Source organism: Zea mays, unplaced genomic scaffold, assembly GCF_902167145.1.
Source record: "Zea mays cultivar B73 unplaced genomic scaffold, Zm-B73-REFERENCE-NAM-5.0 scaffold_399, whole genome shotgun sequence".
Taxonomy (NCBI): Eukaryota; Viridiplantae; Streptophyta; class Magnoliopsida; order Poales; family Poaceae; genus Zea; species Zea mays.
In genome coordinates, this window is record NW_023367035.1 from 1 (window position 1) to 52,500 (window position 52,500).

A 52,500-nucleotide genomic window follows, 5' to 3' on the forward strand; every position below is an offset into this window, starting at 1 on the left:
AATATAAAAGGGGTATGGGGCAATTAATGACTTTGAAAACGCGAAATAGCTGATGAGGGAAGTTGTTGTTGAGAAATAGGAAAGTGGAATGAAATCCAGTCTTAGTCAAATATTTCATATCTCTTCTCTTCTTGTCCAAACAGAAGGAAAAGGAGACAATTTGAGCTGAGCGGAAAATCCATATCTCTCTTATCCATTTAGAGCATATGGATCGATTTATAAGAATCGAATGTTTTGTTTTTATGTTATTTTGTGATAGAATGAAAAGAATTCTATATAGAATGGGTTGGGAATTATGCCTAGATCCCGTATAAATGGAAATTTCATTGATAAGACCTCCTCGATTGTAGCCAATATTTTATTGCAAATAATTCCGACAACCTCCGGGGAAAAAAGGGCATTTACTTATTATAGAGATGGTGCGATTTGACTCTTTTTTTTTTTAGCCCTACCTATATCTCATTCTTACGAGAAAGAGAGAGGGTTCGCATAGAGAGAACAAAATTAGTAAAGGAAACCCGCGCTTGGGGAAGGTGAGGTGAACTAACAATTCCTTCTGTCGTGTATCCTCGATTGATGTGGCCTCAGATGCTTCAATTGTAGATTTGAGTATTGAGCGAAAGGTTACACCTACAGGATAGGTTCTGTATTACAGGGCAATCCGACTCTACTAGTACCAATAGGCAGCATAGGGGAGAAAAGCACTACACCACGAAATATGGAATCAACAAGAGAAAAACTTTGGTTAGAAATTAGCCCTTTCCTGATTGGTATCAGGGTTGGAAAATGGTTGGGATAACAAACAACCATCAGGTTTGTACTTTGGATACCCTTATAACCATCAAGGTCGTTGAAGTTGCTAATTCCTCTAAATAGGAGGCGTTGTGAGACAAAGAAATTCTTGAGCTATCGTTTTCCTCTAGCATTAATATAATTCATTGGTGTTAAGAAAAACCTCTTGGGGAAGGTTGGCTAGAGATTTCTTGGAAAAATACCAGCCCCCTTCGGTCCATAATGAGATGGGACTAATTCGATTTTTATTCTATAGATTTTTCGCTTAGTACTATGTATAGAAGGGAGAAGCCGTATGAGATGAAAACCTCATGTACGGTTTTGGAACGGAGATTTTTTGAATAGAATGAACGACCGTAACGGATGTTGGCTCAATCCGAAGGAAATTATGCGGAAGCTTTGCAGAATTATTATGAAGCTACGCGACTAGAAAATTGATCCCTATGATCGAAGTTATATACTATATAACATAGGCCTTATACACACAAGCAATGGAGAGCATACAAAGGCTTTGGAATATTATTTCCGGGCGCTAGAACGAAACCCCTTCTTACCGCAAGCTTTTAATAATATGGCCGTGATCTGTCATTACGTGCGACTATCTCCACTATAGAAAGAAGAAAAAAAAGAAAGGAGGAAATTTTCTAGTGAATACTAGAAAAGAGGGCTTTCTACATAGGGATCGTCAAAACAACGATTTTACCCTATCAGCTGTAGGAAGGAAGGACACTTCACGAGAATCAAAATAGGAAGAAAGTAGAGCCTATACTACTATTCTATGGATAAAGCTGAAATTGATAGAGAAAACACCGTAAAGATCAATTAGTGAGCGACTGGGTCGATACAACTAAAAAAAACTGCTTCATTATACCACGATATGGGACAAAATTTAGGAATCCGCTTATGTAATAAAGCCGATCCACTAAGGGATTAAGCAGCGGTGTAGTATCAGATCCCAAAGATAGTAAGTTCTTTTTTCTTTCTTATGGAAAAAGGTCTTTTTCCAGGATTCTATAGAAATTTCATATATGAAAGAAACGAAACCGAGATAGTTACCTTTCAGAAAATTCGAACGAAGGATATAGGTCTATCTATGCTTCATTCTTCTGAAGGTGGGAGAAAAGATCAAACTGATTATTGATCAAAATTAGGGTTTGAAACTTAGGTAATTAACTTCTTCTGCTTAACCCAAGAAGAAATTGGATTGATTTTTGAGAAATCGAATTCAGTTAAGATAGGGGAAATTAAGATAGCAATTTCTGAGCCGTATGAGGTAGGAAACTCTCAAGTACGGTTCTAGGGAAAGGAACTGCCTATTCCAACCGAGGAGAACAGGCCATTCTACAGGGCGATTCGGAAATTGCGGAAGCTTGGTTTGATCAAGCTGCTGAGTATTGGAAACAAGCTATAGCGCTTACTCCAGGAAATTATATTGAAGCACAGAACTGGTTAAAGATTACGAAGCGCTTTGAATTTGAATAAGACCACTCTCCATTTTCATAAAAAGGGTGGTTTGGTTGAAAATCAAATCAAGAATTTCATTATATCCCTTTCTTCTACCTTCAATTTTATATCATATTTCATAAGGATAAACAATAGGGATAGGCTCTGGAACAGAAGTAATAAAGTACATAAAAATCGGCAATCTAAATATTCCTACCTAATATATCAGGACGGTCTTATTAATAATTCTAATGAGTTATCTTGGAATTTTGAATCGAATCAAAAAATCTATATTATGCTCACTCAAGGAAAGTAGATGTAGATAGGGGCTTATACCCTCAGAAAAAAAATACACCAGCTTCTTAAATTAAAACGTAAAAAAAGATTTTTTTGTTATGTCGGGAAATAATTTTCCAGAATAACCAATGTCCGTTAGGCACCTAATCCTTATGTCATAATAGATCCGAACACTTGCCTCGGATTGACTTCAATATATAATTGCTCCAGTGAATAACTAAAAAAAAAAAATAGAAGGACGGTAGATAGTAAAGAAAAGGACTAATCATAATATCTATCTTTAAAAGATTCAATAAAAAGACAGTTGGCGGGTCTCTTTGTATGTCTTGTCCGGAAAGAGGAGGACTTAATGATTATTCGTTCGTCGGAACCAGAAGTTAAAATTGCTGTGGATAGGGATCCTATAAAAACATCTTTTGAGGAATGGGCCAGACCCGGGCATTTCTCAAGAACAATAGCTAAGGGCCCCGATACTACCACTTGGATCTGGAACCTACATGCTGATGCTCACGATTTCGATAGTCATACCGGTGATTTGGAGGAGATCTCCCGAAAAGTCTTTAGTGCTCATTTCGGCCAACTCTCCATTATCTTTCTTTGGTTGAGTGGCATGTACTTCCACGGTGCCCGTTTTTCCAATTATGAAGCATGGCTAAGCGATCCTACTCACATTGGACCCAGTGCTCAGGTAGTTTGGCCAATAGTAGGACAAGAAATTTTGAATGGTGATGTAGGCGGGGGTTTCCGAGGAATCCAAATAACCTCTGGTTTTTTTCAGATTTGGCGAGCATCCGGAATAACTAGTGAATTACAACTCTATTGTACCGCAATTGGTGCATTGATTTTTGCATCGTTAATGCTTTTTGCCGGTTGGTTCCATTATCACAAAGCCGCTCCCAAATTGGCCTGGTTCCAAGATGTAGAATCCATGTTGAATCACCACTTAGCGGGATTATTAGGACTTGGGTCTCTTTCTTGGGCGGGACACCAAATCCATGTATCTTTACCGATTAACCAATTTCTCGACGCTGGGGTTGATCCTAAAGAGATACCACTTCCTCATGAATTTATCTTGAATCGCGACCTTTTGGCTCAACTTTATCCTAGTTTTGCCGAAGGAGCAACCCCTTTTTTCACCTTGAATTGGTCCAAATATGCGGAATTTCTTAGTTTTCGCGGAGGACTAGATCCAATAACCGGTGGTCTATGGTTGAGCGATATTGCACACCATCATTTAGCTATTGCTATTCTTTTCCTGATCGCTGGTCATATGTATAGGACCAATTGGGGTATTGGTCATGGACTTAAAGATATTTTGGAGGCTCATAAGGGCCCATTTACAGGACAAGGCCATAAAGGTCTCTATGAAATCCTAACAACGTCATGGCATGCTCAATTATCTCTTAACCTAGCTATGCTAGGCTCTACAACTATTGTTGTAGCTCATCATATGTACTCTATGCCCCCCTATCCATACCTAGCTACTGACTACGGTACACAACTTTCCTTGTTCACACACCACATGTGGATTGGCGGATTTCTAATAGTTGGTGCTGCTGCACATGCAGCCATTTTTATGGTAAGAGACTATGATCCAACTACTCGATACAACGATCTATTAGATCGCGTCCTTAGACACCGCGATGCAATCATATCCCACCTTAACTGGGTATGTATATTTCTGGGTTTTCACAGTTTTGGCTTGTACATTCATAATGATACCATGAGTGCTTTAGGCCGTCCCCAAGATATGTTTTCGGATACCGCCATACAATTACAACCCATCTTTGCTCAATGGATACAAAATATCCATGCTGGCGCGCCTGGCGTAACAGCTCCTGGTGCAACAACAAGTACCAGCTTAACGTGGGGAGGCGGCGAGTTAGTAGCTATAGGCGGCAAAGTAGCTTTGTTACCTATTCCATTAGGAACCGCAGATTTTTTAGTCCATCACATTCACGCATTTACCATCCATGTGACTGTATTAATACTTTTGAAAGGTGTTTTATTTGCTCGCAGTTCCCGTCTGATACCTGATAAAGCAAATCTTGGCTTTCGCTTCCCTTGCGACGGACCTGGGCGAGGGGGAACATGTCAAGTATCCGCCTGGGATCATGTTTTCTTAGGTCTATTCTGGATGTACAATTCTATTTCGGTAGTCATTTTCCATTTCAGTTGGAAAATGCAGTCGGATGTTTGGGGTACTATAAGTGATCAAGGGATAGTAACTCATATCACAGGGGGAAACTTTGCGCAGAGTTCCATTACGATTAATGGTTGGCTTCGAGATTTCTTGTGGGCACAGGCATCCCAAGTAATTCAGTCTTATGGTTCTTCATTATCTGCATATGGTCTTTTTTTCTTAGGCGCTCATTTTGTCTGGGCTTTCAGTTTAATGTTTTTATTCAGCGGCCGTGGTTATTGGCAAGAACTCATTGAATCTATCGTTTGGGCTCATAACAAATTAAAAGTTGCTCCTGCTACTCAGCCTAGAGCCTTGAGCATTATACAAGGACGTGCTGTAGGAGTAACCCATTACCTTCTGGGTGGAATTGCCACAACATGGGCATTCTTCTTAGCGAGAATTATTGCAGTAGGATAGTGGCTAGGAGGATTTGAAAGGCATTATGGAATTAAGATTTCCCAGGTTTAGCCAAGGCTTAGCTCAGGACCCCACTACTCGTCGTATTTGGTTTGGTATTGCTACCGCACATGATTTCGAAAGTCATGATGATATTACTGAGGAACGTCTTTATCAGAACATTTTTGCTTCTCACTTTGGGCAGTTAGCAATAATCTTTCTATGGACGTCCGGAAATCTGTTTCATGTAGCTTGGCAAGGAAATTTTGAATCATGGATACAGGATCCTTTACACGTAAGACCTATTGCTCATGCCATTTGGGATCCTCATTTTGGGCAACCCGCTGTGGAAGCCTTTACTCGAGGAGGTGCTGCCGGTCCAGTGAATATCGCTTATTCTGGGGTTTATCAGTGGTGGTATACAATTGGATTGCGCACCAATGAAGATCTTTATACTGGAGCTCTTTTTCTATTATTTCTTTCTACGCTATCCTTAATAGGGGGTTGGTTACATCTACAACCCAAATGGAAGCCAAGCCTTTCGTGGTTCAAAAACGCCGAATCTCGTCTGAATCATCATTTGTCAGGACTTTTCGGAGTAAGTTCTTTGGCTTGGACAGGACATTTAGTTCATGTTGCTATTCCCGGATCCAGGGGGGAGTACGTTCGATGGAATAATTTCTTAGATGTATTACCCTATCCCCAGGGGTTGGGTCCCCTTCTGACGGGTCAGTGGAATCTTTATGCCCAAAATCCTGATTCGAGTAATCATTTATTTGGTACCACTCAAGGAGCGGGAACTGCCATTCTGACCCTTCTTGGGGGATTCCATCCACAAACACAAAGTTTGTGGCTGACCGATATTGCTCATCATCATTTAGCTATTGCATTTATTTTTCTCATTGCCGGTCATATGTATCGAACTAACTTCGGAATTGGGCACAGTATCAAAGATCTTTTAGAAGCACATACTCCTCCGGGGGGTCGATTAGGACGTGGGCATAAAGGCCTTTATGATACAATCAATAATTCGATTCATTTTCAATTAGGCCTTGCTCTAGCTTCCTTAGGGGTTATTACTTCCTTAGTAGCTCAACATATGTACTCTTTACCTGCTTATGCATTCATAGCACAAGACTTTACTACTCAAGCTGCTTTATATACTCATCACCAATACATTGCAGGGTTCATCATGACAGGGGCTTTTGCTCATGGAGCTATTTTTTTCATTAGGGATTACAATCCGGAACAGAATGAAGATAATGTATTGGCAAGAATGTTAGACCATAAGGAAGCTATCATATCTCATTTAAGTTGGGCTAGCCTCTTCCTAGGATTCCATACCTTGGGCCTTTATGTTCATAACGACGTTATGCTTGCTTTTGGTACTCCAGAAAAGCAAATCTTGATTGAACCTATATTTGCCCAATGGATACAATCTGCTCATGGTAAGACGACATATGGGTTCGATATACTCTTATCTTCAACGAATGGCCCCGCTTTCAATGCAGGTCGAAACATATGGTTGCCCGGATGGTTGAATGCTGTTAATGAGAATAGTAATTCGCTTTTCTTAACAATAGGACCTGGGGATTTCTTGGTTCATCATGCTATTGCTCTAGGTTTGCATACAACTACATTGATTTTAGTAAAGGGTGCTTTAGATGCACGCGGTTCCAAATTAATGCCGGATAAAAAGGATTTCGGGTATAGTTTTCCTTGCGACGGCCCAGGGCGCGGCGGTACTTGTGATATTTCTGCTTGGGACGCGTTTTATTTGGCAGTTTTCTGGATGTTAAATACCATTGGATGGGTTACTTTTTATTGGCATTGGAAACACATTACATTATGGCAGGGCAACGTTTCACAATTTAATGAATCCTCCACTTATTTGATGGGATGGTTAAGAGATTACCTATGGTTAAACTCTTCACAACTTATTAATGGATATAATCCTTTTGGGATGAATAGTTTATCAGTATGGGCTTGGATGTTCTTATTTGGACATCTTGTTTGGGCTACAGGATTTATGTTCTTAATTTCCTGGCGTGGATATTGGCAGGAATTAATTGAGACTTTAGCATGGGCTCATGAACGGACACCTTTGGCTAATTTAATTCGCTGGAGAGATAAGCCCGTGGCTCTTTCCATTGTGCAAGCAAGATTGGTCGGATTAGCCCACTTTTCCGTGGGTTATATATTCACTTATGCAGCTTTCTTGATTGCCTCAACATCAGGCAAGTTTGGTTAATTTAGTTATTTTTTTTTGTACTGTATCAGAACCCAGTTCATTACTCTTGATGGAGAGGGAGGATCCGCCTTTTTAGATTTTTGCTATTTATTTTTCTATCTAGGATTAGAACCATATACTTGGTAATAATAGGAACGGCACATTATGGCAAAAAAAAGTTTGATTCAGAGGGAGAAGAAGCGGCAGAAATTAGAACAAAAATATCATTTGATTCGTCGATCCTCAAAAAAAAAGATAAGAAGCAAAGTTTCCCCTTTGAGTTTGAGCGAAAAAACAAAAATGCAAGAAAAATTGCAATCCCTACCACGTAATAGTGCACCTACACGCCTTCATCGACGTTGTTTTTTAACCGGAAGACCTAGAGCTAACTATCGAGACTTTGGGCTATCCGGACACATACTTCGAGAAATGGTTTATGCATGTTTGTTACCGGGTGCAACAAGATCCAGTTGGTAAGGATAAAATACCCTTTCTTTCATATTTGTATGGTTTTCTCGAATTGATGATCGTAGAAGAGCCCTCTTTACCATTCTGTATAAATGGACTATTCTATTTGTATAGATATGGTAGAGGGGCCTATCCAACCCACTAGTTTCCCGCTAAGAAGGTGGAGCAGTTTGGTAGCTCACAAAGCTCATAACCTTGGGGTTACGGGTTCGATACTGACTACCTGCTCCATATTCCTTCTTTATGATATATGTATCATCCATTTGTATATGGTATATGGATTTGTTTTTCTTTCCTAAAAGAGTTTCGGTCTAACAGTTTTTTATTATTTCTCTGAAATATAAAAAAGAAAGAATAAAATAAGAAAGAGAAGCGTCCATTGTCTAATGGATAGGACAGAGGTCTTCTAAACCTTTGGTATAGGTTCAAATCCTATTGGACGCAATCTTTTTTCTATCTATTCTTTAAATAACTATACTAAAAACGAAAAAAAATTTTGCATGATTCAAATGAAAAATCTTTGATTCCTCTTCTACTAACACGAGTTATACTAATAAGAGTAGACATGCTATATTTATGTTTGTTCCTGAAGGGAAAACCGTTCAAGCTGTTCCTGAATAGCTTCCTTCAAAAGGGTTTCTGCTTGCTCGGTGAATGTCTTACTAGAAGATATAATTTCTTGGAATTGAGGTTTAGTATCTTTTAGGTGTTTACGTAACTCATCCAGAAATTTCTTTACCTGTTCAATTTCTAACGAATCAAGATATCCTCTCGTTCCGGTATAAATAGTAGCTACCTGCTCTTCCACTGGGAGAGGGTTTGATTGGGATTGTTTAAGCAATTCCCGTAATCGTCGACCCCTTGCCAATTGATTCTGACTTGTTTTATCCAGAGCGGAGGCGAATTGTGCAAAGGCTTGTAATTCTGCGAATTGAGCTAGTTCCAATTTTGATTTGCCAGCTACTTGTTTCATGGCTTTAATTTGAGCTGCGGATCCTACTCTGGAAACTGAAATACCCACATTAATAGCAGGTCGAATTCCGGCATTGAATAGATCCGCGGATAAGAATATTTGTCCATCTGTAATTGAAATTACATTAGTAGGAATATAGGCGGAAACGTCTCCAGATTGAGTCTCCACTATTGGTAAAGCGGTCATACTCCCTTCGCCTAAAAGAGAATTTAATTTAGCGGCTCTTTCTAAAAGGCGTGAATGCAAATAAAAAACATCCCCTGGATAAGCTTCGCGGCCGGGAGGTCTTCTTAATAGAAGGGACATTTGGCGATAAGCTTGTGCCTGTTTGGAGAGATCATCATAAATTATTAAGGTATGCCGTTCGCGGTACATAAAATACTCAGCCAGGGCTGCTCCCGTATAAGGAGCGAGATATTGTAATGTAGCGGGTGAATCCGCCATTTCAGCTACTACAATAGTGTATTCCATGGCCCCCTCTTCGTGGAAAGTAGTTACTACTTGAGCCACGGAGGATGCTCTTTGACCGATAGCTACATAAACACATATTACATCTTGACCTTTTTGATTGAGAATTGTATCTGTGGCTACTGCTGTTTTGCCAGTCTGTCTGTCCCCAATAATTAACTCTCGCTGACCGCGCCCTATGGGGATCATCGAATCGATAGCAATAAGCCCTGTTTGAAGGGGTTCATATACGGAACGCCTAGAAATTATACCCGGAGCAGGAGATTCAATTAAGCGAGATTCTGAAGCGACAATTTCGCCTCTCCCATCAATAGGTTTAGCGAGAGCATTTATAACACGACCCAAGTAAGCCTCGCTCACGGGTATCTGAGCAATTCTTCCTGTTGCTTTTACAAAACTTCCCTCTTGTATCATCAACCCATCGCCCATTAATACAATCCCAACATTTTTAGATTCCAAATTCAGAGCAATACCTCTCGTCCCTTCTGCAAATTCGACTAATTCACCTGACATTATTTCACCAAGACCTATAATACGAGCAATCCCATCCCCCACTTGCACTACGCGACCGATATTCTCAATCCCTACTTTCCTATTATATTGTTCAATACGTTCGCGGAGAATTTTATTAATTTCGTCGACTCGAAGGGTTGCCATTAGTGTTTCTTTAATTTTTTTTTTTTTGGAAGCAAGGGAAAAATAATGCCTAAATTCTAAACAAAAGTAGAAGTTCAAAACCTAATAAATTGAATTATCTCTTCCATTCTATGGCCCCGAGAATGCCAATATTAGCACGAATCGTACGGAAATGTAACTCGGTATTCAAACAACTATTCAGAGTTCCTAGAGCTCCTTGTACAGCTTGTTGGAAAACCCGTTGTCGGACCTGATTCATCGCCCTTTGTTTTTCAAAATAAAGGGTTTCGTTTTTAGACTTTTCTAATTGTTCCAAACTAATAGAAGTAGCATTAATCAAATTTTCTTTTTCTCGTTCTATTTCAGAGTATCCATTCATTCGATACTCATCTGCTTCCAGTTCGACTTTCTGTAATCGAATACGAGCTTTTTCGAGTTGTTCAAGGGTCCCTTTACGCAATTCTTCCGAATTTCGAATAGTACTTAAAATCCTCTGTTTTCGATTATCTAATAAATCTTTTAATGAAAGTAGATTATCTTGCTATTAAGTTTACAATTTTTATGATCTCTTCCCGAACCAAACATGAATCTTTCGATTCATTTGGCTCTCCCGCTCCTTTTTTTCTTTTTTGTTATGTATTATGGCTATTTCCATATCTTTTTTTTATGTAATGAGCCTATCCTCTATCCTCTCTTTTCTGTTTGTATTTCTATATACCCAAACTTATATAAGACTAGATGAATATTAAGAGGACTCTTCCAACTAGATAAAAATCTATCATGGTCAGCAAAGTTGTTTCTTTATTTGTGTTTGCTCTGTTAGTTAATAATTTCAATTTCATTAAGAAAAACTAACTAAATAAATGGAAAATAAAAATTGATAGAATTCCTTTTATTTTTTCTTCAAATCCAAAAAATTTCTCTTTTTTTTATACATAGGTCGTCGATTTGGCATTGGAAAAAGGGCTGCGTGCCCTTCTAGTAAATAGTTCAAACTATTTTATCGATATGAGTGTTCTATATCAGATAAATTCTACACTAGCTATTTCCCGTTTAAAGCATTTCGAGACTAATACTAATGTAGTTGTAGAAAGAGTACCCCTTTTTGCCCGGACTTCAAGCAGTTTAGCTTTAACCGTGTTAATGGTCTCACATTATTGGTCTATAGAGAATCAAAGTAAATTTACCAATGAATCGCGAAATGCTATGGTTCTTCCATATGATTTCTGAAGTTATTCAGAAGTAATTCGTCGAGATCGTGCACCTTTTCTTATTTATCAAAAAAAATACTAAAAATATTCTAAAGTGCAGCCGGATAGATCCAATCTATTCTTGAAATAGACAACTCGCACACACTCCCTTTCCAAAAAAAATCAATACACCAACCACTACAGTTAGATTTATTAGATTTGTTGCTAAAATATCGGTATTAAGCCCGAAACTCCCAGCGAATGGCCAGTGAGCTAAAAAAACAAAAGAATGGGTTACATTTTTCATATGCTCTCCTCTTATAGATAGGACGAACAAAGAAGAAAGTTTTTCGATTACTTACTTCGCTCGTCCTTTTTTGATCGGTTTTTTTAATGCAAATAGATTCAATCTAATAATTTCTTTTAGATTAAGTCTTAGGTCTCGTTTGACCTGTGAAAGATCTCCTTTGTTGAAATGTTCCCAAAATTCCTAAAATAAAAGGAAAAATACTTTCCACTGTCCTAAACTAAGGACGGGAAGGAAGAGGGCGAGCATATCCTCTAAATTGATCATGCTCAAATCAGCCCTTCTTGGGGTTCCTAGGGTATTGTCTGTCCCGATAAATACAAAATTTCCGGAATAATATAAAAAAGAAATAATATAATAAATAGGAGTAAAGTAAAGTATTGATATACTTAGAATTACATAAGCAAATGCCAATGTACTAAAAAAAGAAAAAAGTATCTAATCTAAAGGGCTCATTTTCTTTTTTAGGATTAAACAAAAGGGTTCGCAAATAAAGCGCTAGGTGCACAACCAGTCCATAAATTGTTAAAGCTTCCATAAAAGCTAGACTAAGCAATAAAGTACCTCTTATTTTACCTTCTGCTTCTGGCTGTCTCGCAATACCTTCTACAGCTTGTCCTGCAGCAGTACCTTGACCACTCCGGGCCCAATAGAAGCAAGCCCTACGGCCAATCCAGCAGCAATAACGGAAGCAGCAGCAATTAGTGGATTCATGATGAGTTCCTCGTGTCAAAAAAAAAATGGTTAAGGATACAATCAACCAAGAAATTATTACTTCCAACTTCTAAGCTCTATCGGGTAGAAGTAACTAATAAGTACAAATAAATGATAATCGAAATCGTTCGAATTACTTCGAGATCTCGTTTTTAGTTTCTAATCATTAGAGGTTTGTGTAAATCCATATGATTCTCATTATTCTATTTCTCTTTCTTTTCAACCAATCACTCTTTTATTCCATCCTTTTTTTTACTCTTCGATATCTTTGAGTTCCCATTTTTTCCCCTTCATCTAACATAATAAAAGACGAAATACAGGAAGAACCCCTATTGAAATCGAACTAATCCAAATCCAATAGGAATCAAATCAAGATATACAATTGATAACAATATGCTGCAATAGAACTAGATATGGAATCCAGTTCCATATAGAAGGGAATTCTATATATCGGATTAGATAATGAATCTAACTTAGGAATAAAAAAAATCCCATATACATTTGTTTCTTCTATTTTGTTTGCCTATTTTCTCATTTTCTATTGAATCCGATTCTAAAATCATTCTTTAGAAAGCCACACAAAAGATGACTGTCTTATAGGCATTAAAGATATAGATCTAACCTGACTTGGCCCCCCTGAATGCATATATACTTTACCTCTTCCATAATATAGTCTATTCTCTCTCCTACAACTCTAGGTTGTATATTCATACGCCTTTCGAACTATTTAGTTTTCCAACTAAGAGGATTATCCGGAATCATGCATGAATTGGGCTAAGCTAAAAAAAGAAAGACTATTTCAAAAACTAGTTAATTCAATGATGACCTTCCATGGATTCACCTATATAGGCTGCGGCTAACGTTGCAAAAATAAGAGCTTGAATACCGCTTGTAAATAATCCAAGAAACATGACCGGTATAGGGACTACTAAGGGGACTAAAGAAACAAGAACAACAACGACTAATTCATCCGCCAATATATTTCCGAAAAGTCGAAAACTAAGTGATAATGGTTTTGTGAAATCTTCTAGGATGTTAATAGGTAAAAGGATTGGGGTTGGTTTAATATATTTTTCGAAATAACTCAATCCTTTTTTGCTAAGACCCGCATAAAAATATGCCGCTGATGTTAGTAAAGCTAAAGCAACAGTAGTATTTATATCATTCGTGGGCGCTGCTAATTCCCCATGGGGTAACTCTATAATTTTCCAAGGTAAAAGAGCACCTGACCAATTCGAAACAAAAATAAAAAGGAACATAGTTCCAATAAAGGGAACCCAGGGACCATATTCTTCTCCAATCTGAGTTTTGCTCAAGTCTCGAATAAACTCAAGGACATATTCGAAGAAATTCTGACCATCGGTCGGGATGGTTTGTGGATTCCGAACAGCTATGATAACTGAACCTAGCAAAATAGTAATTACGACCCAAGAAGTGATGAGTACTTGGGCATGAATTTGGAAACCTCCTATTTGCCAATAGAAGTGTTGCCCTACTTCTACACCCGATATATCATATAACCCCTTGAGTGTTTTAATGGAACATGGTGTAATATTCATATTGTCCTCTGATAAAAATTGAACTTCAAAAAAGGAATTCTTTTGATTCAAGCATCTCTTTCTCAACTCAGCAACTTGAAGTATTAATCTTATATTTAATATACCAAGAAATCACATCAGATCATAATATATATCAATACCCTCTAATATATATCAATATTTCCCTTCTTTTATCTATGCAAAACAAAAAAGAATAGTAATTAATCCTATAAATCTACGCAGTTGCTCAAGAATTCACTATTCTTCTTAATCAACGATTTCTTATATAGAGAGAACGGCCCTCAGAAATTGCAAATACTAATTTGTTAAGAATTAATCGAATTGAAGTCATAGTGTCATCGTTGGCAGGAATCGATATATTCGCAAGATCTGGGTCACAATTTGTATCGACTAAAGAAATAGTAGGAATCCCCAAAATGGCACATTCCTGAAGAGCTATATACTCTTTTTGCTGATCAAGGACGATCACAATGTCAGGCAACCTCGTCATATATTTGATCCCGCCGAGATATCTTTGCAAGGTAGATAATTTTCTCTTTAAGATTGCCGCATCTCTTTTTGGGAGATGGTGGAATTTTCCCATTTTTTCTTCTGCTCTTAAGTCTCTAAATTGAGAAAGTCTAGTTTTGGTAATCGACCAATTCGTTAACATACCGCTGAACCACTTTTTATTAACATAATGACAACGAGACCTTATTGCAGCTGATGCTACTAAATCCGCTGCTCTTTTTTTGGTACCAACAATTAAGAAGCTTTTTCCCTGACTTGCTGCATCAAAAACTAAATCACAAGCTTCTGATAAAAAACGAGCTGTTCTAGCAAGATTTGTAATATGAGTACCTTTACGCTTTGCCGAGATGTAAGGGGCCATTTTGGGATTCCATTTCTTAATACCATGACCAAAATGAACTCCCGCTTCTATCATCTCTTTCAAATTGATGTTCCAATATCTTCTTGTCATTTTTTCCACACTTCCTTTTTTTTTCTTTTTTCGTGTTACCATTACGGAATTCATTTCTTTTTGAAGATTAAGAAAGAGCCGAAATAGCTTGAAATAAATAATAATTGTTCCAATGGAACCTTCTTGACCATTGATACACGGTATAAACATAGCCTTAATGAATTAACTGACTTCTTTTACTTATTAAAATACAATTTAAATTTAAGTACAAAATCGAAAATCAGACCTGTTAGCATTCTAAGGTCAAAAGTATAGTTTAAATTAAAGTAAAAAAAATTGCTTTATGTATACTTAAATCGTATAAATAGGGGTAAACGGGGTCTCTGATGTTTCATAGAAATTGTTTGTTACGTCAGAATCAGAAGAAACTAATTCTGTATGGAGAAACAAAATATCTCTCATTTCCGACGCGAATAGATTTTTTTTTTGAATTTCTAAATAAAGGTTCTTGTCTTGTGGGGAACGATGCACAAATTTTTGGAATCCGGTACCAACAGGTATAATCCCCCCCAGAACTACGTTTTCTTTCAGACCTTTCAACCAATCAATACGACCTCGTAGGGCAGCTTTTGCTAAAACTCGAGCAGTTTCTTGAAAACTTGCTTCAGATATGAAACTTTGGGTATTCAGGGAAGCCCTTGTTATTCCCAATAAGATTGCCCGATAATAGATCGATTCATCTAAAGCCCGCCCTGCTCGTTCCGCTCGCAATAGTCCTATTAATTCCCCAGGTAAAAAAACATTAGACATTCCATCTTCGGAAACCCTTACTTTTGATGTTACTTGGCGTATAATAATCTCTATATGTCTATTATGGATCTGTACCCCTTGGGATCGATAAACCTTTTGGATCTTATTAACCAAAGAGATACGACTTTGGGCTATGGTTAGCTCAGCTCCAATCAAGAATCCCCAGGGAACCCCAAGAATTCTTGGTATACGTTCATTCCAATCCTCAATTCTCCTTTCGAGATTCGGCGATAGTGAATCAATTGAACGCGCTTCGAAGATTTGTTCTACTTTTGGAAGACCTTGCGTTATATCACTGGATCTCGATTTTTCATATATAAACGTAACTAACCTATCTCCTTTGTAAAGGATTTTTCCATAATGACCATGAACAGTTGCTCCTATAGTGGCCAAATAAGGCTTAGCTGCTCTTAGAACAAAGGAGTCCATATTAACAATGAAAATTTGACCAGATTTTTTTATGTGTAATTTAAATAGACATAAATTTTCACAAATAAATTGTCCAAGGTGAATTATTGCCAATGTCTCTTCCCATGAGTCATGATGGAGAAAGTGCCAATTCAAATGGAATGGCTCCAACATGATGTTACTGTCAAAATTCGAAATCCTTTTATTTTCGTCTATTAAAGAGTATTTAAGTCCTTGAAGTACTTGTAAGGTTTGTTTCAAATTGTCAAGGAACAAGTATTTTTTTAACAAGATCTGATTATGCGTTAATAAATAGTAAGATGAAGAAAAATTCGATATACTAGGTACAATAACGCCTAAGAGCCCAAAAATATCTCGAATAGGAATTCTAGGATTCGATTCTTTTACCGCATTGGGATATTTAGAATTCTTGAATAAACCAATTCGAGAACAGTTGGATGCCAACAAAATCATCAAAGATGGATATTCTTTATTTCGATTCAACAAGGTGCCAATAACTTCTTGATGTTGGCTAAGTGATTGAATCTTCGCCTTGGAATAAAAGGAATTGGTATTGTTGCGATCTAACCTATTATTGGGAATCAATCCTACACTTGTCCTATCATACCTTCTTCGTGTATACAAAATAGTAGACTTGACTAACTCAATTCTTAGGAAATCGCGAATTAGATCATTTGTTTTTACCTCAACAAGAGAAGCACGAGCTCCCTCTTTTTCTTCTTGTTCCCAATTCACTACTAAGCAAGTTCGAACGAATTGACTATTCGTGTGATAAATTCTTTGAGTTAACTTGCTATTTTCATGAGAAATAAAATTGACAAGTCGAAGTTGGAGATTATCCTCTTCTTGCAGGAGATCCTGCGGGAAAAGTGTTGCTAAATTTATCCCTTCGTCCATTTCATATGCGACTGCAGGTCGAACCGAAACAAAATACTTTTCCTTGCTTTTGAGAAATTTTTTCCGTTGAACATAAACCCAATTTTTCCTTTTTTTTGATTCCTTAGAATCTTTTTTTTCTCTTTCTGGTGGTATCAAACTGCCACCTAATATCTTATCCGCCTCTTCAGGAAAATGAATATCTCCGGAAAAGATTTTGAGTTCTGTATGGCTTTTTTTTCTCTTCACTCGGACCAATCCACCTAGTCGACTTCTTGTATTTTTTGTGAGTTGTGTATCGACTCCAATAATACTATTGTCAAGTACCTTTAGGGATGAGGATCTCGGCAAGATATGCAGTTCTTGAAGAATGAAAAAAAACCGATCTACTTCTTTTTGGTATTTTAGACTAAATTCTTTTGTTCCTCGATGCTCAATAAAACCCTCTTTTTTTAAGATAGAATCTTCCTCCGGGCTCCCATATTCGTCTTCTGAGTCTTCCTCTGAGTCTTCTTCTGAGTCTTCTTCTAAAGTCCCATATTCCTTCTCTGAGCCATCTTCAGAGCTCCCATATTCTTCTTCTGATTCTTCCTCTAGGATTTCATATTCGCCCTCTCCCTCTCGAGTCCTATATTTGTTCTCTAGGCTCCCATATTCTTCCTCTGAGTCTTTCTCTAGAGTCCTATATTCGTCCTCTAGGATCCCATATTCATCTTCTAGGGTTTCATATTCGTCCTCTAGAGTCCTATATTCGTCTTCTAGGATTTTATATTCGCCCTCTCCCTCTCGGGTCCTATATTTGTTCTCTGGGCTCTCATATTCGTCTTCTGAGTCTTCCTCTCGAGTCCGATATTCTTCCTCTCGAGTCCTATACTCTTCCTCTTGGGTCCGATATTCTTCCTCCAGGGTCCTATATCTAAATTTAACAATTCCTGAACCCCTTTTATCTTTTCTGTATCGTGGATCGTCAAAATAAGCAAAAATAGTATTTCTACGTAAAACACCCATAAAGGGTATTTCCATTGAAATACCCAAACAGGATATTCGCTCTTTTTCTTGTTCTTGATGATATTGTAATGGAACGACGAGCCTATTTCTTCGCTTTTTCGCCAACAAATCTGAATTATCTTGAAGAATGGAAGGATAGAAACAATTCCAATGACCGTTGAACACGATTCGATCTGGCGTTAAATAATCAAGAATTTCTCTATCTTTTTTACCAAAAGTATCCAACAGTCTATGGCTTACTTGATCATTAGCCATTGAGAAGTCAAAGATATATCTTCCATCAACAGAAAAAGAATAAGTATTCATTTGATCTTGATCCTTGTGCAGCGAAAAAGATGCTATACTGGATCTGCACATACTTACTGACAATATCCATAAATGGCTTGTTTTTGGTAATCGACGAAGATTACCATATTGATATTCGGGCGCATGGTAAACATCAGTACTCCAGTGCATTTCCCCGTCTGATTCGGAATAAATATGCTTTTGTACCTTTTCTTTAAAATGCAAAGTGGACGTTCCGGCACGAATCTCCGCAATTACTTGTTCAGATTCTACATATTGATCATTTTGCACTAGAATCAAGCTTTTTAACGGAATATTCACACTATGTAGAATATCCTGACTCTGAATAGTTACATGCAAGTCTATATAGCATAGAAAAGCAGGCTGCCCATGACGGGTACGTGTGGGGTGAACCAAATCCTCATTGAATTGGATTTTTCCATTCGAGGGGGATCGTATAAGGTCGGCAGTACCCCCTGTGAATACTCCACCAGTATGAAAAGTTCTTAATGTTAATTGAGTCCCCGGCTCCCCAATTGATTGACCCGCAATAATACCTACAGCTTCCCCCAATTCGACCAGATCCCCATGAGTGGGACTCCGCCCATAACATAATTGACAGATCCAAGATGTGCTCCGGCAAGTAAAGGGGGTTCTAATATATATTGGTTGTGCTCGAAACGGTTGTGCTCGAAAGGCAGTTATGAATCGATTGACTAATCCAATTCCAATATCTTGATTTCGAGAAGCAATGCATCGTGAACCAATATATATATCGTCTGCTAATACACGACCAATTAGTGTTTGGACAAAAAGTTTTTCCGTCATCCCATTTTGAGGACTCACAGAAATACCTTGGATAGTACCACAATCTCTTCTACGCACAATAATATGTTGAACTACTTCAACAAGTCTACGTGTAAGATAGCCAGCATCCGCTGTTCGTACAGCAGTATCTACAACCCCTTTTCGGGCTCCGTAGCAGGAAATTATATATTCTGTCAAAGAAAGTCCCTCGCGTAAATTGCTTTGAATAGGTAAATCAATCATTTGTCCTTGAGGATCCGCCATTAACCCTCTCATACCTACTAATTGGTGTACCTGAGATGCATTTCCTCTGGCTCCTGAAAAAGACATTAGATAGACTGGATTAGAAGGATCCGTTATTCGAAAATTCGAATTCATTTCTTGTTTCAAATATTCACTTGTAGCATACCATATCTCAACGGATTGGCGTAATTTTTCTACCGCGTGTATAGCTCCATAATAATAGTGTTTCTCCAAAAGAAAACTCTGTTGTTCCGCGTCTTGGACTAACCATCCTTTAGAGGGTATTGTTAAAAGATCCTCGATTCCTAAAGAAATCGATGTAGTAGTGGCTTGATGGAAGCCCAGAGTCTTTATTTGATCCAGTATATGGGATGTATATCCCATTCCGAAATGATCTATTAATCTGCTAATAAGCCGTTTCATAGCAGTTCCGTCTATCTCTTTATTATGAAAGACCAGGTTGGCCCGTTCTGCCATACATAAGTACCCCCTTTTTTTGGCTGAGTAGGATTCGACAATTGCTGAGTAGGATTCGACAATGGGCCTGAGTCAGTGATTCGAAAACTTAATTTACTCCCTTTCCTCAATCTCAATCTGGATTTGCGCGGCAAAAAAGATGGTACTAGCGAAATCGGAATGCCCCCCGAAAGGGGCATCGCCGAATCTAACTTCCTTGTTTAGATAGTGTATGAATAGGCCCGACTAAATCCTTGTATGGCTTCCTCTATTTCTCTATAAAAAGAAATATGACCAAGAGTGGTTCGAATGTATATAGAACGGATTTCTTTTTTTCTATTTCCCACTACTAGATAGTGGGCATAAATCTCATGATAAGTCCCAAAAGATTCATATTGAACTTCAATCGGAACTTCTCTTGACCCAACGATGCGTTGATCTAGTTTCCATCGGAGCCACAAGGGACTGTTTAAACCGATTCGTTTTTGTCTATAAGCTCCCAGTGCATCATAGGAACTAGAAAAATGGGGTTCTTTATCTTTCGTATACTTATAATAATTGTTATTATTGTAGTTTACTTTTTTATTTGGAGAGTTTCCGCAACTATTATATCTATTTGCACAAATACCTAGACGGTTTCCAATCGTTAATACATAAAGTCCGATAAGCATGTCTTGGGTTGGCACGCAAATAGGATCTCCAATAGCGGGAGACAGGAGATTCATATGAGAAAACATAAGTAAACGGGCTTCCGCCTGAGCTTCCAAGGATAAAGGTAGGTGAACAGCATTTGATCCCCATCAAAGTCCGCATTGAAACCCTTACACACTAATGGATGTAAACACATAGTACGTCCCTCTACTAAAGTGGGTTGGAAGGCCTGTATGCCTAATCTATGCAGGGTAGGTGCTCTGTTCAACAGTACAGGATGTCCCCGCATAACTTCTTGAAGTATTTCCCATACAATGGGTTCCTTTTCCCAAATTTTCCTTTTAGCAATCCTGACATTAGAAGTAGCACGTTTCGTGATTAAATCGCGAATTACAAATAGCTGAAAAAGCTTTATTGCTATCTCTAGAGGTAATCCACATTGATGTAATGAAAGCGAAGGACCCACAACAATGACAGAACGCCCCGAGTAATCGACCCGTTTCCCAAGCAGAGTCTCGCGAAACCTCCCCTCTTTACCCTCAATTACATCTGAAAGTGATTTGTATACTTTATTGTGACCATCCCTCGTCGGTTGCCCGCGGGACCCACTATCAAGAAGTGTATCCACGGCTTCTTGTACCAATTTTTCCTGGCACATTACTAAATCTGCTGGTGCTAATTCACTTCTTTTTAATAGATAGGCAAGGTTGTTGTTCCGACGGATAACTCTCTTATAAAGTTCATTAATATCTGAAGTCACTACTTTATCCCCAGATCTATAAACAATGGGTCTCAATTCGGGAGGAAGAACCGGTAATAAGCACAAAACCATCCATTCTGGTTCTACATTTGTTTGAATAAAATGTTTCGCCAATTGCATGCGTCTAATCAAAAAAACTTTTCTTATTCGTCTTTTTCTATCTTCCCATTCATCTCCACTATACCCCTCGTCTTCTAATTCCTTCCATTCAACCAAAGAATTCTCTATAATAATTCGCAAATCTAAATCTGCTAATTGTTCTCTAATAGCGCCTGCTCCTGTTGCAATTTCCCCGATTTCGAAATGTTGCAAAGCCTGGGGTAGAAAAAAAGGGAGAAATACTGTGGTTACAGGATGAAATTTCATCTTCGAATAAACCCCGTAATCGTAAGAAAGTAGGTTTTTTAGCGCTGGGCCTAGCAAAAGAGAAATCACCATATACTAGGCCCTCCAATTTCTTAAGGGGTTTATCTAAAAGATTCGCAATATAACTAGGAAGACCTTTCAAATACCACACATGAGTCACTGGACATGCTAGTTTGATGTATCCCATTTGATATCTTCGTATCCGAGAATCAACAAATTCTACCCCGCATTTTTGGCAAAATCTATTCGTCTTCGTTTTCAGCTACGCTCGCTCGAGAGTTTCCACAAGCACAAAATTCCGCTTTTTATGGGTCCAAAGATTCTTTCGCAAAACAATCCATCTTTTTCTGGTTTATCGGTTTTATAATGAAAAGTGGAGGGCCTTGTGACTTCGCCAACGACTTCCCCATTAGGTAGGATTTTTTTAGCCCAAGCCTTTATTTGTTGAGGGGAAACGAGTCCAATTTGAAGTTGTTTATGTTTATATTGGTCAATCATAAAATAGAAATAAGAAAAAAATTTATATTTATTCCGATCAAACATCCTCCCTATTAACCTGGAAGTTCTTCTCAGATACAAGGAAATGGTTCAGTTCTAGAGCCAAAGATCGTAGTTCTCGAACGAGCACTCGAAAAGATTCTGGCGGATCCTCGTGATTAGGCACTCTTTTTCCCCAGATCGTAGCATTAAGTATTTCTTGGCGAGCTATAAGATGATCAGATTTATAAGTAAGTATCTCTTGTAAAATATGAGCAACACCAAATCCTTCTAAAGCCCAAACTTCCATTTCTCCTATTCGTTGTCCCCCTTGCTTGGCTCTTCCTCTAACGGGTTGTTGGGTAACAAGTGAGTAGGGCCCAGTAGAACGTCCATGAATTTTCTCATCAACTTGATGAATTAATTTTAAGATATAGGACCTTCCCTATTAGAACAGGCTGTTCGAAGGGATCTCCTGTTCTTCCATCAAATATTCTGCTTTTTCCCGGGTACTCGGGTTCAAATACCCATGGATTTTTTGTTTGTTTACTGGCTTCATATAATTCCGAAAACACAAGTTTTCTTGAAGCCTCTTGCTCATATCTCTCATCAAAGGGTGCTATTCTATAATGTTTCTTTAGCAGATCCCCTGCTAATCCGAGCGAGCTTTCAAATATTTGTCCCACATTCATTCGTGAGGGTACTCCTAAGGGATTGAAGACCATATCAACAAGGTGTTCCATCTGCAAATAGGGCATATCTTGCCTAGGGCAAAATTTTGGAAATGATCCCCTTATTCCCGTGTCTTCCAGCTACTTTATCCCCAACTTTGATTTCACGTTTCTGTAAAATATATACACGAACCATTATGTCAAAGGGTCCCTCTGGATCCATTTCACATCGATAACGCGCCCTCTTCCACCTATAGGTAGTTTGAGAGAAGTTTCTTTTGAAGTGGATACCTCAAGACCAAAAATAGCCCGTAATAATCCAGCTTCCGCGATATAGGACGATTCGCTCGCTATCTGAGGCGTTAATTTACCTACTAAAATATCGCCAGTTTCTACCCAGGATCCCAACCTTACAACTCCATTTCTGTCCAAATTGCGAAGTAAATGTTCTTCTAGATGTGGTATTTGTTTAGTGATTTTTTCAGCGGAGCCTTGGCTTGTCGTATCCGTCTGAATTTCATATTTTCGGATGTGAAAAGAAGTATAAATATCCTCATATACCAAACGTTCACTAATTAGTACTGCGTCTTCAAAATTGTAACCCTCCCAGGGCATATAAGCTACTAAAACGTTTTTTTCCTAAAGCAAGTTCCCCGCCAACTGTAGCTGCTCCCTCCGCTAAAAATTTGCCCTTTTTTAATGGATTTACCCCGCGGAACCCGAGGTTTTTGGTGCATACAAGTATTTTTGTTAGAGCGCCGATGGGCAACTAAAGGAATACTTATGGTCTTCCCACTACTTGATAAAAGGATCTTGTGACTATCACTAGAAATGATCTTTCCCTCGCGTTGGGCTATAACGGAAACCCTCGAATCTAGAGCTGTTTGGCGTTCCAATCCAGTTCCAACAATGCACTTCTCGGACCGAGAAGTGGAACTGCTTGGCGCTGCATATTAGAACTCATTAAAGCCCGATTCGCATCATTATGCTCAATAAAAGGAATGAGAGAACCTCCAATAGAAAAATATTGGAAAGGAAAAATACTTCTAACATGAATCTGTTCCCATGCAATAGTCAGGAATTCTTGACGGTATCTAGCTGGAACAACCTGTTCTTCCTGAATACCCTGATTCAAGGACAAAGAATTTCCTGCTGCTATCATATAATATTCATCTCTATTTGGTGATAAATAAACTACCTGTCTCTCTTTTTTTTCTTTTGCTTTCTCAGATATTTCATAAAACGGACTCTCTATAGATCCCCACCAGTGATCAATTCTCGCATGAATAGCTAACGATCCGGTAAGTCCAACATTGATTCCTTCGGACGTGTCAATTGGACAAATACGCCCATAGTGACTCGGATGAATATCTCGGCTCCGAAAACTTGCAGTTCTCCCCGTCAATCCTCCTGGACCCAAACAACTCACTTTTCGCCCATGAACCGTTTGTGTCAATGGATTGGTTTGATCAAAAACTTGAGCTAAGGGGTATGTGCCAAAAAAGGTCTCATAAGTAGTTATTAATAAAATCGAAGTTGAAGTTGGAGTTACCAAAGTTTGTGGAGTCGGTTTCGATTGACGTATGAATACTCTACGGATAGTTTTTTTGAACCGCATGTTGTAAACGGCCAAGAGCCAGTCCGAATTGATCTTGTAACAGATCTGCAACCGAACGAATACGTTTATTTTTCAAGTGATTCATATCGTCATCGTCAAGTATACCCGTTCCAAATTTCATTCCAATCAAATGATCCGTAGCGGCCAATACATCTCGTGGTAACAAGAATGTATTGTTCTGAGGGATATCAAGATTCAGTCTCCGATTCATATTTCGTCGACCAACTCTTCCTAATTCACATTTTGTTGAAAAAATTTCTTTTGTAATTCCTCGCATAAGGACTCCGAAAATACCAGGTCCCCACCTACACAAGCAAATTGTTGATAAAACTCCAAAATAGCTTTTTCTTTTGACTCAATCCTCTTCTTCTCCTTAGCATTCGGGAAAGACAAGAAAATTTCGGGGTAGGAAACATTATCTAAAATTTCTCTTAGATTCGAACCCATAGCTGATGATAGAACTAAAATAGATATCTTTTGTTTTCTACTCACGCGAGCCCATATCCTTTCTTTTTTATCAATTGCTAATTCCGACCTTCCTCCCCAATCTGATATTATAGTCCCGGTATATATAGAAATTCCCTTATGGTCTAATTCCGAGCGGTAGTAAATACCAGGACTTAGCAATATTTGATTGATCACAATTCGGTATATTCCATTTATTATAAAGGTTCCTAAGGAATTCATTATAGGAATGTTTCCAATAGAAATGGTTTCCTTTTGCACATCGAAACCAAAAATTAATCTCGCGGATACATATAATTCGGAAGAATAGGTGAGTGATTCATACACAGCATTCCTTTCTTTTATCGAGGGTTCTAGCAATTGATATCCTTTCGCAAATAATTGAAATGCAATTTCGTGATCTGGATCTTTAATTGTGGGAAACTTCTCAAGTTCTTCCGCCAAGCCTTGATTAATGAATCTACAAAATCCCTCGAATTGGATCTGACTAAATCCGGGTATTGTGGACATTCCCTCATTTCCATTCCGGAGCATTTGAATCTTAAGTTTCCTATTTATAGAAGAAAAATTCCATTATCAGCTCACTCTTCATCAATCCCTACGGATCAATCTAGCAATCATGGAATCCATATTCTGTTTACTGAATCACATGAAATTCTAGGGAACTCCACATACGTATTTCATATATGTATTTCATACATATGAATAGAGACGATTTCGACGAAAGTTCGAATTTAGCAGGGGTTGAAATGGAATAAAAATGAATTGATAAAACAGTCCTAGAAAAAAATTCTGCCACTGAAACTTTATGATATTCTAAAAAGATTGGATAGCAAAGATTTCTCGTTTTTATCTCCTTTCTATGAAAGGGATAAAGCCATAAGAATTATAAGCACTAGAAAGTTTGACTTTAGTTCGATTTAGAATAGCACGCTTAGTTTCTTTTTCAAAAAGAATTTGAAGGGTCTTTTTTGTTTCGTAGTAGTAGAATTTGCTAGAAAATAAAGGATTTCGTTGTAGAATCCTAAAATAAAGATAAAGTACTTTATTTTTTAAGTACTTGCCAATCTAGTTATCCACCTATCTACATATCCTTTCTTTTATCGTAATTGCACTTAGGTGGGCCAAGAAGGCCTGGCTATAATCTATATCAGAGCAAATTCCCTCTTTTTTTTTTATTCAAGATATTTAATACAATGAAAAATTAAAGCACGATTCCCCATAGGAATATGTACATAAGGGGGATCTGTAGATAATAATGCTGTTCGGACCTGGAGTTTCCCTATATACAGATTAGGGAAACATTTATTCTTATTCTATTTTATTATGCCATTCAAAATAATGGGGGGGAATACCGATTTAAGAGTCGTTCACTACTGCAATTCAAAAAATAATAATAATAATATTATATTTATTATATTATTATATTATAGTTTTATTTTATTATATTATAGTTAATTATATTATTATATTCTAATTTTATTATATTATAGTTAATGGTTCTAATTTGTTCTGAATTTTGCAGCCTGCGACTGGAAATCCACTTTTTCTTCTTTTCTTCTTTGTCATCTCAATAGAATAGAAAGAAGCGGGAAGTTTTCTAGTGTTAGCAATGTGTGTTTTAAGATAGAATCCATCGAGGAGAATAAGCGAAACTGGATCCAAAAAAGCAGAAATCTATTTTTTGAAAAAGATTCTAAAAAGTAAGTAGAATTAGATTCAAGATAAAAGAAAAAAAGGTTTTAGTAATTAGTAAAAAATGTGAATGAATACTTGCTCTTTTCTCGATTTTAGATCGGATTTTTTGGCGGCATGGCCAAGTGGTAAGGCAGGGGACTGCAAATCCTTTACCCCCAGTTCAAATCTGGGTGCCGCCTGATCAATAAAATACTTAGGATTATAGTACTGATCAAACTCGACAAATTCGTACCCCCCTAAGTTGGGGCACGAGAGTAACTAGGTTTGGCGATACTGGATTTTGAGAATCCATACCATAGTTCTACCCTCAAACTAGGGTTTGTTTTGTGGGCAGTGGCCCAAACGGCTACCAATAGGGATGAGGTAGCGTTTCCTTATTCTTTTATTAATTTAAATCGATTCGATTCGGGAATTTAAAACTACGAGACTAAGATGTCAGAAATCTTCGTAGCCAAAGGTCCCTAAGGGGCATTCTTTTTTCAATCTAAGATTGAAGAAGGGACTTTGCGAAGAAATAGAAAGACTTCCTAATTATCATACATTTTATTTATCGTACATCTTACTACATACACTTTATCGTACATCTTACTACATACACTTCGTACATCTTATGCTACCTACATACACTAAAGTAAAGGCTACTGATTCTGTCGAGAATTAGATTGAATAGGCTGATCAAAAATCAATTTTTGGATTGTGGATAAGACCTCCTTACTCTTTCATAGAAAGATAGAAAGCGGGGCAGCAGTAGGGTTTAGGTCAAAAATAAAAATAAACATGGGTAAGTTAGGTATCCAATAAATATTTATCTATCCTAATTTTATGGTGTATTCTTACGTCCTTTGCTTATAAAAAAGGTAACAAACGAAAGAAAAAATCTCTCTATTCCCGCGTCTTCTATTCAGAGCATCCCCTACTCTTTTTTAGGGAAAGAGCGATGTATCATATTTCTACTTAATGCTCTCCAATTCTACCAGAAATCATATAAGAATTTGTTAGGAGTAAATTCCTTTAACGGATTCATCCATAGTCTTAGGGCAGAATGGCCTTTTGACTCTGTACCCTTGATTCCACTATGATTATTGATCAATAGTAGAAGAATTCTTTCATAGAAATAGGAGACATAATTTACATGGATATAGTAAGTCTCACTTGGGCTGCTTTAATGGTAGTCTTTACATTTTCTCTTTCGCTAGTAGTATGGGGGAGGAGTGGACTCTAGGGATACTACCAATTGATTGAGTAGTCGAATTGTAGTATCAACTCTTTTCTTTAATTGATCGTTTTGCATTAATAATTTTGCCAAACTTTATTTTTTCTCTCTTTCTTTAGTTTTGTTTCACTCTTGTAAGAAACTCTTTTAAGAAAGTAAGAAAGAGTCGTTCTATTCCAGTATAATAGAATAGAAAGGGCGATTATAGTAATTCATAACTTCTATTCTACTAGAAATTATGAGTAAAAAGAAAGTTCTATACATAAGAAAATTAGAACATAAGAAAATTAGACTTTCTTACACGAAGCTATTCACAATATATCGCACATTTTCCATTTATACTATTTTCTTATTCTTAGAAAATTTTTGATGTTCTTTTTTTTTTTTTTTTGAAGGATCTCGATTGAAGCATCTCGCACCTTTTTTAAGCATGAAAGATTCGTAGGTTTTTCCTTTTACTTTTTTTCTTTTACTATAATCTATTCTAGTCTATTCTCGTATTATTTTTCTCCCCCTCCTTGGATTCTTTCAATGAAGAATTATCTTCGATTTTTTGATTTTGACTGATTGAAATTAAGTGGATGCAGTGAAAAAAGAAGTTGAATTAGACTACTATTTCAATCTACTAATCGATTCTATGTAGATTCAAGATAATATAATAGAAAGAATCTAAAGTGTGGTAGAAAAAACTATATGTAGTTCTTTCTACCACACTTTATGATTCCAACCAGACCCTTTCATTTAAGACTTGGATTTTTTTATTTTCTTTAATCCCTTTTTCATTTCTTCAATGATTAATTGGAATTCCAATTAATCATTTTGACTGGCTGTTTTTACATAAATAATAAGTAAAAAGGCAGTAGGAACTAGAATGAACAATGCTGTAGCAATAAATGCGAGAATATTTACTTCCATAACCTCTTTATTTATTTATTTTTTTCACAATAACTCGGGATGTAATCCCATGGAGAGGAAAAAGGGGTATCCTGTAAATTCAAGGGGAGGACTTGCATTCTGATAATACTGAATCAATTCAATATTATGAATATTGCATCTATCAAATCAATTCATGGTGGATAGTGGAATAATATAACATAGGAAGATCTCTTATCCATACTAAGACCAAAATAGGTTTTTTGATTGGATTCGAAACCCCCTCTATTCTTTTTTCATTCTTTTCTACTTTTGCTTTTCTATATGTATAACCCAAAATCTTTCTTATCTTATCCAATTTCACTTCCTTTTTCTTATAGTTATACATACAATTATGTATGTATTATATGACCAACTTTCTATGGGTCACATAGACATCCCAATAAGCAGTAGAAGTAGAAATGAGATGGAGAAAAGAGGATCTTAAATAAAAAGGATCCCATATTTAAATTTAGGAAAAAGAGCGTTTGCTTGGTTTTTATTTTATTAGGTTACTATCCATATACGCTTTTTGGGGTCTAAAGATGAGAGCAAATCCATAAAAAAAGGAGTCGGCAAATGGAGTGAGAATGAGGTGGATTCTTTCCAATTATATACACAAACAAAGTTGGAACTAGAAAATGGAAGGGGTGCGGTTTAACCCCCAAAAAGTAACTAATTAGATGAAATTCATTCTCTAACAATAAACGAATACGGTTTATGTATGGATTCCGGTAAAATACCGGTACTCGATTTCATAAGAGTCGAATAGGAAGTTAAGATGAGGGTGGTATCATCATAAAAATGGAGTAGTATCCTAAATTATACTAATCCACGTATGATATGTATGCCTTTCCTTATCAACCGGAAGTAGTGCAAAAAAATTCTATACTGCACTGCTCTCTTTTTACTGAGAAATGCAAAAAAATAAAAGTGAAGTAAGGGTGCCCCATAGATATTTGATCTTGCCTCCTGTCCCCCCCCCCCCCTTTTTTCATCAAAAATTTCCATGAAAAAAGAAAAGATGAATTTGTCCATTCATTGAACCCTAGTTCGGGACTGACGGGGCTCGAACCCGCAGCTTCCGCCTTGACAGGGCGGTGCTCTGACCAATTGAACTACAATCCCTGCGGGGTGTATGGCATGCCTATTCTTAAATAGAAGATTCGATCCGTCTGTCGTGCTCTAAGAAATAGACGAATCATATACTACATACCCGCATATCCTATGCGGGTATAGTGAGAGTGGCATAACTAGTATGTTGCGATTTTTTATCCCTAAAAATAAACGATAATCCGCTTTTCCATAAGAAAAGCTCTTTTCTTTGTCTTTTCTTTGTAAGACAAAGAATCAGAGAGATACGGATTAGAAATCAATTTCCCCGTTTCTCTTTATCCTTTATTTCTATAGATAATACATCTTTTTTCTTCCATAAAAAAAATAGATTTAGTTCATATTCACGAAGCCCTAAATTTTTGGGCCGAGCTGGATTTGAACCAGCGTAGACATATCGTCAACGAATTTACAGTCCGTCCCCCATTAACCGCTCGGGCATCGACCCCAGGAAGAATTTTTTCTAGGCTTTTTGATAATCTATGATTAACCTCTTTTTATAATACTCCCTACCCCCAGGGGAAGTCGAATCCCCGCTGCCTCCTTGAAAGAGAGATGTCCTGAACCACTAGACGATGGGGGCATCACTAGACGATAGCACCATATACAACCACTCGTCATTATACTATAATGATAGTATGAGCAGTTTTTTGGAATTGTCAATATACTCTTCGAACTAGATCAAAGAAAAGAGTCTTTACTACTTTTCTGTTATGCTTTCATAGGATTTTTTTTAGTTGATGGTTAGGTTAATTCACGGATCATCCCCTACTTTTTAAGCTTTTTAAGGTTAAGGAAATTCGTTTAAAGGGTATAGAATACGAATAGACTAATAAAAAGGAATCTAAATTAGTTCAGTACAGGTATTGATTGCTATAACAGGAAAAAGAGTCCAATTTCATTTTTTTTTGTAATTTTAACTCTGTGCTTCGTTTAGTGTTCAGACCAAAAATGTGGGCATCTCGCACTAAACTAAGTCATAAAATTGCAAAAAAAAAAAAAATGGGGACATTTTCAAAAAAGAAATGAATGAATTTAGTAGAAAAGTACTTTATCGGATTCGAACCGATGACTTCTGTCTTACCAAGGCATTATTCTACCACTAAGCGAAAAGCCCTTTATCGGATTTGAACCGATGACTTATGCCTTACCATGGCATTACTCTACCACTGAGTTAAAAGGGCTTTTTATTCAATAATTAGCCACTTTCATTTACCATTATGGGTCTACTGCATAATGTACATATTACATGTATATATTAATGTACATAATATATGTATATATAGAGATATGTAGAGATTTTCTTTTCTATATATCGAGATCGAGATATCGAAGTTTATTTATGGCGAGGTTTAAAATCTTGAGAAAATTAAGAAAAATAAGAAAATCTTTCATATTATCTCTTATCACTTGCACAAAGTATAGGTATTTATTATTATATAAATAAATACATATACATATCATGTATAATAAAATACATGAACAGAGAATTGACACACCCAAAAATTATTATATATATCGGATACACTTGAAGAGGCTAAGTTCATAGGTATGTAAACACGATCTCGTACGACTCACCAAACCAAAGTCCGGAAGTTCCATTTTTTTTGTTAAGAAGAGAACAAAATATGTATCAATTGTTGAATCGGATACAACAATGGGCCAAAAAGGCCAAAGGGGCAATAAGAACTGCTGTTAAAAAATGATAAACTTTTTTTTTTATCTTTAGGCTATTCACTTTTCACGTGCTCAGAATGTTCTGCAGAATTAGGGACTTTTTTCTTCTATTGGCTGATCTTATGATGAGAACTTTCTCCATTTATGTTTTATTTCCCCTAATTCTAATTGGGTGGGGTATAAAGGAATTTGCGCTCTTCATATACCCCTATGGCTGGATAGTAATTTTCAGTGATATACTTCTTATCTGTTTTGGTGAGAGATTGAAACAATTTTTAGCAGGCATCTTTTGGAAAAACTTTCGAGTTCAAAACTTTTTCATTTTTCTTAAAAGTTTTGGACGGATTTGTTGAAACGATTTTCAACAGGTACCCCTTGGAAATGGGGGTACTTGACTATTCTACAAGGATATAGTGGATTTGGAACAAACTATGTTGGAGTTTTATCAACAATTTTATTCTAAAAAAAAGGGTTGGGAGTCGAATTTATACTGCAGAGTATCAAAATTATACTACTGCCTGTCCAACAAAAAATAAAAAGCATATCCTACCATACCTAACTCCTCCAGGTTCAGGGTTTTCCGTTTCCGAACACTAGGAAAAGGGAGGATTCTAGATTTTCGATCCTAGGGTTAAAAGGAAGGGGATAGATACCCAATATGATTCTTAGGAGGAACGTTTGGTAATGGTTCTCTATGCTCTTTTTTTATGTGTTCTTAGTTCTATTCATCTTCTTTGATTCTTTTTAAACAAGAATCTAATAAACTAGAATTGAGCGGAAAAGAAGAGAGGAAATTAGGAAATGGAGAGGATCGACTAACCAGCGATTCGTATCTGCTTTTCTTTTTAAGTATTACTCTTTGTTGCTTCTCTCAAGCGATAGACGAAGTCTATGAAAAATTTTGGAAAGTCATCTCACTCCTTCCCTATGGCTCGCACTTCATGATACGTGGAGGAAGAAAACATCTTTCGCAATTTCTTTGTTCAATTCTGAACAAAAAAGAAAAGGAAGAAAGGGATTTATGGGGACTGTACTGCCTTTATATCTCTTAGTATATATTGTAGGAATAATTAACGATTCCTTACAACAGTCTGGCACATTTACGTCCTCACAAATAATGATCCTGTAGTCATAACCGTAGAATAGATTCCTAATCGAAATGCATACATTTGGTTCATACGCTATTGGTATGGTAAGAAGAGATGTATTTTACAGACTAGAGAGGGGCTATCTAAATCCTAAAGTAAAGGTCCGCGATTGAAGTACCAACCGCCCACCGCCATGAACTTTCTCCTTTGATTCGATAAGGTGGAATTAGCCTCCTTCTCGAATGGCTACCCTTGACAAAGGGTAGCATTGGTATCATAATCTACATGTAGCGGGTATAGTTTAGTGGTAAAAGTGTGATTCGTTCTATTAATAACTGAATTTGAAATGATATACTTAAGGCATCCTTAAGTTTTTTTATATTCATATTTCCGATGAAAACTTTAGTTCTTATAAAGGATTTAATCCTTTTCCTCTCAATAGCATATTGAGGAAGAATATACATTCTCCCGATTAGTATCCAAAGACTAATTGAATTTGCATCTAAAATACAAATTCGATTATGAGTACGTAGTCGCGAAGCATAATTTTGCATTGGATTAAGTATTCCGATAAGTATTCCGATTGAATAAATATGAGTAAAGGATCTATGGATGAAGATACAAAAAAGGTTATTTCCAATCGTAACTAAATCTTCTTTTGTTTTGTAGGAAATGGAAGCCCAATAGCTAAAAAACGATGGTTTTGGTTTACTAGAACCATCAGTATATTATATTGTTTCAGCTCGGTGGAAACCCAACTCTTTTCCTCAGGATCTCTTGAATGAAATTAGGGAACGAAGTAAGTAGATTAGATAGATATTTAGGAGAATTTCTATCTCCTATTCTATAGGGATCATCTAGAAGCGGAGAGCTTTGGTTCCATTCAGACAGAAAAGCTGACATAGATGTTAAGTGGTGAGAATATCCATAAAGGAGCCGAATGAAATCAAAATTTCATGTTCGGTTTTGAATTAGAGACGTCAAAAATAATCAACCAACGTCGACTATAACCCCTAGCCTTCCAAGCTAACGATGCGGGTTCGATTCCCGCTACCCGCTCCATTCTGTATAAAAAGACTATTCCATTTGTTTGTCTAGACATGGTAGAGACTTGTATTCCACCTTTTTCTTTCGTCCACCAGTTTTCGGCCCTACAGAGCGGAGTAGAGCAGTTTTGTAGCTCACGAGGCTCATAACCTTGAGGTCACGGGTTCGATTCCCGTCTCCGCACTTAGCAGTCCGTATAAATGGACTATTCTATTTGTATATATATGATAGAGGGCTATATCCAACCCTTTTTTTTTATTTAGCAGGCAGAAAAAAAAAAAAAAAAAATGAAAGAAAAGCATAGCCTATCCCCCTTTCAAAACCGTTTGTCTCTTGTTTGTCTCGGCGAATCCCCGGTTTAGGGAACTTTCTTAGAAAGTTGGATTTGCACCCTCGAAGCACTCTTTTTTTTTTGAGTCGGGTGCAAAGGAAGGATAAGATAGGAAGGGGTACAGTACTAGACTAACAACTACTTAATTTAATATTCATTTAATATTAAATAGTAATTTAATAGAAGTAGTTAAGTAGTCATTTACTATAATAATTTACTATATTAAAAATAAATATATATAATTTACTATAATATAAACTATAATATTAAATATAAACTATAATATTAAGTAGTTAAGTAGTCAACTAGACTGAATTTTTATCATAGCACCTTACTAAATTAAGCTGGCGAGCGACGGGAATCGAACCCGTATCTTCTCCTTGGCAAGGAGATGTTTTACCACTGAACTACGCTCGCTACATTGAACTACGCTTGCTACGTCCTATATTTTATAGGGTATATCCACCTGGGTCGACCGTCTATGTCTGGGTCGACCGTCTATGTCTGGGTCGACCGTTTCATTTTCTATTAGAGTTTTCTTTTTATTAACTGTCTATCAATCAATATTCTAATGGCAATAGAATTTCATAATAATGAAAGAGAAGAGGTAATAATTCGGAACGAAAATAGCATTTTAATGTGTATAAAATCCTAATTTTTTCGAAAAAGGGCCTTTTCTTTTTATTTATTTTGTATCGGGTTACTAAATACTAAACAAATTCAAGAAATAAGAGAATTCAGAATAGCTACCAGGAAAGACTAATCCAATCCATAATGATGTACCGGAAAATACAACGTTTTTATTATTTGACCAACCATCAGGAGAAGCAAATACAAGGGGTACACTAATTACTAAAACTGAGGAAGTCGCAATTAATGCAAAAAACAGCTAATTGGAAAGCAATACTTCATATTTATAATCCTCCAAACTACCTTCAAATAAAGTTGACTACATATTTCTATTTGATCCCTCACTTAATCAAAATTGTATGAAAATACAAGAAGTAGGAGGGGTTTAATCATGAATCCATTGATTCTTCTTTTTTATTAAAACTTTTTTCCTTACCGCTTATACAGAGATATATTGAAAGTGGACTTGCATCTGAGATGAGTTAGTAGATCATTTCATATAGCTATGTTCTATTTGTAGGAATAAAATAGGGATTGGGCTGTGGAGAGATGGCTGAGTGGTTGATAGCTCCGGTCTTGAAAACCGGTATAGTTCTAGGAACTATCGAGGGTTCGAATCCCTCTCTCTCCTTTTGTATATTGAATACATTTGCTTCTTTCTATCTATGTTTTTCTTTGTGCAGCCCCCCTTATATCATTCTTTCATAAAAAAGCATGAATGGCTCGGCTAGATGGAATAACCGAGCCAGAACAGAAAAAAACTAGAACAGGTATAAATAAAAAATCTTAGTTAAGAGGGGTCATGTAAAGAACAGGTTCCAAATCGCGATCAATTCCCTTTTCAAAGCCTGCTGCAGCAGCTCGGGCTCTTCCTGCATGCCACAAATGGCCCACAAAAAAGAAGAATCCTAGAACAAAATGGGAGGTCGCTAACCAACTTCTAGGGGAGACATAATTAACAGCATTGATCTCGGTAGCTACGCCACCCACGGAATTTAAAGAGCCTAAAGGAGCATGGGTCATATATTCTGCTGAACGTCGTTCTTGCCAAGGTTGGATGTCTTTTTTTCAACCTACTCAAGTCCAAACCGTTGGGGCCCCTTAGAGGTTCTAACCACGGAGCACGAAGGTCCCAAAAACGCATAGTTTCCCCTCCAAAAATAACCTCTCCGTTGGGGAACGCATTAGATATTTACCTAAACCCGTCGGTCCTTGGGCAGACCCTACATTAGCTCCAAGACGCTGGTCTCTAACTAGAAAAGTAAATGCTTGAGCTTGAGAAGCTTCTGGTCCAGTGGGCCCGTAAAACTCACTTGGATAAGCCGTATTATTGAACCAGACAAAACAACAAGCGATAAAACCAAAAACAGATAAAGCACCTAAACTATAAGACAAGTAAGCTTCGCCAGACCATACAAATGCACGGCGAGCCCATGCAAAGGGTTTGGTTAAGATATGCCAAATTCCGCCAAGTACACAAATGGAACCCAACCATACATGTCCCCCAATTATATCTTCTAAATCATCCACACTAACAATCCATCCTTCTCCCCCAAAAGGGGATTTTAGTAAATAACCAAATATAACACCGGGGCTAAGGGTCAAATTGGTAATTTTTCTTACAATCCCCCCCCCCGGGGGCCCAGGTATCATATACGCCGCCAAATAAAGAGCCTTGAGTACTAGAAGAAAAGCACCTAGACCTAACAAAATTAAGTGAATACCCAAAATTGTAGTCATTTTATTTCTATCTTTCCATACATAACCAAAGAATGGAAAAGATTCTTCAAGAGTCTCGGGTCCCAGAAGCGCGTGATAAATGCCACCGAAGCCTAAGACTGCGGAGGAAATTAAGTGAAGTACTCCGGATACAAAGTAAGGAAAAGTATCTAGAACTTCTCCCCCCCGGCCCTACTCCCCAACCTAGAGTAGCTAAGTGCGGAAGTAAAATCAACCCTTGTTCATACATGGGCTTTTTCTGGTACGAAATGGGCCACTTCAAATAGGTTCATTGCTCCGGCCCAGAATACGATTAATCCGGCATGGGCTACATGAGCTCCAAGTAGTTTACCGGACAAATTGATAAGTCTGGCATTCCCAGCCCACCAAGCAAAGCCGGTGGTTTCTTGGTCACGACCAGCTAAAACGAAAGTTCCATTAAAGAGCGTTTCCACGTGGTAGAACCTCCTCAGGGAATATAAGATTTTCATGAGGCTGATCCTGAGCTGCCATCCACGCACGAATACCCTCGTTTTAAAAGAATATTTTTGGTGTAGAAAGTCCTCAAATTCAGGATCTTCCGCTGCACGGATTTCCTGGGAAACGAAGTCATAGGCACGTAGGTTCAGAGCCAGACCAACTACGCCAATAGCACTCATCCATAAACCGGTGACGGGTACAAATAGCATAAAGAAATGTAACCAACGTTTATTGGAAAAAGCAACACCAAAGATTTGGGACCAAAAGCGGTTAGCAGTGACCATTGAATAAGTTTCTTCAGCTTGAGTGGGTTAAAAGCACGGAAGGTATTTGCACCATCGCCATCTTCGAATAGAGTGTTTTCTACGGTAGCCCCGTGGATAGCGCATAGCAGAGCTGCGCCTAATACTCCGGCAACTCCCATCATATGAAATGGGTTCAACGTCCAATTATGAAATCCTTGGAAGAAAAGGATGAACCGAATATAGCTGCTACGCCAAAACTCGGCGCAAAGAACCAACCAGATTGTCCCAGTGGATAAATAAGGAATACGGAAACAAAAACAGCGATTGGACCAGAGAATGAAATTGCATTATAAGGCCGCAATTGAACAGACCGAGCAAGTTCAAATTGACGTAGCATGAAACCTATTAGTGCAAAAGCTCCATGGAGAGCGACAAAAGTCCAAAGACCACCTAATTGACACCAACGAGTAAAATCTCCCTGTGCTTCCGGTCCCCATAGTAGCAACAAAGAGTGTGCCTAAACTATTGGCAGGTGTGGAAACCGCCGCGGTTAAGAAATTGCAACCTTCCAAATAGGAACTAGCCAATCCATGGGTATACCAAGAAGTTACAAAAGTAGTCCCTGTAAACCAACCCCCTAAAGCGAAATAAGCACAAGGAAAGAGCAATAAGCCGGACCATCCTACAAAAACGAAACGGTCCCTTCGTAACCAGTCGTCCATAATATCAAATAGATCGTTTTCTTCTTTAGTAACTCTACCAACGGCTATAGTCATAGTGATCCTCCTATTCAATTACTTCAACCATTTTCGAGCACCTCATATTACTTCCAGGGCATACGATAGTTTGATTATCTGTGGACGATTTCTTTCTCGTTCAATGCCCTTTTTCAGTCGTCTCGAAGATAGAAATTTTGCATTTTTATCTATGGGGTCACAACCCAGGTCGTGCTAAATCCACAAATTTCATTTAATTCATTTTTCTTATACTATAGAAAAGAAATAAAGAAATAAACATTTGAATTCAGCATTATTCCATGATTTCTATTTCAAAGCCCATTTTTTAAGGGAAAACCCCTCTTTTCTCATTCGCTCTCTATTGCATGGGTGGAAGAACAAAAATGGAATTCTGAAAAAAAAAAGAAGATATTGAAAGAAAAATTGACTTTTGAAACCCTTTATTTATTATGTGTAACGGAAAAGAGTTGCGATTTCTTCTTATTCCTATAGAACGTCTAGTAACAAGAATATGAAATCGTAAATAGCGAAAAATTCTTGCCTTGCGCGATCTAAGTCTAAGGAAATACAAAAATGCGCTTATACACCAATTCATCCACATCGAATTTATATATCAGAATAGCAGATAGAGGCATTATTCAAGGGGTCAGGTCTACTTACTTTATCTTTCTTTCCCATTTTATTGTGGGTTTGATAAGAACCTTTTTGCTTTGTGGATAAATAAAAAAAAGAGTTTTTTTTTTAACCCGCTTGTTTTATTCTAACAAATTCTATATGGAACTGCCCGCTGAAGAGAAAAAAGATCTGATTGTCTTTCAGCCTATATCGAATTTTGGAAAGAAAAAACCAGAATTTTCTTCTTTTTTTTATTAACATTAAGAAAAAAGAATATAATTAAAATGGAATTGGCAATATAATTTTTATGCACTTTTGAAATGAAAGAAAAAGGAAGGATTTTTGACAATCGTTATTTCTTGCCTCTGCCATATCATGAAAACCTTTCGATTTGGAACGGGGAGAGATGGCTGAGTGGACTAAAGCGGCGGATTGCTAATCCGTTGTACAATTTTTTTGTACCGAGGGTTCGAATCCCTCTCTTTCCGCCCCCTCGGATCATTTGGGACTTTCGAATTGTAAGGAATTCTGACCCCCGGATTTTCTCATAAATAAATGTACGAAATAAATCCAATTTAAATTTATAAGAAAAAATTCCAAAAAATTTTTGATTTTTACTCCTCACGCCCAGATTACGTCCTGGGTCATTAGATAAGAATCCAAAGATAAAGAGGGAAACAAAGAATATCACTACTGTATAAACAAAAAGTTTGAGAGTAAGCATTACATAATCTCCAAAATTTTTTTTGTTAAGGAATAGATTACCCATTTTTCCTTACCACACGGATCCACTAGGATGGGGTTTTCTTTATTTTGACACCTAAAATGCAAAAATCAATTCTTAAAAAAATTGCAAGAATTGCTTATAATAAGCACTCTTATCAATATCAAAATAGTTTAGGTATTGTGTGGGTACCTAAAGGTACCTGTTCAACGTAGGCGCAGGGGGTAGAAAGGCTGATCAAATTTATTGCTGCAGCTATACATTCAATGTAGAAGAATTTTCATTTTAGAATCGAAGGTTCATAATATAAGACTTCTCGGCTCTTATCCATTTTTTTTTTTGGAATGAATACATCATTCAATTTGGCAGGCAGAATAGTAAAGATTTCATCGAAAACTTACAGCAGCTTGCCAAACAAACGCTAATAGAAAAAAGAGTACAGGTATGACAGGCATAACATCCACGATTGGGTTGAAAATGGCATAAGCTTCGGGTAATTTGGCGAAGAAAAAGCTAGTCGGACAAAGAACAGAATTAAAACAGATACAGGTTTAAACTAAGTATATTAGGCATAACAAGCATTTCATTCTTGTAGAGTAGATAATTGGATTTTGATTGAGTTATTTTTATAAGGGAAAAAGCAAAAGAAAAGGTAGATTCCAAATCCTTTTTCTTCGGACTTTCCCAAACACAAAATACCTCCTTGTATTCGCATTCTCAAATGAGAATGGAAGAAATTCGACTTTCATATAATATCTTAATAGAATTCCATGTAATGATCAATGCATTTTTTGGATTCTATATTATCTGCATGTCTAGAATCCTAGCAAGAAAATATCCCTCATTTTTTAGGTAATTGAAGTGGGATGACGAATAATATATAAAAATAATAGTGTTTATTAGTGTTTCATAAAACGAAATGACATGGGGCGTGGCCAAGTGGTAAGGCAGCGGGTTTTGGTCCCGTTACTCGGAGGTTCGAATCCTTTCGTCCCAGATTTTTTCTGATGAAGCGAAAGATAGAATCGTATTGTGCCCTGCACGACACAAAAGTTTATTAAAGAGAATAATTATCTCTTATGAACTCGTAGATTAGATGCATTTCTAAGCATTTTTTTTCTTTCTCAGAAAACAAAAATAAAGTGTCAAGTCCAGTCAAATTTAATATCTTTATTTTCATGAAAAATTTTTGTCTATCAGGCACATTCAGGATATGCCCCTACTACTCATTACTCATATGTGTTTTGAATATGTGTTTTGAAATTGGAACTTTTTGGATAAACTTTATACCCCGTATCTATGAAGTGGGAATTCTTACAGGATCCATTTGACACCCAATATGAAAGAAAAGAAGTACCCCCTATTTATTTTCCCAAAACTAAAGAACTAAAGTAAGTAAAAAAAAAAAAATTAATGAGGTAAAACACTGTATAGAAAATGAGACCTATCCCTTTATGATAGAGATAGATTTTTGTTTGTATTATTTGTTTTCTTGTATTATTAGTAAAAAAGAAGCGTCCTTCTTTTCTTTGGTTAAGCCGAAAACGATCTCGATCTGTGATTCTTTAAATATCCAGAATGATCCATTTCGGTAAGGTTAAGGTAAGAACTGTTCGTTGGATAGAATGGATTCGAAAAAATCGTACTTTTCTTATTTTTTTATTTTGAGTTCTTTCTTTTGTTATTCGAGTCGAAGAAGTATGAGAATTTTAGAACTACTCAAAAACGACCAATCTTTTCATTGGCATAGCTTATTTGTTTATATAGTTAATTGTTTTTGTTACAGAAAAATAGATTAATTCATTAAATTAATTCCACTTTTTTTGAGGTTGATAGTTTATTTGTTGGGAAAGAGTGGATCCTTCTCATTTCAGGATTAATCATCTTGAGTTCTCTGTTGAAAATGGAAATTCAATAATAATAATAAATAAGTCTTAAGTAAACTATTTTTATTCCTCTTTTTTCGAACTATGTTTCATTCATATGATAGAATATGGGTTTAAATAAATTGTATCTTTGCAGAGTGTTCCCCGATAAATACTTATTTCTTTTATCCAATTTTCTCCATAGATAGCAGGTTTGAATTAGTATACAAAAGCAATGACTATTCATGATTCCATCCATATTGGATCAATTCTCGATACCATTTTGCAATGAAATTAGAGGAATGTTATGGTAAAACTTCGTTTAAAACGATGTGGTAGAAAGCAACGTGCGACTTGAAGGACATGATCGATTGTGGATTTGCCTATCCATCATTTTCCATAGTAATGAAAATGCTCTTGGCTCGACATAGTCTGTTCTATTCGTCCCGAACCGAATTTTCGCTGGGTTGTTTGTAAGTAAAGTAAATAGTACACGATGGAGCTCGAGAGGACAGAATTTCTTTTTGATCAAGGGAAAGAATCTAGGGTTAGTGAAAACTAATAAATTAGGCCAACTTTGTCAGTCTATCCTTAATATAGAAATCAAAAGGTTAAAATAAGAAAAAGTCTAATTTTGGAAGATTGGAAAAACTTTTTTGATGAAAAGTCTATCTGAATCAATTGTTCATATTTGATTTCTATAGAAGAGTGAAATGCTTTATCGAAGGAAATAAGAAAAAGAAAGGGTATGTTGCTACTCTTTTGAAAGAAAAAGAATAGGAGTTCCCGAAGTAATGTCTAAACCCAAGGATTTCACAAATCAAAGATAAAGGATTCCGGAACAAGTAAACACGATTTTCAACCGTCTCAACAATAGAATTAGATCTGAATAAGGAATAAAAGTCAATTTGTTCGAGATGAGATAAAGAAAAGCGTTTAGAGACGACTCAAAAAATTTCGAAGGGTTTTTCTTTTGAAGTTTGTCAGTAAAATTAGCCAACTTGAGTCATGAGTATAAATGAAATTTGGTTTTTCTTTTCTTTAAGGAAATTAATGCAAGTCATAATCGAATTTCTATCTATTTGCATTATAGACAGATTGCATTATAGACAGAAATTCGAATCATTTTCTCGAGCCGTATGAGGAGAAAACCTCCTATACGTTTCTAGGGGGGGGTTGTTTATCTACATCTATCCCACTAAGCTATCTATCGAATCGTTGCAATTGATGTTCGATCTCGAAGAGAAGGAAGAGATCTTCGAAAAGTAGGTTTTTATGATCCGATAAGAATCAAACTTGTTTAAATGTTCCAGCTATTCTCTATTTCCTTGAAAAGGGTGCTCACACCTACAAGAACAGTTTATGATATTTTAAGGAAGGCAGAATTCTTTAAAGATAAAGAAAGAACTTTGAGTTAATTGAAGAACTAAATGAATAAAAAAGTAGGAGAGGGGTCCTTTAGTACCCCTTAATTCTTTAGACCCAATTTGCCTCTTTCTTAGTCCTATTTTTTTTTTGCTGCATTTTATGTCGTGCCAATCCAACAAAAGTCCCTATTTTATTTCCTTTTTATATCTAATTACATTGTATTTGCATTGACAAAGGTCTATTGAACAAATAGAATTTGTAGATAGATGGGTCTCTTTATTGTCACTCCATATTAGGTATTTCTGTCTACACTTTCATTCAAATGATAGGGTTTGCCCCCTCTTGTCATGTACTCTCATACACATACAAGATTATTTTACCTTCTTTTAAATTGCCAAAAAAATCACAATTTGCCATTGTGATTGGGGCTGCTTTTTTTTTTTACCCTTAGCTTAGTGCAATTTAACCGGATCTGTTCATTTTTGTATTTGAGTGTTTTTAATGGATTAGAAAATCTTTCTTTTGATGTCTTGCTAATTCAATGTGGTATAATTTCATCGATTTTTAGATTTTGATCGTATCTAAGAGATCCTATTTTATCCGGGTTGCTAACTCAATGGTAGAGTACTCGGCTTCTAAGTGCGGCTATGATCTTTTACACATTTGGATGAAGCAACAAATTCGTCCAGACTCTTGGTAGAGTCTAGAAGGACCACGACTGATCCTCAAAGGTAATGAATGGAAAAAATAGCATGTCGTAATAAAATCAATTTCTTTTTTTTTTTTAATAAAAAAAATTCTGATTTTCTGGGTCTAGTGAATAATGGATAGAGCCTGGCTCTAATTCTGGTAAAATAAAAAAAAAGCAACGAGCTTAACTTCTTAATTGGTTAATTGGAAGGATTCCCCGATCTAATTAGACGTTAAAAATAGATTAGTGCCCTAATGTGGGGAAAGGTTAGGTTTTCCTATGAATGGACCCTTTACTTTTTTTTTTTAGAAATCCTAATTATTCTTTGATATGGATTGAAAAGAGATGTTATGAATTGAATGTGTAAAAGAAACAGTATATTGATAAAGAGACTGTATTCCAAAGTCAAAAGAGCGATTGGCCTGCAAAAATAAAAGATTTTGTTCTTGTTTGTTTTATAATTAGAACAAACATAAACTAATTAGATAGAAAAGGAGTGGAAAAAGTTCTATGGATTAGACTCCCTTTCTTTCCTGGGTTTGTATTATGCAACACCTTGTTCTGACCATATTGCACTATGTATCATCATTTGATAAACCGAGAAATGCTTTTTTTCTCTATTTCAAGTAGAAATACAAATGGAAAAATTCGAAGGGTATTCAGAAAAACAGAAATCTCGTCAACACTACTTCGTCTACCCACTTCTCTTTCAGGAATATATTTATGCATTTGCTCATGATTATGGATTAAATGGTTCCGAACCCGTGGAAATTTTTGGTTGTAATAACAAGAAATTTAGTTCACTACTTGTGAAACGTTTAATTATTCGAATGTATCAGCAGAATTTTTTAATTAATTCGGTTAATTATCTAACCAAGATCGATTGTTGGATCACCGTAATTATTTTTATTCTGAGTTTTATTCTCAGATTCTATCTGAGGGGTTTGCGATCGTTGTAGAAATCCCACTCTCGCTAGGGCAACTATCTTGTCCGGAAGAAAAAGAAATACCAAATTTTCAAAATTTACAATCTATTCATTCAATATTTCCCTTTTTAGAAGACAAATTTTTGCATTTACATTATCTATCACATATAAAAATACCCTATCCTATCCATTTAGAAATCCTGGTTCAACTCCTTGAATACCGGATTCAAGATGTTCCCTCTTTGCATTTATTGCGATTCTTTCTCCACTATTATTCGAATTGAATAGTTTTATTACTTCAATGAAATCCATTTTTCTTTGAAAAAAGAAAATTAAAAGACTATTTCGATTCCTATATAACTCTTATGTATCAGAATATGAATTTTTCTTGTTGTTTCTTCATAAACAATCTTCTTGCTTACGATTAACATCTTCTGGAACCTTTCTGGAACGAATCATCTTTTCTGGGAAGATGGAACATTTTGGTGTAATGTACCCGGGGTTTTTTCGTGAAAACCATATGGTTCTTTATGGATCCTCTTATGCATTATGTTCGATATCAAGGAAAGGCAATTCTTGCATCAAAAGGCACTCTTCTTTTGAAGAAGAAATGGGAAATCTTACCTTGTCAATTTCTCGCAATATTTTTTCTCTTTTTGGACTCAACCACAAAGGATTCGTCTAAACCAATTAACAAACTCTTGCTTCGATTTTCTGGGTACCTTTCAAGTGTACCAATAAATACTTTGTTAGTAAGGAATCAAATGCTGGAGAATTCTTTTCTAATAGATACTCGAATGAAAAAATTCGATACCACAGTCCTTGCAACTCCCCTTGTCGGATCCTTATCAAAAGCTCAATTTTGTACTGGATCGGGGCATCCTATTAGTAAACCCGTTTGGACTGATTTATCAGATTGGGATATTCTTGATCGTTTTGGTCGGATATGTAGAAATATTTTTCATTATCATAGTGGATCTTCGAAAAAAAACAGACTTTGTATCGACTAAAATATATACTTCGACTTTCATGTGCTAGAACTTTAGCTCGTAAACATAAAAGTACGGTACGAACTTTTATGCAACGATTGGGTTCGGTATTTTTAGAAGAATTTTTTACGGAAGAAGAGCAAGTTTTTTCTTTGATGTTCACCAAAACAATTCACTTTTCTTTCCATGGATCACACAGTGAGCGTATTTGGTATTTGGATATTATCCGTATCAATGACCCTGGTGAATCCTCTTACTCTTAATTAATCATTAGACAAAATTAATAAACTAGAAAAGATCGATATCAAGATAAAACTTGCACATTTTCCATTCTGAAATGTTCCATAGTAGGTGAATCACTTTAACTAATTAAAAATTCTCAAAATTAGTGGACTTCCTCTTCGGAATAGAAATTGGCTATTTCCACATAGGGAAAGTCGTGTGCAATGAAAAATGCAAGCACGATTTGGGGAGGGGTTTTTTCTATTGTAACAAGGAAGAATTATCTACTCCATCCGACTAGTTCCGGGTTCGAGTCCCGGGCAACCCATATGGAAAATAGAAAGAGCAATCTGAGTTTTTCATTTTTACTAACTTAATTTCCCAAATTTTTGGATTTGGTAAATGAAGTTATACGAAAATCCAATCGTTGGGGCTGGCTTGGTTGACATTGGTATATAGACTATGTTATACTGTTAAATAACAAGCCTTCTATTATCTATTTTCTTTCTAGTTAATACGTGTGCTTGGGAAGTCCTTGCAATTTGAATAAACCAAGATCTTACCATGACTGCAATTTTAGAGAGACGCGAAAGTACAAGCCTGTGGGGTCGCTTCTGCAACTGGATAACTAGCACCGAAAACCGTCTTTACATTGGATGGTTCGGTGTTTTGATGATCCCTACCTTATTGACCGCAACTTCCGTATTTATTATCGCCTTCATCGCTGCTCCTCCAGTAGATATTGATGGTATTCGTGAGCCTGTTTCTGGTTCTTTACTTTATGGAAACAATATTATCTCTGGTGCTATTATTCCTACTTCTGCGGCGATCGGATTGCATTTTTACCCAATTTGGGAAGCTGCATCTGTTGATGAATGGTTATACAATGGCGGTCCTTATGAGCTAATTGTTCTACACTTCTTACTTGGTGTAGCTTGTTATATGGGTCGTGAGTGGGAACTTAGTTCCGTCTGGGTATGCGCCCTTGGATTGCTGTTGCATATTCAGCTCCTGTTGCAGCTGCTACTGCTGTTTTTCTTGATTTACCCTATTGGTCAAGGAAGTTTCTCTGATGGTATGCCTTTAGGAATATCTGGTACTTTCAACTTTATGATTGTATTCCAGGCAGAGCACAACATCCTTATGCATCCATTTCACATGTTAGGTGTAGCTGGTGTATTCGGCGGTTCCCTATTCAGTGCTATGCATGGTTCCTTGGTAACCTCTAGTTTGATCAGGGAAACCACTGAAAATGAGTCTGCTAATGAGGGTTACAAATTTGGTCAGGAAGAAGAGACTTATAATATTGTGGCTGCTCACGGTTATTTTGGTCGATTAATCTTCCAATATGCTAGTTTCAACAATTCTCGTTCTTTACACTTCTTCTTGGCTGCTTGGCCTGTAGTAGGGATCTGGTTCACTGCTTTAGGTATTAGTACTATGGCATTCAACCTAATGGTTTCAATTTCAACCAATCTGTAGTTGATAGCCAAGGTCGCGTTATTAATACTTGGGCTGATATCATCAACCGTGCTAATCTTGGTATGGAGGTAATGCACGAACGTAATGCTCACAACTTCCCTCTAGACCTAGCTGCTCTTGAAGTTCCTTACCTTAATGGATAAGGTTTTTTCTCCTAAACATATAGGAATTTTTGAAGGAAGGAAAGCCGGAAATACCCAATATCTTGTTCCAACAGGATATTGGGTATTTCTTTGTTATATTCTGAATCTTTCTATTCTGAATTCAATTAACGACGAGATTTAGTATCCTTTCTTGTACTTTCATAACTCGTGAAATGCCGAGTAGGCACGAATTCCCCAATTTGCGACCTACCATAGGATTTGTTATGTAAATAGGTATATGTTCTTTTCCATTATGAATCGCGATTGTATGGCCAACCATTGCGGGTAGAATGCTAGATGCCCGGGACCACGTTACTATTATTTCTTTCTCCTCCTTCATATTGACCTTTTCGATTTTTGCCAATAAATGACGAGCTACAAAAGGATTCGTTTTTTTTCGGTGTCACAGCTGATTACTCCTTTTTTTTCATTTTAAAGAGTGGCATCCTATGTCCACTATCTCGATCGAGGTATGGAGGTCAGAATAAATAGAATAATAATGAATGGAAAAAAGAGAAAATCCTTTAGCTGGATAAGGGGCGGATGTAGCCAAGTGGATCAAGGCAGTGGATTGTGAATCCACCATGCGCGGGTTCAATTCCCGTCGTTCGCCCATCGCATTATTGCAAATTCCAAAAATGCAATTTTCCATATTCCTAGTTACGTATTTACTTACGGCGACGAAGAATAAAACTATCACTATATTTTTTCCTTTTTCCTAGTTCTTCTTCCAAGCGCAGGATAACCCCAAGGGGTTGTGGGTTTTTTTTCTACCAATGGGGGCTTTCCCTTCACCACCCCCATGGGGGTGGTCCACAGGGTTCATAACTACCCTCTTACTACGGGGCGTTTACCTAGCCAACACTTAGATCCGGCTCTACCCAAACTTTTTTGGTTCACCCCAACATTACCCACTTGTCCGACTGTTGCTAAGCAGTTTTGGGATACAAACGGACCTCCCCAGATGGTAATCTTAAAGTGGGCCAATATTACCCTCTTTTGCAATCAGTTTCGCTACAGCACCTGCTGCTCTAGCTAATTGCCCACCCCTTCCACGTGTGATTTCTATGTTATGTATGGCCGTGCCTAAGGGCATATCGGTTGAAGTAGATTCTTCTTTTTTCTCAAAAAACCCCTTCCCAAACTGTACAAGCTTCTTCCAAAGCATACGGCTTTCTAGATGTATATGACGATCTCTAGACAGATGGATCTTATATGAATCGTATGATGAAGTACCACATGAGTGGATATATAGAAAAGGAATCCAAATCCGCCGAATCGCTCATGTTATGATCTTCTACATCCTAGGTCTCCGCGTTCCGTCATCTGGCTTATGTTCTTCATGTAGCATTCAGATCGAATGACTCTATGAAATTACGTCGATACTTCCACATATTATGGGTAACGTAGGAGACATCCCTATTTTCACCCGGGGGTCTTAATTTACCACTGCTTAACTTTCAATTCGCCTCTGACCATCAAATTAAATGTGAATAACCCGTCCTCCTCTCTTTGAAACAAGGGGCGCTTCCGGTTCTGTGCGTGCTTCAAACAATTTTGTCTTCTCCATATTACCATATCTCTAGAGTCAATAATTTTCTATGAGGAACTACTGAACTCAATCACTTGCCTGCCGTTACTCAACAGTTTTTCTGTTGAGGTCTATCCCGTAGAGGTAGTCAAATTGGATCAGTGATCGATTTCTAGGTTTCGTCGTAAACCTAATTGGTTACTTCCAATTACGTAAATCAATAGTTCAAAACCGCACTCAAAGGTAGGGCATTTCCCATTGATATAGGAACTTTTGTACCAGAAACAATAGTATCTCCAATTATAGCCCCTCTGGGATGTAAAATATATCTCTTCTCACCATCCCCATAGTGTATGAGACAAATGTATGCATTTCGATTAGGGTCGTATTCTATGGTTATGATTCTACCAGATATGTCCTTTTTGATTCCGTCGAAAATCGATTTTACGGTATAGGCGCTTATGACCTCCCCCTTCTATGCCTTGCGGTAATGATTCCTCTGGCATTACGACCTTTACCACAACGGTGCCGTCCATGGATCAATTTATTTCGTGGATTGGATTTCACTTGCCTGTCTACGGTTCCCTTGCGTGTGCTCGGGATAGGTGTTTTGTATAAATGTTTCGCCGTATTATTAAGTATTCTCCTTTAGTTCGTTTCTCTATCTAGAAGTGGAAATAGAATAACCCGGTTGAAGGGTAATGATCATACGTCTGTAATGCATTGTATGTCCCAGAATAGGTCCCATTCTTCTACCCTTTCCGGGTAGTCGATGGCTATTCACAGCTACTACCTTAACACCAAAGAAGAGTTCGACCCAATGCTTTATTTCTGTCTTAGTGAATCCCGATTCGACATTAAAAGTATATTGATTCTTTCCCAATAAACGAAGACTCTTTCTGTAAATACTGCGTATTTGATTCCATCCATAAATCGACTTTCCCCCCTATGCTCTGAGTTCCAGTATCGATAAGAATTCGAGTTCTTATTGTTCTTATGTTATGGTATGAATATACCATACCAATTCGTTATGTATGGATGATGGATGAGATTCCATGGATAGAGAGCCAATTCCAATAGACCGTTCCCGTTCGCGTGCATCCAGCAGGAATTGAACCCGCAAATTTACCAATTATGAGTTGGGCGCTTTAACCATTCAGCCATGGATGCTTAACAGGGATCATCGTACATCTGTAAATAACCAATTTTCATATAGAAAGACATATCATAGAAAAATGAAATCGAAAATATTCGGAGGATGGCAAATATTCGGAGATGACTATGAAAACACCTCTCCGGATCCTCGAATTGAAAGAGAGACTGAGAGGGATCAAGAATCCTAATTCTCGCTATTTGGAATGGATCCAATTCTATTGAGTCTGACCCATAGTGATCATTTCTCTTTAGCAAAGAAATGACCTTGGTTATCAAAGGATTTGAACAACCGAGATCCATTTACTTATGATACCTAGTTGACATTGCTAACAAGGATCTAATGAATTATGAGTTTAATAGATTCTCTTTAGCAGAAAGACGTATATTCCTTGCTCATTATCAGACAATCACTTATTCCCAAACCTCGTGTGGGGCTAATCGTTTTCATTTACCATCTCATGGAAAACCCTTTTCGTTCCGCTTAGCCCTATCGGGTATTTTAGTGATAGGTTCTATAGGAACTGGACAATCCTATTTGTCAAATACCTAACGAAAAATTCCTATTTTCCTTTCATTAAGGTACGAGGGCTTCTTATTCCACAAGAACGAAAGCACCTTTTCATTCTTTCATATACTAGGGGTTTTTACTTGGAAAAGACAATGTTCCATACTAAAGGATTCGGGTCCATAACCACGAGTTCCAGTGCACTAGATCTTGTAGCACTTAGCAAACGAGGCCCTATCCATTAGTATTCCACATAAGAAATCCATTATAGAAACTAATACAATTAGATTAGCTCTTCATAGACAAACTTGGGGTTTGCGAGCCAAGATAAGACCGGCTCGGGGATCATGGGACCCTTTTCTATCAGATAGGAGGGGATCTTGTACAAAATAGACTTCTAAGTAATAACCCCATAGATCCTATATCTATCTATATAAAGAGGCCAATCGTGTCAGGAAGCGGCTTTTTCTTTGGCCAAACGGTACTTCGAACTTGGAACGAGCCATGAAGAGATTAACGAGACTTCTTTCTCTTTTGAGTTTTTCTGGCGGACCGGTCGCGCAAGATCTTTGGTCTTCCCCCGGAACCCGATGAAAAAGTGGGTCGCTTCTTATGGACTCGCTTCAAGAATGATTCTTCTCTATCTATAGTTCATGGCCTATTAGAAGTAGAAGGTGCTCTGGTGCAATCCTTACCGACAGAAAAAGATTGCAGTCGGGTTGATAATAATCGAGTGCCCATTACTTCGTCGGTCCGAACCAAGGAATCCGTTAGAAATGTTTTGAAATGGATATTGTTCTCTCTTTGATTAGGGATGCTATATGAAAAGAAGTGGAGTTTGAAAAAGGGAACGGAATGGTCAAACCGGAACTGCTAGAGGAACGAATTTTCAATAGCATAACTTGGGCTCCTAGAATATGGGGGCCCTTGGGACAATCTATTTGATTGCAGGGACAGGTACGCTGAATATGACTGGGGATTTTCCTATGGGTATTGGAGCGGGTCCAAGCAGATTAAAGAGGATGAGTTGTCAGAGACTGCTATTTATTCGAATTATTTCTGGTATATTTATCATAAAAAGGGGGAGGTGCAAGAGACTGATTCGGACTTCTTGCAGAGTGGAACAATGCAGTACCAGACACGAGATATATCTTTCAAAGAAGAAGGCTTTTTCGAATAAGCCAATTGATTTGGGACCTTCGGATCCATTCTTTTTCCTATTCAAAGATCAGGCCTTTGTCTCTGTGTTTTCACGTCGAGAATTCTTTGCAGATGAAGATGAAGAGATGGCAAGCGGCTTACGTACCAGTACCTGGAGAAAAAAGCCTCCTAAACATATGGCTAGCAACTGGTTCACCAGGAGTACGCAAGAAAGGCAAAAGCCACTACGAATTATTGATTTAGGAATGGGAATGGGCTAGAACCCTGGGCTCTTCCTTATATAATTAATGGTCTTTTCATTCTAATACTCTATCCGAGAGTTCTCAGTATTTAGCAAAGCTGTTCCTATCTAACGGAAGGCTCCTGGATCAAATGACAAAGACATTGTTTGTGGAGAAAGAGGTGGCTTTTCCCGGCATGAAATGAAACATTTCATTTGTGTAACAGGAGAAAGATTTCCCACTCCTTAGCCGTAAAGATATGTGGCCATGAAAAAGGGAGGGGATTCAGTGGAACAGGATTGGCCGGGCGGTAGAGTCGTGGAAACACTTGTTGATTCCTATTTTGGACCCTAGCTCCATGGAACAATATGCTACTGCGGAAACATGGAAGAATTTGCAATCTTAGATCAAAACACTATGTATGGGATGATATGAACTGCCTAAATAAGAATTCTTGAGCGTCGAATAACCTGAGTACTAACTACATCAAACAATTTGCATTAATGAAACTGTGTAAATCCACCGGATAATCAAAAATACTCATGTCTGATGAAATGGTTGTTGCTATCTGTTTCCATAACGAATCCTTGGTTTAACTGAATAAGTAAAGAAAATGGGCCCTTTCTCTTCGTCTCAGATCGATGGGATCTTCTCGATTGGAAGATCTCCCATATGGATAATACACATTCCAGTTGACCGAGCCTAATGCTAATTGTTTTGTTCCGAAGCAAAGATATCCGCGGAGGCCGGTTCGTTCGTCCTATTCTGATATTCAGGACCAAGAGGTCCTGGATTCTCTTTCGGATAGGCCCTGAAAAGGAGAAGAGAAGCTGAAATGCCAACGGACCTCTGTCTATTCTCTAATTCACCCGATCCGATAGTACCCGTTTTTGGAACGTCCAGTGCCAAAGTCACTGAATGGGTAAGTCACCAATCCAATCCCTTTGACAAATCGGGTGTCATATTAGATATCATATTCTATATATATAGAAATATCATAGAATAGACATATAGAATTTTTGGTTGGGAAATTCGAATGAATCATTGAGTGAAAAAGGAGCAAAGAATGACAAAAGATGAGACTCTACTAGTCTTCACTCTTGTGGTTTCCTCGGTTTCTATTTTCTTATTCGGGATCTTGCTTTTCATGGTTCTCATCTCTGCAACTCGCGATTTTCGCGAGAGAACCAAATCCAAGTTGGTGAAGATCATGATTTGGGCTGGCCATAGTAGTTATTACCTTTGCAATTGCGGTTCGAATCTATCCGATCTTTATCTTTTTGCTCAAGAACGAATAAAACCCCTTGTTGAAGCCCTTTATGATAAGCTTCCCTGGATCTGGGAAGTTTCTCTTTCACGGTATTGGGATCGTTTGATCGATTTCCTTGATCGCTACTTATGGGCGTGCGCTCAAAGGATACAAACAGGGATTCGCAAACAAAAAGGGAGGAATTCGTAGTCACTTTTTCCTGTCGCGTAAAAAAAAGGCTTTACGCGAGAGCAATAGAGGTTGGGATACATCTATCTCTTC

The 52,500-nt window shown here is 37.2% G+C and overlaps 4 protein-coding genes, 7 non-coding genes and 1 pseudogene across 12 annotated transcripts; 6 read left to right on the forward strand and 6 right to left on the reverse strand.

Moving 5' to 3' along the window:
* Positions 1-269: 269 nt before the first annotated feature.
* Positions 270-4,756, forward strand: LOC118475066 (photosystem I assembly protein Ycf3-like; annotated as a pseudogene). The gene is made up of 3 exons (XR_004854572.1): positions 270-419; positions 1,154-1,382; positions 2,114-4,756. The product of XR_004854572.1 is annotated as a photosystem I assembly protein Ycf3-like (transcript).
* On the reverse strand, positions 434-11,241 carry LOC118475064 (ATP synthase subunit alpha, chloroplastic). The gene has a single exon (XM_035963823.1). It carries the CDS (start codon positions 9,907-9,909, stop codon positions 8,386-8,388), a length of 1,524 nt encoding a protein of 507 aa, XP_035819716.1. The 5' UTR covers positions 9,910-11,241; the 3' UTR covers positions 434-8,385.
* Positions 5,133-8,295, forward strand: LOC118475063 (photosystem I P700 chlorophyll a apoprotein A2). The gene has a single exon (XM_035963822.1). The coding sequence runs from the start codon at positions 5,160-5,162 to the stop codon at positions 7,362-7,364; it is 2,205 nt and encodes a 734-aa protein (XP_035819715.1). The 5' UTR covers positions 5,133-5,159; the 3' UTR covers positions 7,365-8,295.
* TRNAR-UCU (transfer RNA arginine (anticodon UCU)) lies at positions 8,184-8,255 on the forward strand. The gene has a single exon. It is a non-coding gene; the product is annotated as a tRNA-Arg (tRNA).
* LOC118475065 (ATP synthase subunit a, chloroplastic) lies at positions 9,924-13,769 on the reverse strand. The gene is made up of 2 exons (XM_035963824.1): positions 11,241-13,769; positions 9,924-10,410 (listed from the first exon to the last, which is right to left on the reverse strand). Exon 1 carries the CDS (start codon positions 13,656-13,658, stop codon positions 12,915-12,917), a length of 744 nt encoding a protein of 247 aa, XP_035819717.1. The 5' UTR covers positions 13,659-13,769; the 3' UTR covers positions 9,924-10,410; positions 11,241-12,914.
* LOC118475062 (DNA-directed RNA polymerase subunit beta'') lies at positions 10,522-19,521 on the reverse strand. The gene has a single exon (XM_035963821.1). The coding sequence runs from the start codon at positions 19,492-19,494 to the stop codon at positions 14,911-14,913; it is 4,584 nt and encodes a 1,527-aa protein (XP_035819714.1). The 5' UTR covers positions 19,495-19,521; the 3' UTR covers positions 10,522-14,910.
* Positions 19,522-26,287: 6,766 nt separating this feature from the next.
* TRNAC-GCA (transfer RNA cysteine (anticodon GCA)) lies at positions 26,288-26,358 on the forward strand. The gene has a single exon. It is a non-coding gene; the product is annotated as a tRNA-Cys (tRNA).
* A 3,000-nt stretch (positions 26,359-29,358) lies between these two features.
* Positions 29,359-29,432, reverse strand: TRNAD-GUC (transfer RNA aspartic acid (anticodon GUC)). The gene has a single exon. It is a non-coding gene; the product is annotated as a tRNA-Asp (tRNA).
* Positions 29,433-30,529: 1,097 nt separating this feature from the next.
* TRNAT-GGU (transfer RNA threonine (anticodon GGU)) lies at positions 30,530-30,601 on the reverse strand. The gene has a single exon. It is a non-coding gene; the product is annotated as a tRNA-Thr (tRNA).
* A 3,305-nt stretch (positions 30,602-33,906) lies between these two features.
* TRNAG-GCC (transfer RNA glycine (anticodon GCC)) lies at positions 33,907-33,977 on the reverse strand. The gene has a single exon. It is a non-coding gene; the product is annotated as a tRNA-Gly (tRNA).
* A 756-nt stretch (positions 33,978-34,733) lies between these two features.
* TRNAS-UGA (transfer RNA serine (anticodon UGA)) lies at positions 34,734-34,821 on the forward strand. The gene has a single exon. It is a non-coding gene; the product is annotated as a tRNA-Ser (tRNA).
* A 3,565-nt stretch (positions 34,822-38,386) lies between these two features.
* Positions 38,387-38,474, forward strand: TRNAS-GCU (transfer RNA serine (anticodon GCU)). The gene has a single exon. It is a non-coding gene; the product is annotated as a tRNA-Ser (tRNA).
* Positions 38,475-52,500: the final 14,026 nt, after the last annotated feature.

Excerpts from the sequence above, each read along its gene's own strand:
- LOC118475063 (XM_035963822.1), top strand. The coding sequence starts at position 5,160 with ATGGAATTAAGATTTCCCAGGTTTAGCCAAGGCTTAGCTCAGGACCCC.
- LOC118475064 (XM_035963823.1), bottom strand. The coding sequence starts at position 9,909 with ATGGCAACCCTTCGAGTCGACGAAATTAATAAAATTCTCCGCGAACGT.
- LOC118475065 (XM_035963824.1), bottom strand. The coding sequence starts at position 13,658 with ATGAATATTACACCATGTTCCATTAAAACACTCAAGGGGTTATATGAT.
- LOC118475062 (XM_035963821.1), bottom strand. The coding sequence starts at position 19,494 with ATGGCAGAACGGGCCAACCTGGTCTTTCATAATAAAGAGATAGACGGA.